Source organism: Bidens hawaiensis, unplaced genomic scaffold (genome assembly GCF_021521415.1).
Source record: "Bidens hawaiensis isolate Kalapana, Puna unplaced genomic scaffold, B.hawaiensis_p1.1 tig00000055_1, whole genome shotgun sequence".
Classification (NCBI taxonomy): Eukaryota; Viridiplantae; Streptophyta; class Magnoliopsida; order Asterales; family Asteraceae; genus Bidens; species Bidens hawaiensis.
In genome coordinates, this window is record NW_027491016.1 from 5,545,626 (window position 1) to 5,617,714 (window position 72,089).

At 36.2% G+C, this 72,089-nt stretch overlaps 2 protein-coding genes and 2 pseudogenes across 3 annotated transcripts; 2 read left to right on the plus strand and 2 right to left on the minus strand.

Moving 5' to 3' along the window:
* The first annotated feature begins 1,872 nt into the window (after positions 1 to 1,872).
* LOC143532843 (putative beta-1,4-xylosyltransferase IRX9H) lies at positions 1,873 to 4,662 on the plus strand. Its single transcript, XM_077027794.1, has 3 exons — positions 1,873 to 2,624; positions 3,771 to 4,020; positions 4,087 to 4,662. Exons 1-3 carry the CDS (start codon positions 1,873 to 1,875, stop codon positions 4,255 to 4,257), a joined length of 1,173 nt encoding a protein of 390 aa, XP_076883909.1. The 3' UTR covers positions 4,258 to 4,662.
* A 7,048-nt stretch (positions 4,663 to 11,710) lies between these two features.
* Positions 11,711 to 12,379, minus strand: LOC143540755 (secreted RxLR effector protein 161 pseudogene; annotated as a pseudogene).
* Positions 12,380 to 32,724: 20,345 nt separating this feature from the next.
* On the plus strand, positions 32,725 to 35,204 carry LOC143553765 (glutamyl-tRNA reductase 1, chloroplastic-like). The gene is made up of 2 exons (XM_077043699.1): positions 32,725 to 33,004; positions 33,835 to 35,204. Exons 1-2 carry the CDS (start codon positions 32,752 to 32,754, stop codon positions 35,202 to 35,204), a joined length of 1,623 nt encoding a protein of 540 aa, XP_076899814.1. The 5' UTR covers positions 32,725 to 32,751.
* Positions 35,205 to 40,782: 5,578 nt separating this feature from the next.
* LOC143532944 (E3 ubiquitin-protein ligase WAV3-like) lies at positions 40,783 to 43,397 on the minus strand (annotated as a pseudogene). Its single transcript, XR_013135275.1, has 2 exons — positions 42,918 to 43,397; positions 40,783 to 42,616 (listed from the first exon to the last, which is right to left on the minus strand). The product of XR_013135275.1 is annotated as an E3 ubiquitin-protein ligase WAV3-like (transcript).
* Between the last annotated feature and the right edge of the window lie 28,692 nt (positions 43,398 to 72,089).

The following is a 72,089-nucleotide window of genomic DNA, read 5'->3' on the forward strand; positions in this document are numbered from 1 at the left end:
AGTTAGAAGCATTGATAGGTCTTGGGTGGTATGTCGAAAGTGTTTGCAATTTTTTCTTAAATTTTAATATTCGAGTGAAAAATAATTAATTTGCCAAATCCCGAACCTTTTGATTATTTCCAAAAATGCCCTTGAACATAATTTTGAAACCCGAATCATGTTTAAAATTCTAACTTTCACCCGTTTAACATTTTTTATGTCAACACTTTAAACCCGTAACAAATTTGATAATAAATTTATTTGCATTCTCAAACTTTTAAAAATACTAAGATTTTCCATTTTTAACATGTAACAAATTTTTGTCTAAATATAGTTAACTTGTACCAAACAATCTATTTACCTATTTTTGACACACAAAAAATCCGAAACAATCATTGATAAAAAATCTAAGAAAATTAGATATGGTAAACTTTGTTATGTCTGAAAGTGATAGGTATATAATATCCTTACATCTTAACACATATATAGTTTACTAAATTAACTGAAAAATAAATGCATAGACTTAGAGCATTGATTTATAGTTTATAAATTTATATAACAACTTACAACAATAGCAACAACAACAAAAATAATAATAATAATAATAATAATAGATAAATTGATTGATTTAAAAAAAATGGATCGGCTTTTAAGCATATATTTATAACTTAAGGATTAAAAAAAATTACTTTGTAATATGAAAACATATTCGAGTTTTGTTTTTCTTTACAATCTTCTACAATATACATAATATACATAGTATAATATGTTAATGATAACATTTGAAATTATATTCTTTTCAATCTGTGACAAACATGGTTTGTTATTGATTATTGGATTTCACCAAGTATTTTGCAATATATAGTAAAATAATATGTTAATGTTTATTTTTATAAAAATATATAAATATAACATAAAAAAAAGTGAATAATTATTGATCTACTACATATATTAGGGTCAATTAACATCTTAGTTTTGGAGAGAAAAAAATTGTAAGAATTAACCAAAATATGACAAGTGTCCATAATTATTTTACTTTATTATAATAGGTAGATATATATAGATATAGATAATATAGATATAGATAAAGGTGCATACGACTTTCTTTGGCAGATTGAATTTCAAACTATGCTTCAATAATAATTCATATTGGTAATGCCGTAATGCAAATCAATAACACTTCTAACTTTCACTTTTTTTATATAAAAAAATCACAGCCTAACCGAATAAGTAATCATGTACGCACCTTATAAGCACAATTGATTGGTGCTTATGTTTATTCAATCAGAAGTAAATTATTTTAGAACGACATACACATAGAACTATGAGCTAAGTGCATATGAAGTTACCGGTTATGTAGAAGCTGGCTTGGAACCGATTGGAACTACATGTTCGGATCTGATTTTGTAATTCTCTTTAGTGACCAAAACCAATAGTAAATCAACCAATAAACCAGTTTGACTTTTGTTAACTAAATCAAATCGGTTAACCGGTGTATGCATGTTTTAAAATACTAAAAACCAATCTGGAATTATCTTTTATACCTGACCTCCCAATCATCACTTACATCAAATCAACCCATCTCCTTGACCACCTCACATATTTAGGGTTCAAAACACAGTCAAACCAAGTCCTAAATAATTGATTAAACGCATCTTCTCCACCATGACCATGATCCACCCCCAAATTCATTATCATTAAACTTAAACTCAAACCCTAACACCTTCATTTCATCTCTTCACCTTCCGATCAAGTAAGATTCCATCAATTCATCACTTCATACTTCAAACTCTTACCTTCACTTTCAATTAGTTTTACTCCAATTGAATCTAATCATCAACACAACAAAAGCCACGTAATTGCGTTTGACTCGATTCGATTATGACCGATTAGATGGCTTCGATTCGCAGAACACTTTCTCCGTATAACGATCGTTCGCATCAAAACGGAGGTAACACCAGCCCGTTTTCGCTCAATTCGCCTTCTCACAAACACAATTCCACCACCAGATTCGCTTCTCCGCTCTCCACATTCGGCCTCGGACACATCGCCCCGCGGAAAGGTCACCGAACATGGCGGCGATCGGTTTACAGCTGTATGTTGTTCTTCCTCCTAGGGTTTCTGTTAGGTTTAGCTCCATTTGGTGAGGTTGAAGATGTTAGGAGTCGAGATTTCTCGTTCGAGGTCAATCGGCCTCCAACGCTGGATGTCAAAGAGGATATTGTCGTTGATAAGGTCGAGTTAGCGGCTGTTGAGAAACAGTTAGTTGTTAAAGAGAGGTTTGATTATGATGTTGCTAGGAAACAGCTGATTGTTGTGACGCCGACGTATAATCGTGCGCTTCAAGCGTTTTACTTGAATAGATTGGGGCAGGTGCTTAGGCTTGTGCCGCCGCCGGTTCTTTGGATTGTTGTGGAGATGAATGAGGCGTCTACGGAAACTGCGGATATTCTTAGGGGAATGGGGATCATGTATAGGCACTTGGTGTGTACGAAGAATCTTACGGGTATAAAGGACCGGGGCGTTCATCAGAGGAATAGGGCGCTTGAGCATATTGAGCATCATAAGCTTGATGGGATTGTTTATTTTGCGGATGATGATAATGTGTATTCGCTAGAATTGTTTGAGACGATGAGAGAAATCAGGTATTTCGTTTGCTTTTGCTTTTGCTTTATACTTTTGTTTTCTTATTGGGCAATTATCATGTGTTGCATTTGATTTATGGATCATCTATAACATGTGTGATTAGTGCTAGATCATTCAGTTATATCATCTCTATCTTGATAGCGTAAGAGCTAACTAAATTTCCCAAATGTCATAATAAAGTCATTCAAACTCAAAAGTCTTTTTGTACCTCTAAAGTCACTCAGCTTTCATTAGGTGTTTCAGTATTATGTAATATTATTATAAATGTCAACTAAAATTAAGTGAGGCAAATGTATGAATATTGGTTGGTAACAAGTATGAAACTTGGTTATCATTAGGATGTATATGAAGCCGAAAAAACCAGAAAACCTGAACCCAGCTACCCAAATAAGAAATGACGGCTCAGTTTTATGTTTTTGTAGAAAACAGACTTTTGGTCCTGTTTGCATTTTGCAAGTGATTAAAACCGAACCAAGCTTATGGCTATTCATTATTTATTTAACATTTTATGTAATTTATAACAATTTAATAAATAGTATAATTTAAAAATTTAGTCAAAATGTATAATAATCAATATATATATATAATAACATTTAGGCCCGAATTCATTATTCTGGGAAAAAGTATTTTTTGGCCTAAAAGTTTCAAGCCTAAATGACTATAATAAAGAAACTGAAACTGAATGGTTTTCACAAACTCAAAAAAAAAGTTTGGTTTGAGCCCAAAACAGACCCATGCACACCCCTAGTTATTATTTAGTGAATTTTTTCCACTGTTATTTCCTACTTCAACTTAATCAGAAAAAAATAATCGCTTATTAGTAACCAAGATAGATTTATGTTTTATCTGCCTCAATTTTACAAATTAAACATTTATTAAAAGTTTATATGATTGAAATTTGGAACACCTGTTGAAAGTTTAGTGACTTTAAATGAACAAAAAACCTGTGAGTGACTTTACTGTAACACCTGGGAAACCTCCGTACTATTAGGTGAAGTTTTCCCCATTCAATATATGCGCAAAATTATTGAAAAGGAATACGCTTGGAAACATGTGCAACTGTACATACAATATATTATTTAAAGGAATTTGTCCTTGCTTCCCAAACTCTAATATGCTGTTTTTTGTTGTTTTGGTGACTGCAGCCGATTTGGCACATGGCCCGTTGCAATGCTTGCACAAAGCAAAAACAAGGCAACTTTGGAAGGTCCTGTATGCAATAGGAGTCAAGTAATCGGGTGGCACACAAATGAGAAGAGTAAAAGACTCAGAAGATTTCATGTTGACATGTCGGGATTCGCATTCAACAGCACAATCTTGTGGGACCCGAAGAGATGGAACAAACGCTCCTCAGCTTTGATTCGTCAATTGGACACCATCAAAGAGGGATTCCAAGTATGCAAAATCTTTTTGTCTTTGCCTAATTAGCAGTCACTAACAAATTTCAATGTTTGTTTACAGGAGACGACTTTTATAGAACAAGTGGTGGAAGATGAGAGTCAAATGGAAGCTACTCCCTTTGGATGCTCTAAAATCATGAACTGGCATCTTCATTTGGAAGCTCTTGAACTTGGTTATCCTAAAGGTTGGTTGCTTCAGAAGAATCTTGATGCTGTTCTCCCTATTGAGTGAAAACATGAGCCATAAAGAGGTATGCATAACTTAAGTTGCACATTTTAGTTAACAGAATAGATACAAACATCACTAAGATGAATTTATGATCCATGAGACTTGTATGTTAGCATATACTTAATCAACATTAAGGAGATGACAAGTTTTGTTGATGTTTTGTAATAGATAATGGTAGAGTTTGCGGAAGCTATGTGTGCCCAAAAACACCTGCTCTGCCTTTTTTCAGAAGCAGTGGCGAGGAGATGAATGATTTAAAATCAAAGGTTTATGCTCTGCTTATTCTTTATATATTAGGGTTTGGCCATTGCCTTGTGAAATTCTTTTTTGTTTTTTCATTAAAACATGTGAAAAGTTGCCTTGTTTTTGTACACCGACGACTTGTTATATATTTCAAGTTTGAGCTTAGTTTTTGGATACAGACAGTAACTTCTTATATTTTTACCGTTATTTAAGTGAATACTTGAGATAACAAATGAAAAGCTTCACAAAATGAGGGTTGCTAAAACTGTAAAGTGAATCACTTATTTAATGAAATACAGTTTCTTGTCTTCCTGATTTAACTGTCATGACATGTTGAAAATACTAAGAGCAACATGGTTGCCCATGCTACTACAGACATCCATTCTTTGTGTTACCAGAGAATCAGATACTGAACTTTTGTTTGTCCTTTCCTATTTAATAATTTTTTTAGGATTTTATAATCTTAATCACCGTATGATTATGCAATATTAGTGTTTAACCCAATGGGCTTTGGAGTTACACACTTACACCCCTCTATGATGTAATGACACAAAACATACACAATATAACTATTTATATTTCTTTATATTGTCTGTCATTGCATGGTATCCAAACTTGTTTGTTTGAATTTTCTGAGGATCATGTGAGTGCCGCCTTTGTTCCCGGTTCAAGGAATACTTAATAGAGTACTGATTTCCTCTCACAGCCTACAGATCGTGTCACCGTCACATCTTATTTGTTATGTGTCACCCTAGATTCTGTCACTATTATGTAAGCTTTGTTTTCTCTAGATGGATTGAGGAGATTAAATAGCACTTGGACGTTAATAGATTTAGTTGTTCATAAAAAGTCAATCGATTGCAGATGTGTATCGATGGTGAAAGGCAGTCTAGATGACTCTTTTGCTTGGTTAGACATCTGATTAGTTGCCAAAGGTTATGACACATTGAGTGGATTGACCTGGTGCATTTTCTTTGGTTGCCAAACTGTGATTTGCCTACCTTTTTTTCTCTCTGACTGCAAGGAGAAACCACTTGGCTTCGCTGGTCGAGAAGTTTACAAACTTATGAAATACTTGTATGGTCTAAAGCATTCTCCTTATGTCTGGTTCGGGAGATAACATGATCTATATAGATTCAGTTCATGAAAAGGCAATCGATTGCAAATGTGTGTCCGTGGTGAATGGCAGTCTAGATGACTTTTGCTCAGTTAAAAGTCCGATTTGTTGCAAAAGGTTATGCTACATTAAGTGGAATCATCTGGTGCACTTTATTTGGTTGTCAAAGTGTGATTTGCCTACCTTTCATCTTTTTGGCTGCAAATGCCTTTCAAAAAAAAAAAGCGATCTAAAGGGGGGGGGGGGGGGGGATGTAATTTGCAAACAATGAAAATATTTGTATGGTCTAAATCTCTCTCTTTGTGCCTGGTTTGGGAGATTCAACGTTGTAAAAGTGTTCGACCTGAAAAGAAGTAAGTTTGTATGATCCGGCATGACGTAGGATAGGTGCATTAGCGGGTAAATAATAGTTATACGAGGTGATGAAGTTGATATTAGGAAGTCAAACTTAAAAGGTACCTTAAGGCTTGGGCTGCTGTTTTTTCCTTTATATTCCAAATCACAACTCCATTCATGATATTGGGCCACCAATTAAATTGGACAATGAATTAAATCAAATCTAAAATCCATTGTCTAATGGATCCAAATCGGTTTTTAGTAACTCATTTTCGCTCGTTTATCTTTAAGCCTATAAATTATAAAAACAATTTATTATAATATCTTTAGAAAGTATTAAAACTTAGGAGTTAAACCTACATTTCTTATAATTTCTAATCTCTTATCTCATTTATTCTAACTATTCATAGGTCAAAACTATTTTATCAATTGAGTTATAACATAGTGAATATTTTATTTATGTTGAGTTAAGTGTCATTTTCATACATGATGTTTGACCAACTACGCAACTTTAATACCTTTTTTTAATTTATTACAAATCAATACCTAACGTTTTCAAAATCATGCTATTTAGTACTTTTTCCTAACCCCGTTTGTTTGTCTTTTTTTTTTTTTTTACATTAAGTCAGGAATAAAATAGTACTTTTTTTTATTTCTCATCTATTTAACCCTGTAGTCCAAAGTAAATGAGCCAAACTACTTTTAAAAAAACAAACTGAACCAATTTTTTGTAACAAACATAAATGAGCCGAGCCACTTTCTTTAGCAAAAATTGACGAACCAGCCCACATTTTTTAACAAACAATAAACGAACTGAACTTATTTTTTGAACTAAAATAAACGAAGTGAACCACATTTTTTAATAAAAATAAACGAAGCAAACAACTTTTACAAAAGAAACAAACCAAACCATTTTTTTTGACAAAAATAAGTGAACCAAGGAACTTCTTTTTAGCAAAAATAAATGAACCGAACCACTTTTTTAACAAAGTAGTTCGGTTCATTTATACCGAGCCACTTTGAGAAATAAAAAAAATTAATATTTTGTCCTGACTTAACGGAAAAAACAAACAGGTTAATGAAAAGTACTAAAATAACACGATTTTGAAAACATCGGGTGTTGTTTTGCAATAAATTTAAAAATGTACTAAAGTTACGTAGTTAGTCAAACCTCATGTATAAAAATGACGCTTAACTATTCATTATGTAAATGTGTGTAAAAGCCACATTTATAATCACCTTTCAAAACTCCTTGATGCTAAATAGAATCAAGCATTTGGTTGGTGATTGTTTTTTCAGTATTGTAAAAAATATTTTTCAAGTCTGCATTTATTCTCTAGATTATTGTCTGTGTACATACTAATCATCATTTTTTAAATATTGTTACACGAGAAATTGTATTAAGTTCATAATTTCCATCATGTGTAGCAGATGAGGTGAAATATGAAAAAGATTTTATAAGTCGTGAACTGAAAAAATATATATAATTCATAAGTTTTACTATGTATATTCAATTAATTCGTAAGTATTTTGAGAACCACAAATGAAATAATAGAGCTTATTTATTTTTATCATTTGACAAATTCCGTGTAATACACGGGTTCAAAAGCTAGTATTTTATAAATATTGATGCATTTATAAAATTAATAGTATTCATTAACGTGTAAGAAAATGCACCAATCACGTATAATTGAAAACAACTTGGACGAGTGACCCCTTCGTATTTCCAAAAACATGATTATATATTTGGACATAAGTGTCGGATATTTTTATTTAGAGCATTTTAAACTTTATGAAGCTATTATTTATTTATTTGGCTGTTAAATTATCTTTTACTGTTTCGTATTAGGTATTTTCAAAAGATAATATATCCACTCCCTAAGGATTACCAAATAAACTCTAAAACATCAAATGTACCTGAATACTATCATATTTACTCAAACTAAGTTAATTCATTAAAATAATTCACACTAGAACCTTTTATTCTTGTGGGTGTCAAAAATTGCAAAAAGTTGGACCGCAAATGATGAATATTTACCGGATTACAGTAAAAAAGTAACCCCGGATCTAGGGGATAGTATTTCCGGATAATTTTTTTTTTCCACCTAGTTGAGAGTTGAGATATGAGTTTCCTCATGTTCCATTCTGTCTCCTTAAAACTTTAAATTATATATTTACTAATTATAAAAATGTTCTAATATAGCTTTTTAACTATAGTTTTTTAGTGTACAATTAAATTTTTAAATGTCAATAGATAAAGCTACATTAGTTTGGTCGAGTGGTTGCAAAATTCAACCTTTTACTTATAATTGATTTCATTTAGTTTCTTACTTTCTATTAAAACTTAAAAGAATGTGATAAAGAAACAAATTACTAGAAATAATATATTTATTTAGAATATTATTTGTGAGTGTATATCTTGGCCAGGAGTTGAACAAAAGTAGTGGTGGAGAAGAGACTAAGAAGATCTGGATGAGCAAATCCCAATCACAACTGCCCAATCTTTGTCACTCATACTTATCATTTCCATGTTTTCTAATATATTTTCAAAACACTCATTTTTTTATTGGTTTCGCCATCAGACACCTATCATGCGATTCGTTGCATAAATGATGAAAACAAATTTAAATAATATTAAAAACTACGTATTTGGGCGCAAACAAATAATTTAAATAAATAGATCTATATATGGTTTTTAGTTTTTGCTGAATAATAAAATCAACGATGGATTTGCGATTTCATTTTCAGTAATTTCATAGGCTTTTGTCTTGTAGAATAGAGATGTAGACTTTTGAGTTACATTAAAGTAGATTATTATCATGATTAGATGTAGCGTCGTCCATCAATATTGTTTGCATGTGTTACGTAGAATTAAGGTTAAGAATTTTTAGAGAGTGCACATTTTAGGTGGACTTTGCTTGCTATTGTTGTCCATCAATGTTGTCGTATAAAGGACACGTAAGGGTGTATCGAGTGCATGATCTTGCTCCTACTTTTGTGCAGGGTCTGAAGAGGGTCCGGATTGCATCGCGATCTGATGTACGCAGCCTTACCCTACACTTTATGTGGGAGATTATTTTCCACGGCTTAACTCTATGACCTTAAAATCATAAAGCAGCAACCTTATCAATTGGTCTACAATGTTGTCTGTATGTTGCTCTATAATGTTATATCTATTACTTCTTTATTTTTACACTGACATCTTTTGTTAGTGGTAATTTTATACTTCAAAAGTTTGGAAACCATTACCAGCACAATAGCACTGTATATATTTTGGCATTATGCTTTGTATGCATGTGTTATCCATAGGCGAGCGTAGTATTGAAAACAACATCTCTATCCCTTGTAATATATGTATGGCTTGGCTACATTCACACCTCTATAAACTCTACCAATAGATTTGCATGGGTAGTATTTTACTAGGTATGAATGTTGGTTGCTGTAGATAGATTGTGTTGTAAAACTTAGAGGTGAGCAGAAAGCCGAATTAATTGAACCGAAACCAAATTAACCGAAAAAAACTGTCACCTCGACTTTAGAGTTTGGAAGTGTGATACCATTGGTACCTGTTTTGTAAATATATTAATGTTGCGGGTTTGTTTTAACGAAAGACTTTAGTTTATTAATACATTAAATTATATTGAAAACTTGCTCGGGAATTAAATACCCAAGTATTTGAATTACAAAACACTGTTTCATTTCTTTACATGGATTTATTAATAAAATGAGTTATCTTAATATAGAGAGCATCTAACTCCATGAGTGACTCTAATCCTTGTTACTTGTGCCAAACTTATTTTCTTGCAATGTGTGTGTGTGTGGGGGGGGGGGGGGATACGTCAGCTATACGCTAGTGAAACATTTGACTCTTAAACATTTAACAAATCTTTAAATGACAAGATGGTTTTAACAAACTCAGCAGGAATGCCTTTTATTCCTGAGATTGTGCCACTACCATACACATAATTCAAGGGTTCTCCTAGTCACGTAGCCCATCGGAGGACTGGTTATAACTGACATTTAGCATGTCTGCTTGGTCAGTTATGCTTGGATCCACACACGCGTAATCGGTCTGAGTTAATTTTATTTTCTATCTTGTATGTTAGAGATCACGCAATCTCATAAATATTTGACTGGATCTTTAAAACAACAACCTGTTTATCTTATAGAGTAGAATCTGTTTGACTGCTATATAAATGTTTAACGTATTTACCTGTGATTGTCTGTTCAGTATGAGTTGGTGATTTTGTTTAAAAACCTTTGTGAATGAATGATACTTAACCTATAATAAAATATTTTTACATAAATACATGGATCATCTCTTGATCCGGTTACTGACCTTTAGTCTGTTTTTGATAACTTTAAACATTGATAGATCATTTATTTAAATAACATTTAAATATGTAGTTTTTCTTGTTTGTTTACCAATCATGTGCTACGTTTCTTCTTCATGAAGAAACGTCTATATTAGGTTTCTTCTTCAAGAAGAAACATCAATTTGGCTATATCATTGTATGTAAAATCTTATGTTTCTTAGTCATGAAGAAACATTATTTTGACTATACCCTTTGTATATAAAACTTTTATATTTTTTAATTATAAAGAAATATTACTTTGACAAAATCTTTGTATATGAAAATCCATGTTACACTTATTTTTTATCAAAGTCTTGGGCTATATTCTTGACTAGGGTCTAAGCAATATTAATAAAACATTTAAGCGAAACCCCTGGACGCCTAAGGTTGAACTAGCAACAATTCTACTCTATATCGCATATTAGGGATCAAATCATCAAAGCTTCGGGGCCTGGGCTCGTTGGCACATTGTTCGAGGTTAAGTTAGTGTGAGAAAGGTGTGTTGAGAATGAGTTTGCAATGAGACGTGCTCCTTTTTTATAGGCTGAAAATGGGATGTTGTTGTGTTATGTCAAGCTCCCCTTTATATAGGTCGATTTTGAGACCCACCGCGTATTGCAATGGCCTATTTAAGTGGCCATCGCGTTGCGTGATGACGCACCATGTCTGTGGACTGCCACGTGTCCCCGATTGCTTAACGGGGTCATCGCAGATTTGGTCGTCATGTAGCGTGACATCGCCCAAATGTTGGGTTTTGTGAGGCTTCGTCGCGTATCGCGACGAGCTTGGTCATTGTTTGTTGCGTAGTGCGATGTATAAAAATTCTGATTTTCTCATTTGGTTCCTCTTCACAAAAATACTAAAGAGGCTTGCGGTGTTAAGAACAAATTTATAACGAAAACACAAACGAACGCACGGTATTTAGGGTAAACCTCTCGTACTACATAAACTCATTACAACATTAAAGAATTTCACAGGCCCAGTAGGTCCAACCCGGTCACCTACACGTGACGGACCTATATTGATGGAAATTACCAACGATCACCCCCTAATTTCCGACTCGAAACTAGGGATGAGATCGGGACCCTACCGGTACCGACCGGTCCCGGTCTCGAAAAAATCACCAATTTTTGGTACTGGTACCGGTACTGAAATCTTCGGTTCAGTACCGGTACCAAAGGTAAAAAAATCGAGATATACCGGTACCGGTACCGGTCCCGATACGAAACTCAAAACGTTGGTACCGACGGTACCAAATCGGTACCGATTTCGATACCGGTACCAACCGGTACCAGTACCGAATTTGCCCATCCCTACTCGAAATTAGGAGATCTTCAACATCGAGCAATCTTCTCATCTCGTCAAACTTGATTCTCGCAAGTTCTTTCGTAATAATGTCAGCTCGCTATTCCTTGCCACTAATATGCTCCACCGCTAACTCCTTCCTCTCCACACATTCTCGTATATAGTGAAACCGGGACTTTATGTGCTTGCTCCGATTATGAAAAACGGGATTTTTAAACAAGGCAATCGCCCATGTATTATTAATATTTAGCACCACTTCTTTCAATTTCCTTCCGATCAGTTCCGCCAACAATTCACCTAGCCATACGGCTTGTCCTGTAGCTAAGCTTGCCGCCATGTATTCCACCTCGCATGATGAAAGCGCTACAGTGCATTGCTTTTGTGAGCACCAAGAAATTGGGTCTCCCCCATAATAGAACACATGACCGGTAGTGCTTCTTCCATCATCTTTATCAATGTTATGGCTACCATCACTGTCCCCTATCAACTCCTTTGATCCACCTCGTTTATACCTGATCTCGCATCCAACAGTTCCTTGAATAAACTGAAGAATTTGTTTAATTGCTATCAAGTGAGACTTCTTTGGAGTTTGCATATATCTACTAGCCATGCCAACTAAAAATGCCAAATTAGGTCGAGTGTTTAACAAGTAACAAAGACACCCAACTAACATTCGGTACTCCGTTGCATTTACATCAACAACATCCTCAGCTTTAGATTGTTTCACACTATGATCCATGGGTACACCTTTAGGATAAAAATCCTCCATCCTGGCTTCTTTCAATAACCATCAAGCATAAGCACTTTGATGGATTCTAATCTTGTTCTCCAACTGTGAGACTTCGATTCCGAGATAGTAAGTGAGCATTCGCAAGTCAGACATTACATACTTCTTGGATATCGCAAGTTTGAATTGATTAATGTGATCATTGTTCGAACCCGTAACGACCAAATCATCAACATACACACCGACAATAATAATGTCGGTTCCAATCAATCTTCGGTACACTGCTTATTCTTTCGAGCACCTCACAAATATAAAACCCGTGAGAATACCGTCAAGCTTGGTATTCCATGCCCTCGGTGCTCGTCTCAAACTGTATAAAGCCTTGGTTAGCTTGTAGACCTTGTTTTCCTCCCCGGGTTTAATGAACCCATTTGGTTATGAAACAAAGACCGCTTCTTGTAGCTCCCCAAGTAAAAATGCCGACTTTACATCCAAATGATGTAATTGCCATCCCTCGGTAGATTCAATGGCAATGAGCATATGAATGGTTTCAAGTCTCGCCACTGGAGCAAAGACCTCGTCAAAATCAACCGTGGATTGCCCTTTGCCACGAGCCTTTATTTATATTTATTAATCGAACCATCTTCATTTCTTTTCACCTTTAAACCCCACTTCAATCCAATAGATTTAGCCCCTCTCGGTAACTTGGTCAATTTCCATGTGTCGTTTCGTTTAATGGATTTGAGTGCCGTTTGCATAGCTTTTTCCCACTCTAGTTTGGGTTTTGCTTCACCAAAATTCATCGGTTCACCTTCTTCTAACAAAAAAGAAGTTCAATGTCCTCCACTTCCGAACATGGGATATAATCATTGAACTTAAGCAGTGCGATCGGAACACATTTAGATCTTCTTAAGTTACTTTCTAGTTCATTAAGTGCTGTTGTCGCTAAATCAGTTGCTGCTGGTGTCGCCAAACTTGTTGCTGAGTTGTTGGAATTAGCGACAAGAGTATTAGCATCTGTCGATAAAGATGCTAACGGCCTGTCTGAATTAGCGACAGATGTTGAAGATGTCGCTGATTCTGTTTCTGAATTTGGCGACAAAGCTGAATTTTCTTCGCTAATGTTGTTGCTTCCAATAGGCTCAGTTACAACTTGTCCAACTCCGGTATCAATAACCCTGTTCTCATCAACCCAAAATAAACCCGGTGCTAGCTCCATTTCTTCATTGTTTTACCTCGAATTAGACCAAACCCACGTCTTCTTCTCATCAAAAACCACATCATGAGTTATCACAACCTTCTGCGTCTTCGGATCGAACAACCGGTAAGATTTGGACCCGGTATCGATTCTGATATGCAATAAACTCCTCGACCGGTAGTCGAGCCTTTTCAAAGTGAGTTCCCACTATCTTTGCATATGCCACACAATCGAATACTATGCGCGATATTCGGCTTCTTTTGTTTTAACATCTTATATAGCGTTTTCTCCTTTAGGGCACGGGTAGGAATCCGATTCTCGATGTACGTTGCATGTCGGAATGCCTCACCCCAATTTGGAACACCCATTGCTTTTAATATATTTCGTGTCATCTCCAATAAGGTTTCGTACTGTTTTTCAACAACCCTATTTTGTTGAGGTGTGTATGGTGACGTTAGATATCTTTGAATGCCTTCCATGTCAGAAAACTGGTTGAAGTCATGTGAGGTAAACTCACCACCTCAGTCGGTATGAAACGTCTTGATCTTTTTCCAACTTCACTTTCAACGAATCCCTTAAACTTCTTGAAAGCTTCAAACGCCTCATCTTTAGCCTTCAACAAATACGTCCAAACAAATCGTGAGTAATCATTGATTAAAAAAAACGTACCTGTTACTTGCTATTGTTGGAGGGGTAACGTCCTACACAGATCACCGTGCACAAGTTCTAGTGCCCAAGTTGCCCTAAACGCCACCAAATTAGGAAATGACTGCCTCATTTGCTTCCCGACCAAACAAGATTCACACAACTTGTTTTCATGGGTAATGCCACCATCCCTTCAAGTGGCCAAGCCTAGTATGCCCCAACCAAATTGTTTATTTAATTCGGCTAAGTAAACTAACTGGTTTACCAATCTTTAATTGTATACGGTATAGTCGATTAGGGGAATGAGTCACCTTCATCAATAACCTACCTTGCCCATCATGCATCGTAAGGTAGTTATCTTTTATATGAATATCACACCCGTGTTCTGAGGCTTGACTGAGACTAATAATATTGCTTCGAAGACTCGGTATAAAATAGACATCCATAAGCAAACGATCTTCACTGGTTTTAGCCTCAAATAAGATCAACCCCTTACCTATCAACATAGGAGTCGTCCCCAAACTTAACCTTTCCTGTTACACGATTGTTAAGTTCAGACATCTTTAGACTCATAGTTAGGGTTGGCAATTGGGTACCTATTAAATACACGATAAGACCTGTTAAGAAAAAAAGTGCAGTACGTGATTTCTTTAATTTTCTTAAATAATTGAAATTAGTAGGCTAGACTCCATCATATTCCCTTATTGATACATGAAACTTAAAACTGTCTTATAGTCACGACATATAAAGTAGTTAAAAGAGTCGTATGCATGTTTTATACTTGTGTTTAGAGCGTCGCTTCATACCTTCTAAACCTATAAAGACACGAATTGCCAGCCCTACTTATAGTTTCCGGGTATAACCTTCTTTTCGTTCAAGAACACCGTTTCCTGAACACTCTTAATCATAAATAGTATCTGATCCTTTGTCTCGGATGCTTCAGCTAACTTTACTTCACCTTGAACTTATTGTTTTTGGTTGGGACACTTGTCGACAAAGTGTCCAAACTCATCATATCGATAATATTGAACCTTTGAGAGGTCCCGGGTTTTGTCCTTATGTGTAACATTTGGAATTTCCAAACCTATATTCGTGTACGTTTAACCCGGCCCGGAATATTTTAGATCTTTATTATTAATCAAAAATCAAATACTTATAAGTAGTTAAGTTTTCTTATGTTCACTTTAGGCCCTCATACTTTAGATAATGTTCAATTACTATTTAATTCATAAAAAGTTCATTAAATGACCTAAAACCAAACCACAAGGACTAAACTTGTAAAAAGTGAAAATCTCTCTCTGGTGGCTGGAGCGCCATGCGACGGCGGGCTCCAAGGTGGCCGGGCGGCGCGTTGTTTGTGCCGTGTAGATTCCTTAGTTCGATTTGCTTTCCTAACTCGTTTTTGGTATAAAATCGTTTATATTAAGCATATGTGAGTGAATTAAGGTCCAAAAAAAGTATTTTAACCAAGTTTCATGCCCATATTCGTTACTTAATGATCAAGATCAAATCTTTTTGATTATTTCATTGATTTTCTCATTAAAACCATATTTACTTGCTTAAACGAGTATTATGTTCATAAATGGTTCGTTTTTGTAATCTCTATATAAACACATCATAATTATCTGCCACAAGCTTTACCCTAACCCTAAGAGAGGCTCCTCAGCCGTCACCTACATTTGTTCATCACCAAACTCTTTGGTTTTTTCTTATTTGTTGAAGATATAAGCTTGTTCGTTTGGCTTTGCTTACGTGTGGGCTTTAACTCATCATTTCTGTTGATTCTTTCCCTTTTCATGTAAGTTGTAAACTAAGAAATCGTTCATACATATTCCCTAGTCAATAACCTTCAATCAATTTCGGTGGTTGAAAGATGTTAACTGGTCAATTCGTTTAAAACTCGTTAAAGGGCAAAATAATTAACAAGTTTGACTTTACGTTTTCTTATACTTCTGGTCGGATTCAACATTCGGTCCAGAAGACTTTTATTCTCGTAACGAAATTTTAAGGCTACTGACCAAAACCCAACTTCCGAATCGCTGTTTGGATTCTGGTCAGTACCGACTCGCTTAAACATTTAATTTTGACATAACCAGCATTCTAAACATCCGTTTGGGTTGATTCCAGCGAAAACGAGTTCGGTTTTACTTATATTATCATATCTCAAAGTTTCAGGTTCTGATTGTTTATCTCGTTTGACGCGTAGTGAACGACTCGCTTATTCATTAACTTGTTTATTCTTAATTGCATTCCGTTGCCTTTATTCTAAAGTGAGTTTTATCATTCCCCTATTTTACTAAGTTTTCTAAAAGTTTTGGGGACATATACGTATTATCCGTATTTCATACTATGTGTGTGTGTGTGTATATATATATATAATGTGTTGTAAAACACTCGTATTTTCCGCACGTTTTATCTACGTATTATATTATATTTTATATGTTTTAACTCGATTTAGATAGGTTTTACATACATTTATTAATCTTGTAGGTTTTGGGTGAAAGAAAAAAGAAAACCTGGACTTTTCGAGCATTCTACGAGCCTTTTTACGCATACAAGTTCAAGACAAAGCTCAAGGCCCGACCCGTATGCATCATGGAGGCCCAAGACCATATTATATTATAACATAAAAAAATTAAAAAACGCTAATACTGTTACAGTAGCCGCGATCGGCCAGAATCAGCAAGGAAGAAAAGAGAAAAAAGTTTTGTGGAGCTAGGGTTTGGACTTGTGGCGGCTAGGGAAGGAAGAACAGGCAAGAACAAGCCTCGGTGATCGTTTACCGTCAGTTTACAGCAGCCCGGAACATCCATATCCTTCCATCTTTTACATTGTTCATCACACTTTATTTTCTTGATCAATTGTTAATTTGTTTTGCAATTGTGTTAGAGATTGAAGTGTTTATGACTGTTATTGATTGTTTAATGATTATTATGATGATTGGTATGAGTTTAATGATGCTTTTATTTAATGTTCATGGCTGTCCAAATATGATTATTGGCTAAACTTGTTAGTTCTACCTAGGAATGATGATTCTTGTTAGTGTTTGATAGGTTTTATGGATTGTTTGATTGATAGACTTAATTTGTTGATGTAAAGTTTGATTTAGACATGAAATAGGTTGTGTTCAGTGGCTGGAAATTTTAGTGATTCATTTCATAAACCCCGTGTGTTGATTGATTAGTTTTGTATTGATTGGTCGGTGCATTGTTTGATTCTAGACTTTGTGTTTAGGGTTTGTTTGCGGTAGGTACAACCGTAGGGTTTTGTTGCATGATTTATTGGATTAAGTACAGCGGTTAGGCACCTTCTTTGAGACCGAGAGGTGATAGGAAGTTAGGGTTGTCTCATTGCCTTTGCATGCTAGAATAAGGATTGCACGAGAGCGAGTTCGTTTCTTGTCAGGTTTAGGAGTTTTGAGCGACTAGTTGATCTATTTTGGTTTAAGTTGAATTGTTCCTCTATCCTTGGTTGTGTAGTATTCATTGACATTAGGGTTGAGTGTTGGTGAGACCGAGAGGTGATCCTTCATTAGAACACGTTAGCAATTGTTTCCCGGTTTGGTCGTTTTAGGCGATTTTGAATAGTTAGGGTTTGTTGTGTGAGACCGAGAGGTAATCCAGCGAGCCCGAGCGATCCTTAGTCGTGCCATCTTTAGGGACCGGTGTCTAGATATCATTCAATCCAGTAGCTTGTTAGGCCTACAATTTGATTCAGACCTAGGTAGACGTTTTTCTCCACCCGAAGTCAACTCAGTTAGTTTTCCGTTAAGTTTTCTATTTTTGGTAAGTTTTATTAGTTAATCTAGTTAGTTCAGTTAGGTTAAAAGAATTCAAAAATCAATTAATTATTATTCTAAGGTAGGTCTCGTCTAGGGTTAGTGATCTTTAGCGTTCTTACGTGTCCACGTGTTCGATACTCGGACTTCCTAGGTCTATACTACTTGCGATCGGTACACTTGCCGGTTGTGTGTGGTTTTAGTATTTTCGTTTTAATATTAAAGCTTAGTTGTGAGGGTCATTATTATAGGGTTATTAGACACACATCAATATATATATATATATCAAACAATAGCAAACGTGTAATTGTGTGTGACTTAATCAAATATACGTGTTACATGCTTACTTGTATTAATGTTCATTTATTCGTATAATTCAAAGGGGTCCAATGTATTCCCATGTATTGGGTGCTCATAATATTGACCAACGCCTGATTCGTTTGGCAACGGTCACATTACTTGCTTATGGTTTGATTCATTTACCACATTTACTACGTTGTGCTTACTTATATCATTGCAAAACTGATGATAATCTCACTCAACTTTATGCTGACAAACTCTTTCATTTTCTACGTATATGCAAGTTATCATGTAAATTTGGAGCATGAAGTTGGATAGTTAGACAATACCATAGGATTTAATGAAGACAAACATAATTTAGATTTGTTATATTTATTGATTTGAATTTGTTTTGCTATATTTGGATATATGTACATTTGAAACAAAATAATTAAATAGATATTGTCATTTATATTCATGATAGTATCTTCGAGCTGTGAGCAATCGGATCACGCCCCGACATTTCCGCCTTAGGTTGGGGTGTGACATTATGTTCATGGTTTTCCAGGTTCGTGGTGTTTACTTGATGACCGCGATTATGACCCGAGCCACGACCACCTTGTCCTCGCCCTCCTCCACGTCTAAGATCTTCGTGAGTAGACTCACGATCATTTTACCGACTACTTGAGGATTCGGACCTATGAAACATAAGCTTTCCTTGGGTTTCGGAAAACATGTCTTCTTCCTGAATCCGCTCCTCGTGTGCTTTTAAACGTCCCATCACGTATTCAAACCCAACAGTTTTGAGATCCAAAGTTTGTTCAAGAGATGCAACAATTTGAATAAATTTATTTCGGTGTAGACTTGAAAGGAACTTCTTGGCCATCTTAGTTTCCTCAATCACCTACCCTAAACTTACCCCCTTTGATGCCGTACACGAGAGTTTCGCCACAAACTCATCAATCTTGACTCCTTAACCCGATCAGTCCCCATATTACGCGTCTTAATAACATTCCAAATCTCATTGGCCAACTCAAGATTACTCACTTGCATGATTGTTGCTTCCTGGATCGATTGATAAATTAACGCAATCACGATGTTGTTTTTATCATTATCGTTTGCCCCTGGATCAATGGTATCCCAAACCTTATGCACATTCAAGAGTACCTTTATTCAAATAGCCCACAATACGTAATTGGTAGAGGTAAGCATGGGACTTTGGAATCCATTCGGGTTCCCGATCCCGCTCCCACTACTCATCCTCGTTACCTCTTTATCACCCATCGATTTTCATAAAACTCTAACTACAAAAACAATTTTGAACCAAGAAAAACAAAATAAAATAAAGCAACTTTAATTATTATTTTCCCTCTTGAAATCCTTGTCGACGAGAACTAAAAAAACAAATCTCCATGTTGACTTTTATTACGAAACAACCAATCAATCAAAGAATTCTAACTCCTTTTGAACGTGGCGGAATCTTCTTTTTCTTGCAAAACGGATCTTTGGCAGCGGCAATATCGAGTGGGATGATTTAATCGATCACGCGCTGATCAATTAACACGAAGAGTGTAACCGACTCTGATGCCAATTCAAGAACAAATTGATAGCGAAGACAGAAACGAACACACGACATTTAGGGTAAACCTCTCGTATTATTATAATAAAGAAACTAGCTCAACTTGAATATCCTTTGCATAATACAATAACCCTATCATGGCTATGCATTTTATAGGATGACCCAAACTAGGCCAACAAGTAATTACCAAATATAATAAACCTTAATTGCAACCCCATAAACCTTTTACAACATTAATGAATTTCATAGGCGTAATAGGTTCAGCCGGGTCACCTACACGCGACAGGCCTATATTGATGGAAATTACCAACACAGTGATGCGAGTGTGCGAAGTGCGCCACATTGCATCCATCGCTCATCGCCCGTGCTCGTCGGGTGCTCTGCACACTTGCTAATGCCACTAAATGTCTTGTCATATAAGAATATTATCTTGTGAGCTTTTCTCCTTATAAGGAGCTCACAAATTTACATTCTATCAATGTGGGGCAAACCATTTCCCATTTCACCAATGTGTCACAAACCACTTTCTTATTTTACATTCTCAATCAGACATTTTTTGGACTATTTTTGTCCTTTAACTTTTGTAAATTGTCAAATTTGACCTGAAAATTTTTTGGATGCTATAAAACGAACTGAAAAAACTGAACCAAAGCATTAACCGACGGTTAGTTCTTTGTTTTTTTTGAAAAACCGAATTTTTTGGTTTCGATTCGGTTATCCATTTTTAAAAAACTGAAAGAAAGCAAACTAATTGATGGTGTTAAAGATTATGTAGATGATGAAGACTGGGACTAAACTTTAAAAATGAATAAGATGATGAATGAAGATTGCAACTAAACTTTTAGTGTTTTTTGAATAAGAACTTCCTTGAATTTTAAACTCTACTACTATAGCAGCTTTATATTCGTATGATTCCATGTAACACACGCCTATTTTTGTTTTTTGAATTCAATATATATGTGGTACTCTAATATGTTCTTACAAGATTAAAATAATCATTTTCATTTTAAGTTTTTTTTTGCAATGTCTACGCAGAATTGAAGAAAAAAAAACCCAAAAAAAAAACCCCTGAAAATAAACGAAAACTTAACGGCTTAAATATTCTAAAAGCGATGACTTCGGTTCCGCCTAGTAACCGGACCGTGTTCAGCCCTAGTAAAACATCTTATAATGTACGTTTATTATCCTTTTCTTTTCAAGGTAAATCTATTTTAAATTTTAAAAGAAATTTATTTATCATCACACAAGTAATACATATGCGCAAGGAATTGATCCTCAATCACATGAGAAGAGGCACCTTCCTCTTTTACAACACACTTTAGTACCTCTATTAAACCATTCCCTTTTTTTAACTGTATTTGGAAATACTACTAATACTTGTGTAAACTTTTTTGAGACTATACGTCAACCGTCCATGCTGATTTCAACGATTCATATCTGACTCACTCAGGAACACCATATAGAAGGAAACCCGTTAATGTAGAAGAAGGTAGGGTCTTGTCACACCCGGCCCTGAACGGCGGAAACAGCCGGGCGCGCGCGAGTGGGGATTGATAATTAAGCGTGGGCCATTGCAAACATTCAAAGTAAGATTTTCATTGTGCATGAAATGTTTAATACAAATACATTACATTGTTTAAAAATTACATAAAAACATCCAAGTATAAAAACTGTTGAAGATTTCCACGCCATATCCCCTTGCGCGGCGGGAATAACCACGCGCATCGAAGGGATAGAACTAAAATCTTCCAAAAAGCTAGTTTTAGATGTTCAGCGTGAGGTGCCCTAAGTGTGACTCCATGCGCTACCTAGTTATCTCCTGAAAGACACGTAAAACATTTGAATCAGTATAAACTGAGTGAGTTCACAAGTTTTAGTAACTTGATAAATCGTATTGCATCATAGTCTTGATAAAAATCATTCTAAAACATAATTCTGATAGCATCATTGAAACACATGCTTAGTAAAACATAGTTCTGATAACATATTCTGATAAAATCGTTCCGCGGGCTACGCGCGAACATTTCTGGGAACTGTGCTCGTCTGTGTAAGTGGCGCTGCCACTACGAGCGAAATAAGTAATACCGTCCCGCGGGTTACGCGCGGACACTTCTGAAAAACCGTGCTCGTCTGTGTAAGTGGCGCTGCCACTACGAGCGAATAATACCGTCCCGCGGGTTACGCGCGGACGTTGTGCCGGAAAACAAGGCGCTCGTCTGCGTAAGAGGAGCGACCTCTACGAGCGGGCTCAATCCCATAGTACTGCCCCGTGACATGCTAGGCACTCGTCTGTGTAAGAGGTGCGACCCCTACGAGTGGGCGGATCAAACCAGCAGTCCCTACCCTTAGAGTTCCAATGGTAAAGTGATCACTTACTCGTATCGCACTCTCATCGAAAACCATAGATAACCGTTTGCATTGCTCGTAAATATCCATAATGAAACATTATTTAAACACATAATTGCTTGCATTGCTTGTAAGAGTATCATGATAAAAACATAATTTAAGTACGTGTCCCTCGCCCCGAAAACAGTTTAAAAATAGTGAAAACAGTGAAAATAGGGGCTGTGAGACTCACCTGTGGTTCTTGTTAAGGGTTTAATCGAGATTCGGGTTTTCTTGGTGTTGGCCTCGGAATTGAAGGTCTAGAACACGATTAAATAACAAGTATATATATTAAGATCAAGAAATAGGAGAATATAAGGGTTGGAAAGTAGATCTCCAGGTTATAATCTCGGCTTACCTAGTAACAGGATCGGAAATGAAAACAACGGATGCTTGGGAGATGATTAGTGCTAGTTTGCAGTTCTTAAGAGAGAAGTTTGAAGTGTGTTTGGGTGATAATTTGGGTTACATATTTATAGGCAAGATTTAGGGAACACAATCCCTTGCTTTAGGGGATTGTAATCTTTTCATATCTAGGTGTAATGATGATAAAGTATGGAAATTATTATTATTTATTTAAAAGTGGAGGTGATTGGTCCTAGGGAGTGGATAAAAGATTCTGATTTGATTTGGACAGGACATGCAGGTCTGTGGTTGGTGAGAGTAGGGTGGCTGACAGTTGACTTTTCATGTTACAGTATGCTTTTTCAGGTGCTTTTGTCAGTTGTACAGTAAAAAGTGGAAATCTCTGAAACACGCTACTGTTTCCTTTTCTGGGCGGGAATAATCCCCTTATATCTGGAGATTAGGCTAAGTGTTCTGCGCGTATAGCTTTGTGCGCATAGCTTTATGCGTGAAGGACATTTATTTGTTGCGGGTAGGTACGTAACCTTCTCGCAGTCAGGGACATTGAGTTTCATTTGTAGATTCTCCAGGTGGTCTTGGTATTTCAACATAGTGATCAGTCATGTTGAAGTCAATTCCATCTTGGAGCTTCAGACAAACTAGCTCTCAATGTTCCCGCCATGCGGGGAGGTTAGTTCCCCTTCCGCACGCGCATAATCGATTTGGGATGCACCCGCCTTAGCATCATGCGGGACGGTCAACCCATTAGACAACATAAAGTTAAGTTACATGAATACATAAAGTCAAAACATTCGCGCATGGCGCACATAACATATGCCCACGCTGGTTCTTACATCGCGCGCTCGCGCAGGGCGCACATAACGTGCCCGCGCTGACTCTAACATAGCGCGCTCGCGCAGGGTGCACATAACAAATGCACGCGCTGATTCTAACATGGCGCGCTCGCGCAAGGTGCATATAACATAATTACCTAATAATTAGGTTGATTACTTGGTTTATAGGATTGGGAAATTACCGGGTGTCACATTTTCCCCCTGTTAAGAGAATTTCGTCCCGAAATTTATGAGACGTCGCTGGCAGAAGCCATGTTCTGAAAGAGGTGTGGGTATTTCTTGCGTATTTGATCTTCTCTTTCCCAAGTGTATTCAGGCTCACGCCTTGAGTTCCATTGAACCTTTACTAACTTGATTCTGCTTCTGCGTAACTTTTGTTCTTTCCAATCGGTTACTGCTATAGGTTCTTCTACGAAGTGCAGTTGTTTGTCGATGTGAATCTCTTCCATCGGCAAAATCAACGTTTCGTCAGATAAGCACTTTTTGAGGTTGGACACATGAAACGTATCATGAACTCCACTGAGTTCGGCGAGTAGACGGAGTTTATAAGCAACCGGACCGATCCTTTCCAGGATCTCAAACGGTCCAATGTAGCGCGGATTCAACTTTCATCGCTTGCCGAAACGGGGGACTCCTTTCCATGGAGAGACTTTCAAAAGTACTCTATCCCCTACTTGAAATTCCAACGGTTTCCTTCGCACATCTGCGTAGCTTTTCTGTCTGTCGTGCGCTGTCTTAAGGCGATCCCGTATCTGAAAAATCTTGTCTGTTGTTTCTTGGATCAATTCTGGACCAGTCATTTGCTTGTCACCCACTTCAGCCCAGCACAGTGGGGATCTACACTTGCGCCCATACAAAGCTTCAAACGGCGCAGCCTTGAGGCTTGTGTGATAACTGTTGTTGTAAGAAAATTCAACCAATGGGAGATGAGTATCCCAGCTTCCCCCGAAATCAATTGCGCACGCGCGCAGCATATCTTCCAATGTCTGGATTGTTCGCTCGCTTTGCCCATCCGTTTGGGGATGATAAGCCGTACTCATGTCAAGACGAGTACCTAAAGCCCCTTGTAACGATCTCCAAAACCTTGAGGTGAACCGACTATCTCTATCAGAAATGATGGATACTGGGACTCCATGCTTTGAAACTACTTCTCGAATATACAATCGGGCTAACTTTTCCATCTTATCGGTTTCCTTGATCGGCAGGAAGTGCGCTGACTTAGTTAGCCGATCTACAATAACCCAGATTGTGTCGTAACCCCCAGGTGTCCTTGGCAGTTTGGTGATGAAGTCCATAGAGATTTGTTCCCACTTCCACATGGGAATTTCTGGCTGCTGAAGTAACCCCGACGGCTTCTGGTATTCAGCCTTCACCTTTGAACACGTCAGGCACTTACTGACATACGTCGAGATGGCGCCTTTAAGATTGGGCCACCAATACAGCGCTTTAACATCTTGGTACATCTTGTCTGCGCCAGGATGTACGGAATACCGCGTCTTGTGAGCTTCGTTTAATACTTGCTCGCGCAATCCTCCCTTGAGAGGGACCCATATGCGGTTAGCAAAATATCGAGTGTCGTTTTCCTTAAGTTCCAAACTCTTAATCATACCCCCAAGGGACTCGTTTTTAACAAACTCTGGTTTCAAGGCTTCTTGCTGAGCGTCTCGGATGCCGGTAGAGAGATCTGCGCGAATGGTCAACCTTAGAGCCTTGACTCGTAGCGTTTTTATTCGCTCCTTCCTACTTAGCGCGTCTGCTACCACATTCGCCTTTCCAGGGTGGTACTTAATTTCACAATCATAATCATTCAACAACTCCACCCATCTTCGTTGCCTCATGTTTAAATCCTTTTGATCAAATATATGTTGAAGGCTCTTGTGATCCTTAAAGATTATACACTTTGTACCATAGAGATAATGGCGCCAAATCTTTAGCGCGAAGACAACCGCTCCAAGTTTCAGATCATGCGTTGTGTAGTTCTTTTCATTGGTCTTGAGTTGGCGCGAGGCATACGCTATGACTTTGTCTCGCTGCATAAGGACACATCCGAGTCCCTGATGTGAAGCGTCGCAGTAAACGACGATGTCATCCGTCCCCTCGGGCAGAGACAAAATTGGCGCACTACATAACTTCTGTTTCAACATTTGAAATGCCGCTTCCTGATTTTCGCCCCAAACAAACTTCTTGTCTTTCTGAGTTAGCGCGGTCAGAGGTAGAGCTATCTTGGAGAAGTTCTCAATGAAGCGTCGATAGTAGCCAGCTAGTCCTAGGAATTGCCTCACCTCAGTTGGGGTTTTTGGCGCTTCCCAGTTCTCGATGGCTTTGACCTTGGAGGGATCGACGTGTATTCCTTTCTCGTTTACAACGTGACCGAGAAAGTGAACTTCTCTAAGCCAAAACTCACACTTGGAAAACTTCGCATACAACTTTTCTTTCTTCAACAATTCCAAAATCAATCTCACGTGTTGCTCATGCTCGGCCTTGGTCCGAGAGTAAATCAGAATATCATCTATAAACACAATCACAAACTTGTCCAAGTATGGTTTGCACACGCGGTTCATCAGATCCATGAATACAGCCGGCGCATTAGTTAGCCCGAAAGGCATCACTAAGAACTCATAATGGCCGTATCTAGTTCGGAAGGCTGTTTTCGGCACATCTTCCTCATGGACCCTAAGTTGGTGGTATCCTGACCGTAGATCTATCTTCGAATAATAACTGGATCCCTGCAAATGGTCAAATAAGTCGTCAATCCTCGGTAAGGGGTACCGATTCTTGACTGTCAGCTTGTTCAGCTCCCTGTAGTCAATACACATCCGGAAGGAACCATCCTTCTTCTTTACAAACAGTACTGGAGCTCCCCAAGGTGAGAAGCTTGGGCGTATGAAACCCTTATCCAATAGTTCCTGTAACTGATTGGATAGCTCTTGCATCTCAGATGGAGCTAGTCGATAAGGCGCTCGAGCTACTGGCGCAGCTCCTGGGACTAAATTAATACGAAATTCGACTTGTCGCGGCGGCGGTAATCCGGGCAAATCTTCAGGAAAAACTTCTGGGAATTCGCGCACTACTGGTAAGTCTTCAATTCTTCGCTCATCTCCTATCTTCTCTACTACATGCGCCAGGAAGGCGTAGCACCCTTTCCTTAGGCACTTGCGCGCCTTTAGGCACGAAATCAGTTTCGTCGCAACTCCCCTTCTTTCCCCTTGAATTACCAAGGTTTCTCCGTTCAACAGTGGGACCCGAACCTGCTTCTCATGGCAAATAACCTCCGCGTGGTTCTCGACTAACCAATCCATACCTACCACAATGTCAAAACTTCCCAAGTCTATTGGCAACAAGTTAATATTGAACCCGTGACCTCCCATAACTATTACACATTGTTCAGTTCTTTCGTTCGCGCATAACTGCCTACCATTGGCTAGTTCTATAGTATAAGGTGTGTCTAGCCTACTGGTTGCTAGGCCTAGGGAGTCTTTAAACTCAGCGGATATAAAACTTAGGTCAGCGCCAGTATCAAATAAGACAGATGCAAAATGGCCGTTAAGCAAAAACGTACCGGTTACCACATTCGGCTCTTCTTTAGCTTCGCCCGCCCCGATCACAAAAGCTCTCCCGCGAGCTTGGTTTCCCCTTTGCGGGCAATCCCGACTGAAATGCCCTGGCTTTCCGCATGTGTAGCAGTTGTCACTGGCTCCAGCTTCCTTAGCACGGCAATTCACCGTCTTGTGCCCTGGCCTGTTACATTTGGCGCACATGACGCTCGCGCATTCACCCTCGTGGTGAAACTTGCATTTGTTGCACCATGGGTAAGGCCCGCTGTATCCTTTCCTTGATGGCTCCGCGGGTTGGATCGCGTAAACCCTTGCGCTTTCCTGCTTCTTGAACGGTGGCTGCTTGGAGTCGGACCCTCGGTGGTGAGAGTTCCATTTCCTCTTGGAGTCAGAGGTTCGCTGCTCGTTTCCGCGCGTAGTCAACATACCCGCACGGACCGTATCCCTTGTAAGGGTGATGGCCCGCGCTACCGCCTCATCAAAGGTTGGAGGCGCTGCGGCGTTGAGCGGAACCCTAACAACAGGAGGTAACCCAAAGATATACCTCTCGATCTTCTTTTCCTCCGTGTTTGCCATGTCTGGCACCAACTGGCAAAGCTCGTTGAACCGGTTGTTGTAGGCGTCGATATCCGTTCCTACCATGGTGTGGTTCCAGAATTCCTGTTGCAGACTCTGAATTTCTGCGCGAGAGCAGAACTTTCTCATCAACATTTCCTTCAGTTCCTCCCAGGTCTTGTGAAGAGCAACTTCTCGCCCCATAGTCTTCACTTGAAGCTTCCACCAAGACGAAGCTGCTTCTTGGAACATGCAGGTCGCGTAAAGGACCTTCTGGTTTTCACTACATCCGCTAATGGAGAGAACTGTCTCCATCTTGTCAATCCAGTTGTAGAGACCAATGGCCCCTTCGGTACCCTTGAATGGCCAAGGCCTACAGGCCATAAATGTCTTATAGGAGCACCCTTTGTCCAAGGCTCCTGATTCGGGTTCTGGGGTCTCGTTCTGACGACCCTGACTAGATTCGGCCTTGCTGGCCTCATGTGTCGCGATCGCTTGCGCGATTATTTCCGCGAGTTCCTCGGGTGTCATGGTAATTCCCTTGGCTCTGGTTGGAGGCATTCTCGTTCTTAAAAAGAGAAAATATAACAAACTTAGCGCATGTACTCTGAGCACGTAATGTTCTTATCTTTATTCACTAGATACTGTGTGACCCGTGTTCATAAGTGTGTGTATAGTTTCTTTTAAAAATATTTTCTTTGAAAAATATTTCATGCGATTCCCCAACGGTTATAGTCTAGGTTAAAACTTCTTTTCCTAGTTCGCTATAACCAGTGCTCTGATACCAATCTGTCACACCCGGCCCTGAACGGCGGAAACAGCCGGGCGCGCGCGAGTGGGGATTGATAATTAAGCACGGGCCATTGCAAACATTCAAAGTAAGATTTTCATTGCGCATGAAATGTTTAATACAAATACATTACATTGTTTAAAAATTACATAAAAACATCCAAGTATAAAAACTGTTGAAGATTTCCACGCCATATCCCCTTGCGCGGCGGGAATAACCACGCGCATCGAAGGGATAGAACTAAAATCTTCCAAAAAGCTAGTTTTAGATGTTCAGCGTGAGGTGCCCTAAGTGTGACTCCATGCGCTACCTAGTTATCTCCTGAAAGACACGTAAAACATTTGAATCAGTATAAACTGAGTGAGTTCACAAGTTTTAGTAACTTGATAAATCGTATTGCATCATAGTCTTGATAAAAATCATTCTAAAACATAATTCTGATAGCATCATTGAAACACATGCTTAGTAAAACATAGTTCTGATAACATATTCTGATAAAATCGTTCCGCGGGCTACGCGCGAACATTTCTGGGAACTGTGCTCGTCTGTGTAAGTGGCGCTGCCACTACGAGCGAAATAAGTAATACCGTCCCGCGGGTTACGCGCGGACACTTCTGAAAAACAGTGCTCGTCTGTGTAAGTGGCGATGCCACTACGAGCGAATAATACCGTCCCGCGGGTTACGCGCGGACGTTGTGCCGGAAAACAAGGCGCTCGTCTGCGTAAGAGGAGCGACCTCTACGAGCGGGCTCAATCCCATAGTACTGCCCCGTGACATGCTAGGCACTCGTCTGTGTAAGAGGTGCGACCCCTACGAGTGGGCGGATCAAACCAGCAGTCCATACCCTTAGAGTTCCAATGGTAAAGTGATCACTTACTCGTATCGCACTCTCATCGAAAACCATAGATAACCGTTTGCATTGCTCGTAAATATCCATAATGAAACATTATTTAAACACATAATTGCTTGCATTGCTTGTAAGAGTATCATGATAAAAACATAATTTAAGTACGTGTCCCTCGCCCCGAAAACAGTTTAAAAATAGTGAAAACAGTGAAAATAGGGGCTGTGAGACTCACATGTGGTTCTTGTTAAGGGATTAATCGAGATTCGGGTTTTCTTGGTGTTGGCCTCGGAATTGAAGGTCTAGAACACGATTAAATAACAAGTATATATATTAAGATCAAGAAATAGGAGAATATAAGGGTTGGAAAGTAGATCTCCAGGTTATAATCTCGGCTTACCTAGTAACAGGATCGAAAATGAAAACAACGGATGCTTGGGAGATGATTAGTGCTAGCTTGCAGTTCTTAAGAGAGAAGTTTGAAGTGTGTTTGGGTGATAATTTGGGTTACATATTTATAGGCAAGATTTAGGGAACACAATCCCTTGCTTTAGGGGATTGTAATTTTTTCATATCTAGGTGTAATGATGATAAAGTATGGAAATTATTATTATTTATTTAAAAGTGGAGGTGATTGGTCCTAGGGAGTGGATAAAAGATTCTGATTTGATTTGGACAGGACATGCAGGTCTGTGGTTGGTGAGAGTAGGGTGGCTGACAGTTGACTTTTCATGTTACAGTATGCTTTTTCAGGTGCTTTTGTCAGTTGTACAGTAAAAAGTGGAAATCTCTGAAACACGCTACTGTTTCCTTTTCTGGGCGGGAATAATCCCCTTATATCTGGAGATTAGGCTAAGTGTTCTGCGCGTATAGCTTTGTGCGCATAGCTTTATGCGTGAAGGACATTTCTTTGTTGCGGGTAGGTACGTAACCTTCTCGCAGTCAGGGACATTGAGTTTCATTTGTAGATTCTCCAGGTGGTCTTGGTATTTCAACATAGTGATCAGTCATGTTGAAGTCAATTCCATCTTGGAGCTTCAGACAAACTAGCTCTCAATGTTCCCGCCATGCGGGGAGGTTAGTTCCCCTTCCGCACGCGCATAATCGATTTGGGATGCACCCGCCTTAGCATCATGCGGGACGGTCAACCCATTAGACAACATAAAGTTAAGTTACATGAATACATAAAGTCAAAACATTCGCGCATGGCGCACATAACATATGCCCACGCTGGTTCTTACATCGCGCGCTCGCGCAGGGCGCACATAACGTGCCCGCGCTGACTCTAACATAGCGCGCTCGCGCAGGGTGCACATAACAAATGCACGCGCTGATTCTAACATGGCGCGCTCGCGCAAGGTGCATATAACATAATTACCTAATAATTAGGTTGATTACTTGGTTTATAGGATTGGGAAATTACCGGGTGTCACAGGTCTCAAATACATGATCATAAAATTCCAAGTCTTAACCGTCATCTCATCTCAATTGGACTAGAATCAAGTCCTGAATCAATAATCAAACACGAACTAAAGAACAACTCTCGTTTATATTAATCAGAAAATACAACTCAAAAAACTGATTACAACTCTCAAACCCTAACCCAGTTTGACTCTTGATGAACCATAACTTGGTTGCATCTAGATGAACCCTAACTCAGTTACATCTTGTGTGTGTCTCTAGATGAACCCTAACTCAGTTGCATCTCAGACCTTCACAACCTATAATGTCTAACCATAACTTGGTTCATGTAGACCAATCTAACTTGCTAGTCAAGACATTACCAAATATAATAAAACCCTAATTGAAACCCCATAAACCCATTACATATTAATGAATCTCACGGGCCCAATAGGTCCAACCCGGTCACCTACACATGACGGACCTATTAAGTTGAAAATTACGTCCAACAATCACCCCCTAATTTCTGACTCGAAACAGGTGGCTTTTCAACTCCGAGCATGCTCTTTTGCCCTGTCTGATTTGAACCACGATCTTGACCTTCTTGGTTTTCACAACCATCTTGGTTCTCATCATCTCAGTCTTGATCTCCATGGAACTTCTCTTGATCCATAGATGTGTTTTTCGGCTCTCCCGAACTCGACTACTCTGTGACCCTGTTCCCGACCATTCACTCGGCTGTATGAACTCGCATAACCACTCCTTTGGCTGCAATCTGGGTCATCTAATCGAGCGAACATCAATCTTCCTTGATCATTTTTAGTTTCCAAATCAAAACACTAGCGCATCTTTCAAATCCTTGGTCAAAACGTAACTCACATTTGTCAAAGCATAACTCGTTTAACCCGAATAAAAAAAAACTCTGAATTGAATCAACTTGTCCAAACCAAATCAAAATAACCACCAAAAGTTGTTAAACCAACTTGTTTAACCCAAAAGATAAAAAATAATAAACCGACTTTGCTTTTTTTTTTCTTTTCCTTGAACTACTCGTCACCACACAAGAAAGAGCCTCTCTTGGCTTTTCCTCTTATTATTTTTTTAACCCCATTAACTCTTTTTTTTTCTTTGTAATAACCAGACTGAGGAGAAGCTAATTCAACAAATAACCTTTTGTTGACTTTATGTTGCTTTGCACCAATAGATACCCCACTTGGTTTCAGCCTAACAGTTGTTCTTGGTCGAATTAAATTCTTGAATTCGGCCCTTGATAACCAAACACCCTTGCTTCTTACCTTGCTTGAACAGCAACCAAACCAAACAATTCCTTTTGTTTGATCCGCAACCCTCGTCTCGCTAGTCGAACACAGCCCGGTTACTCTTGCTCTGCTCCTTCTACGACTTTGGAATGTAAATAAACGGATGGAATGAATTCTTGATCGCCGATCTCCTTCTCGAATCACGGCTTCTCTAAAAATCAATCCCTTCTTATCGATCACAACTTTGGTCGACAAACACCAAAAGTGCAACCGATCTAATACCAATTTAAGTCCCAGATCAATAATCAAACATGAACTAAAAGAATAACTCAGAAAACTGATTACAACTCTCAAACCTTAACTTGGTTTAACTCTTTATGAACCGTAACTTAGTTGCATTTAGATGAACCCTAACTCGGTTACATCTTGTATGTGTCTGTAGATGAACCCTAACTTTTTTGCTTCTCAGACCTTCACAACCTATAATGTCTAACCATAACTTGGTTTATATAAACCAATCTAACTTGTAAGTCAAGACATTACCAAATATAATAAAACCTTAATTGAAACCCCATAAACTCATTACATATTAATGAATCCTATGGGCCCAATAGGTCCAATCCGGTCACCTACACATGACGGGCCTATTAAGTTGGAATTTACGTAGAACAAATATATTTTCTAAGCTACACAACCTTGTGATTTTTTTATTTAAAAAAAGAAAGAAAAGAAAAAAACCCTACCATTGGGTCCACGAAATATGCTTCAATGGAAAATGAGGAGATGAGATATAGTCGTGTGGATAAAACGTGGACACCATCCACCAATCACAACGTTTTGAAATCCCCTTACCTGACCCCAACCCACAATCCCCTATTTCGTCGCTAACATATTCACCATTAACAATAACTAACACACACACACTTTGAGCTTTGAGTTGAGCAGTAATGGCTGTATCGAGTGCCTTTGCTGGTGCAAAACTTGAGTCAATCTTCCTCAGCAATGCTGCTGCAGCTGCACCTGCTGCTTCATCTCACCCAACTTCTCACTTTCTAATCAAACCAAGAAGAACCCAGAGGCCAAATACTATTAGGTGCGACTCAACCGCATCATCAGATGCTGTGGTTGAGAATGCAGCAAGAAACGCATCCAGTCTTTCTGCTCTTCAACAGCTCAAAATCAAAACCTCATCAGCTGATAGTAAGCTTCTGTTAATGATATTAGATGAGTAAATTATGATACTAGATTATTATTATCATTTATTATTATTATTATTGTTATTATTATTTACCCGTTTTAGGCTAAGAAAAAAGTATTGAAAACTTTAGAAACTAAGCTTTATGGAATTAGTTAATGAATTAAAATCATAAATAGATGCCTAAATTATGATACTCTGTTATTAACGCGTTTTAGGCATTTGTGTCCGGTGTTAGAGGTGTGCTGGGGTCTGTTCGGTTTTGGGTTAAAACCGAATAAAAAAGTGAAATGCTGGCTTTTAAGTGTCTGGAAACTGTTCGGTTTCGTTCCTTTTGGTTTTGCCATTTGGGCTTGAAAACTTTGGGTAGATAAAAGAAGTTACTTAAAAATAATGAATTTGGGCATAAATTTTTTGTTTTAGTTAATAAATAATTGATTATTAATATTATACATTTGGGCTAATGTATTTCGGTTAAACTATATATTAAACTATTATAAATTACTTTAAATCTATGATTTCAGTTGGTTTCGGTTTTAGTTACACATAAAGCCGAAACCGAACCAAAAGTTTAGTTTTTACAAAAACATAAAACCAAACCATCAGTTTTGTGTTTCGGTTTGATTATTCCAGTTTTAGATTGGTTTTTCAGTTTCATGCACGCCCCACGATGACGTTATGCTCATTTAAAGTTTGGTCCCTTTGTGCATTGTTTTCCTTTTCTCCAACCGGTTTAAATAAGAGTCAGCCACACTTGGATCGGCTCTTATCACAATTTTCTTACTCATAGTTTTTGTAAGTAAACTAATATTATATATGGTGAATTTGCAATCAGGGTATACAAAGGAAAAGAGCAGCATCATTGTGATTGGGCTGAGCATCCACACCACCCCTGTGGAACTAAGGGAGAAGCTTGCAATCCCTGAAGCTGAGTGGCCCAGAGCCATCAAGGAGCTATGCGCGTTGAACCACATCGAGGAAGCCGCGGTTCTATGCACTTGCAACCGCATGGAGATTTATGTTGTAGCCTTGTCTCAACACAGAGGAGTCAAAGAAGTCACCGAATGGATGTCAAAGACCGGCGGCATCCCTGTTTCCGAGATCTCTGATCACCGGTTTCTGCTATACAACAAAGACGCCACACGCCATATCTTTCAAGTGTCAGCTGGACTCGACTCGTTGGTCCTCGGAGAAGGCCAGATTCTTGCTCAGGTCAAACAAGTGGCTAAAGTTAGTCAAGGCGTTGCGGGCTTCGGGAGGAACATTAGCGGGCTGTTCAAACACGCCATCATGGTTAGGAAACGGGTTAGAACTGAGACCAAGATTGCTGAAGGAGCTGTTTCAGTGAGCTCGGCTGCAGTCGAGCTGGCACTGATGAAGCTCCCCCTGTCGGGCTATTCCACGGCCCGAGCCCTGCTCATTGGAGCAGGCAAAATGGGGAAGCTTGTGATCAAACACTTGTTGTCGAAAGGGTGCACGAAAGTAGTGGTTGTGAACCGGTCTGTAGAGAAGGTGGACACGCTTCGTGAGGAGTTTAAGGATATCGAGATCATATACAAACCGGTTGATGATATGATGAGTTGTGCTGGTGAAGCTGATGTGATCTTCACAAGCACTTCTTCTGAGACCCCGTTGTTTTTGAAAGAAAACGTGACGGGCCTCCCTCCTGTGGGGGCCGATGTCGGTGGAAAACGTCTTTTTATCGACATATCGGTTCCTAGAAACGTGGGGTCGTGCGTTAACGAGGTGGAGGGAACGAGAGCGTACAATGTGGATGATTTGAAGGAAGTGGTGGCGGCTAATAGGGAAGACAGGCTAAGAAAAGCCATGGAAGCCGAAGCCATCATTGATGAAGAACTTAAACTATTTGAGGCGTGGAGAGACTCGCTTGAAACGGTTCCTACGATCAGGAAACTAAGAGCGTATGCTGAAAGAATCAGAAGCAGTGACTTGGAGAAATGCTTGCAGAAGATGGGTGATAATGTAAACAATAATACTAAAAAGGCGGTTGAGACGTTGAGTAAAGGTATAGTGAACAAGCTGCTTCACGGGCCATTGCAGCATTTGAGATATGATGGAACCGATGACCGGACGTTGGATGAGACCCTTGAAAACATGCATGCTCTCAACCGAATGTTCAGTCTGGAGACGGAAATGTCTCTTTTGGAGGAAAAGATTCGGGCTAAAGTTGAACAACAGAAATAAGCAAAGTTATTATATTATATATATCCAAATGTTGTGAAATTTTCCTATTTTTGTATTGAGGAATATTCTCCCAACTGTATTATTCGTTCATGAAATGTGGTTATTACATTACATTACTCATATTATCATTATGTATATTATTTGCAATAAGATTGTATGTATGTATTACTTTACTTGATTGTGAAACTTAAGTGCTTTCATTTCAACTGCAAATCATGCGTGGCTACTCGTATTTGATGTGTTTTTTTAGAATACATAGTTTTTTTTGGAAGGGTAGACTTGGCATTAAGGGAAAAAAATGACAATTAATTAGGGCCGTTCAAACCGTTCGTCGCTCGCTCGGAAAATACTCGCTCGTCTTTTCACTTGTTTGTAAACGAGCCGCTCTGCTTGGTTCGGTTCGGTTTGTAAACGAGTTAAGCAACGAGCAAAGGTCTGCTCGATTCGGTTTGGCTCGAATATTTTTAATTTATTTTTATGTAATTATATATGAACAAATATATAAATATATAGACAAGACACATAAAATATTAGTATACAATTGTTTAAACCCATTTAAACTATAGTTTCATAAGTTCGGTTCAAGTTTTCAGAATAATATAAGTTTGTTTACATGTTCAATATATCTCATTTTAAACTTTTTTCTTCTAAAAATTTACAACCTATTACACGTTTGTCTAAAAATTACTAATGTGTTTACAAAATATATTATTTGCAGCCTTCAAACTTGTTTTCTTATTGAAATATTTAGAGTGAAAAAGAAAATAAATAATGCTCGAAAATCGCTCGATGCTCGGTCGAAAAATGCTCGATTTGATTTTCGCTCGGTTCGAATTTCGGTCGTTCGGTTCGGTTCAGTTGTAAATGAGCCAAGCAACGAGCAAGCCTTCACTTGGTGCGGCTCGGTTCGTGAACAACCCTACAATTGATCATATCTGTGCCTTTTGTAATCGGGCTAAGGGATGCAAATTGGGCTCAACAAATCGAAGTTACAAATTTCAATTGTTTGGGCCGTTACAAAAGTTGGACTTGGTTGATATGGGCTGATTTGTTTGCTTGGGCCAGTATCCAGTTCATCATTTATGTTCCGGTTTTGTTCATCCGTTATTTCAGCAATATGGGTACTTGCTTGAGCTTGAGGATCTTGGTGGCTTATGGTTGTGTAATTATTATGTTTGATGTTAGTTGTATTTCGCTTAAAAGGTTGAATAAGAATTGTCATTTAGCTAGTATTGATCTTCGGGTCGTTTATTCTTTACTCATGTTTAGGACCCAATGTTTGTTGGTACTTGAGTGAGGGCTTACTTAGTGACATGTCCTAAGAAGTGTTCTCTCCTCTTTCTTTGTTTGTAACTAGTTTTTAAATTTATAAAAGTTTACCAGGGTACCGTCCCCTTAAAAAAAATCTCGACTTACATAGCTATGACAAAATATCCTAACGCAACAAATAGAAGTGTATAAAAATATATAATAAACATGTACACAGTTTAGTAGATATGTGGAAGTTTAATCCTTGCGTGGTTCGTTCTTAAAAGTTTTACACTTGAGTCTTGATACTAGTTCAATCATGAGTGCTTGCTTTGAGGTAGGGCATCATTTGAGATTTGATGAAACCTCACATTTTACATTCTAACCATCTTATCACCTCATCAAAGTAAGAGTGGCCCCTCTATCAAATTTAAATTGCTCTTTTTTTTTGAGCCAAACTAGTAATGTTTTTTTTTTCTTGTAAAATTACACCAATTGAACCAATCGTTCAATTCTAATGACATAAGATTTTCCATATTTTTTTATCTTAAGAAAAGTGTACACATTTAAATTGCTTAATTATGTTGTAAATGTGCTTTATGACTATGTGGTTATCTTGCAATAATTATGTCGACTGTTCAGGGTATTGAATGCATGCACAAGTACCCTCACCTCCCATACTTTTGGTTATGTTCTCCACATTCATATTTCAGTTGCAACGAACAAACATGAAACATGTATCAATTAAAAAGGTGATATAGTCAAGGAGACATGACTTACAACGAAATTATTATTCAATAGAGAGAATTCACGTTAAATGGAACCCACATTAAGGAGGGAGTGTAACCTTTCTTAATTATAAGCGCGCCTATAATGTATCTGGTCATCTAACTCGCAAATTGGTCAAGCCCTAACTAGTATCTATCTATTCGGCCTTTCAGCCCGTTGCACATTTGGACTGTCCGACCCCTTTGGGGTCAAATCGCCTGTCTGTGTATCAAATAACAAATATATGATATCATGTGCTTTGTTTGTTGTATTATTACACTCATAATATATCAACCTTGACTGATGTTACATGTTTTGTCATTGTGAAATGTATAGTCACGTCAAGAGTCTATGACTTTTGTGGGAACGAATCTTGCACTCTTTATTGCTTTTGTCGAAACCGCCCATATTTCACAAAGGATAAAAGCTACACCACGCGTTAACCCTTAATTAGTTTCACCAACCCATTGCATTTTGTTTCTTATTAGCATCTTATCAAACAAATAATAATACGCGTTAACCCTTAATTAGTTTCACCAACCCATTACATTTTGTTTCTTATTAATATCTCATCAAACAAATAATAATACTAACAAGCATTTGGCTTAATGATATCTTGGTATGTAATACGTACTCTATGTCTCTCTTCTTTGGTCGAGGGTATAAATCATGTAGATAATTTATTGTTTAAAATATATATAAATAATAATAGTTTATAAATTTTATATAATTTACTATAAAACGATTACAATAAAGTGACAGGCAAACGGGCAACAAGCTGCGCCGCAACCCCCTTTTGAACAGCAAAGCCAATCCTGCTAAAAACGAAGCTTTGGGACCTAGAAGCTGAAGAGGTTCCGTGTACGACGCGCTGAACCATACTCAAAACTATCTTATTGTATATTGTAAGAAATCATAACAAGCAAATCATGAATCAAACCTTTCCTTACAAACTCAAATTCATCTCTGCACGTGCTTGCACGTGCCCATTTGATTCCAAAATATATTTTCTACACTAGGTTAGGTATCCGTGTATAACACGGATTGAAAAAAAATTAATTTTATAAAGTCAAAGATTTGTGTGTCCAACATGGGTTGAAAAAAATTACTTTCTCTGTCACTCGGTGAGCAGAAAACCTAACCAAAACCGAATTAACAAAAAAACCAAACCTAAGCATTAACTGTTGGTTAACAGATAGAATATTTAATTTTTGATATGCTGTATGTTGCGGAATTGAAGGATACACAAAATCAACTAATCTTGATGGATTAATATAACAGCAAAATACATATTAAATTAATGTTTGATAGAAAAATAAGATAATAACATTAGTAGAAATTACAAAACCAACAATCTCTCTTTTACCAATATGACAAAAAAGTAGCATACCCATTAGCTAGCTTACAAGTTTAACATCAGGAGTTGTATTGGTAACATTGCTATTAAATTGAATGTAATTCTTAAACTTCAGCAGATGAATGTTCAGCATGCTCCGCAACATTTTATTTCTAAAGCTCATCTTCGAGGCAACGTTTAAACTACTTGTAGTTAGTTCTCTCCTAATTAAACAGATAATGCACATCCATTTTGTAGTATAACCAAGCTTTTTATGCCATCCAAAACAGACTGATAATCTTGTCTTGTGATCGGATCCACCTCCACCTGACATTGGAGATAGTATACGGAAATAGAGATTATAGTTAGAGATAATATAAAGAAGTTTAATTGTGATGGGGTGCTCAAAATGGTTAAATAAATGATGAAGAGAGCAAATCAATCCCAAAATAAATAGTTTAAAATTAAAAAAAATGAGATTTGTTTAAAAATGGTAATTAGTCAACTGCATATATTATGGTAAAATATAAACAGCGCATGTTATAGTAATTCTAGTTATACATGAAAGCCAATAAGCAAAGATGTAACCTTTCCGTGATTGTTTCTTACATTTACGATAAGATTTTTGGTAAATGTTAATTATTATTATTATTATTATTAAGATATAATAAAGTAATAATCAAAACTCTATTATTTTTAAATTAAAAAAAAGAAACAAAAACCGGGATATATCAATGACCTAATATAAAAACATATAAGCGTAAGAAGCTTACAGTGTCATGCTCAGCAGATTCAAGTTGTGGGACCTGATTTAGGATTCCATGCTTGAGCAGAAGCATGCTTGGATATGCACTAATTAAACTGTAAAGCTAAAGTGCTCATTTCTGATTGACTATTAAACAAAATGTGTTTAGAAGCATGACAGATCACTAAAAGTCTAAAAGTATAACCTAAAAAACTAAGCATCAAACAAAATAAAAAAAGATTTCAGATGTCTTACTGGGGATCAAACACCAGCTTTTGAACTTCCTTCACAGATGAACTTTCTACATACATAAAAAACTTTGCCAACCTATAAATATTTAGAACAAATAATGATGGTAAATTAGATCTATGAAAAATAAATGAAAAAGGATACTAAAAGCACAAGGCAATATTGGAAAGAAAACTTGACCTTTAAACATCTGAGTTATTAATATGCAGGTATCTAAAGATAATGTAATTTTCATAGAATAAACTTCAAATCTTATCGCTTAACCTAATAATGAATAACATAATCAAATCCCAATCAACCAATAGAATTGAACAAAAATTGTGGGTGGTCAAAATCTCATAATCTATTAAACAGATGCAGAGGTTAAAAAAACATATCTCCTATCCATAAATCCATTCACACAAACTCTCAGTTTCAACAACATCACTCATCCTAACCTTAATATAAAACTCATCCACAATATTACCAAAGTAGAATATCTATAAATTTCAACATGCGTTCATGAAATGACCTATATGAGATGCAATTTTGTCATAGCAGAAAATATGCATTTCCTAATTAATAAAACAAACCTAAATTACAACACATCAATTGGTAAAAAAAAGGCAAAATAATGAAAACCAAACCCGTAACAAACCAACAATTATTAAAGCCCTAATCCAAACAAAAAACAAAATCCCTAACAGCTGGATTGAAACAACGAAAATCACCAGACAAATTGAAATATTAAAACCAAAATCAAGTATGATCCATAGTGAAATAATGAAACTATAGACATCTAATAGTATGTAAAACACATAGAAAGAAACAATTAAGAAGAAATCATATACCTAAGTAGCCGAATCGCCGGAGCAAGGTATAGGAAATTGGTTTCTGATCGGAATAAAGATTCAGTCAGCAGATCGATGAGACATGGATGATGATGATGATGATGATGATGATGATGATGATAAGAAGGGTTGATAAAGATTAAAGGATAGAAGAGAAGAAATATTGATTTTGGTTATTGATCTTTGAGGGACCTTAATCGTTAGGAAAGGGGGAATAATGATTTAGCGTTTATCGCCAATATTGTGGTGCAGGTTAATAGATGACAAGAACCCGGTTTGTAAAAGACTTGTGTGGGAGGCGGGAATTTGAGAGGAGGGATGGAGTAAAAACAGGACACGTGACATTAGGGAAGTTTTATTTATTAATTAGTATAGATTAATTTAACTTATAACTTATTATTCACTATTCCGTCATTAACAATTTTCCTTTTTTTTTCTTTTAATAAAAAACTAAAATCTAGCATTTTCAAAGCCGTGCAGATCATTCACTCTATTCAACGACTTCTTCACCACCGCCACTTTAGCCAGCTTCTCAGCCGCTCTCCAAGCCGATGTCGGCGTTAACGGCTCACCATTCTCATCTACCATCACTCCTTGCTGCTGATACTGCATTCTCCACTCCACATCCACCAGCTCAGACTCCAAGCCCTTGACAAACTCCTCAGCCGAAGCCGACTGCATCAACAAGCCGCGAGCCGATGACAACAACTGCTGAGCCGTTGTCAGCTTATTATGCTCCACCAATAGCCGAGACTCGGCCACGGCTCGTGTGGCTATGAAAAGATTTCTCAGCCGTTCGATCCTTGGCGAACCCGATGATCGAACGGTCTGCGCTCGTGGCACAAGCAACGCCTTTTCCCCACCGTAGATCACTTCTTGTGTACCCGGCTCGTTGTAACAGCAACGAGCCGATAACACATGATGCGACCCAGTGTTCGACCTCGGAACCCTCAGTTCGACGAGGACTTCTCGTTCCTCTTCGGCGTATAGATCGCCGAAGCGGACCGAGCAGGTGTTTAACACCACCGGCTTCCCGTTACACGAATAAACGGCTGTGATCTCAGCCGGGTCCGAACCTGGAGCCACATCAAGCCGAACCCGTAAATCCTGAGCCACCACGCTAAGTAACCCGCCAACACACTTTGTAAACGCATTCTCAGCCGGCTCATGGCTATACCCACCACCGGTTTTCTCTAATGTGTGAACCGGTATTTCGACGTGAGCGAACCGACACGTGGCTAGTCGGTTGCCGCTGATTCGAGTGATTGTTATTGTTACTGTTATTATTATTGTTGTTATCATCATGACCGTCGGATAATAAAATGATACTTGCAACCGGGTTTCTTTCGCGGCGGTCTTCAAGAACTTTTGTGGCTTTTCTAAGGGCTTCACCCGCGGAAGACCCTCGGCTAACCGCGAGCTGGTCAATGATACGCCGAGCCGAGCGTTGACCTCTTTTATTCATTCTTTTCAAAGGCAAGAGCCGTTTCGGGCAAGCCGAAAACGCCACAATGGAGAGGCGATCAGCCGAGCTGAGCGAGGAAATAACCAGCCGCATAGCTCGCTTCAGCATCTGCAGCTTGGCTCCGCCCATACTCGTACTCACATCAAGAACCGCAACCAAATCAATAGGCGCTCGTCTCGATACATTAGCCGCGTGCGCAGCCGCTGGTGGCGGAGCTTTCACTTTCAACACAACAGCATATGTCTCATGTGACTGACTTGCGGAAACAACCGCAACTTCTGGCATTAACATAACCTCTACAGTTTTGTACTCCCTTTGGAACTCATCTGCCGACGATGACGACGAGACATGATTCACGAAGAATCCTTGGAACTCTTCGTCAGCGTCGGCATTTTCTTCCTCCGCCGCCTCCGGAATGGGAACAATTCCGGAGGAGGCGGGGGCTCTGGGAGTTTGGAGTGGCTCATCGTCGTCATACGCTTTCGGTTTAACGAAACTCTCTTGCAGTCTTGTTATAAATCTCGGGGATTTGATTGAATTCTCTTTTGTGTTTTCTGTTGCTTTGTCAATTTCGGTTGTTGGTTTGAGCTTGTGGATGGCGAGAAACGAGCCATCTCTCCAAGTGGTTTTACAAACAGGGCATGTTAGATTGTTTTCCTGTTTTACATGCTCTGATATACATGGAAAATGGAAGGTGTGTGAGCATTCTGCAGTGAAGATTGCGGTTTTGTGACCGGTTTTTACGCTTTGTAGACACAATCCACAGTTACTCTGCACGTTTCAAATTCATAGCTTAGTAAACAAGCTCTTAAAATGAAGCTTATGGATGGCTATTTTGAACAAAAAAATCAACTTTTGAAAGTTATTGGTTAGAATGTCCGTTTGAACAATATCAACGGACGATCTGACCCATTAGAAGTCAAAGTTTGAAAGCAGTTAATCAGAGTTCTCACCAATAATTTTCAAAATTTGTATTTTAGTTAAAATAAGAATGACGGTTTAACCAACGATGCGGGATTTGATGTCAGAATAAAAATAAGAATAATGAAAAAGTTAATGGAATAAAACTTACTCTAGAGAAGCCTAAGGAGCTTTTAAAGATCGAAAAAGGAGATCTTGGAGACGAAGGATTCGATCCCATCAAAGAGGCTTTCGGATTCTTGGTTTTCGTTTTGCATCTCAATCTAGGAGTAATCTTAAGGTCATCAATAACCGAAGATTGAAACTTGGCATTATCAACATTGTTGTTTGTTTTCGGTCTCAACCGCAGTCGAGGAGTCGAAGCATTCGAACGAGCAACCGCAACCGGAACCTCATCCTCTCTTTCAACCCCGTTGTTGCTGCTCCTTGACCGTAAGCTCCAATTAGACTGTAACCGAGGGGTGGATGGGTTCGAACTAGAACTCTTAAAGAACCCGAGTTTCCCTGAGCCTTTAGGCCCCGGGTTCGAGTTCTGTTGGACATCTCCGGTGCGGCCGAGCACCGGAGAGTCTGATGAGTTTCTAGGAATGGTTGTGCAAAAGGCTCGACGCCATCCGGTGCCCATTTGAATAATAATAAGGAGGTTAAATGAAATGAAGAAGTTAAAGATGACTAAGTTTAGAGGAGAGGAGAAGAGGTGTATGGAGGAAGAACATGGGATGATCATATTGAGTAATGAAGAGAGATTGGACTTATATAAGTATAGTGATAAAAAATATGGTCAGTAACATCAAAATGTAGTGTGGACTTGTACCCGTCACTGACCCCCTTTTCTACGTCTTTTACTTTAAGAAATTAAAAAAAAAATTAATGTCAGAATCAAATTATTATTATTTAATTTAATTTAAAATATGTATTTATTGGTACAAAAATATATGGTATCATACTTTAAGTGTAGGTTTTCTTTAATTAAAATATTAAGATAAAGTACATAAAGATTTAACCTTAGAATTTTTAAGAAAACGTCAAACGTTAAAATTTCCGGCATATTATTACCTAATGAAAACATCTATTGCATATCTAGCCTATATGGAAAAGATGTAAGGCTAAATAAAAAATTAAAAAAAAAAGGAAATCATAAACTTGTAGGAGCTTGTTCATTAAAGCTATTAAAATAAAGATTGATTAGTTTTTGAAAGGAGAATATATATCTTATCTTATCTTAAAATCTTAAAATACTAATAAAAGAAAATGTTAAAGCTTAAGTGTCAAGCTCACATTTCACATAATTCCTAATATCTCATCTCATTCATTCTAGCTATTTATGGGTCATGGGTCAAACAATTTTGTCAAATGGGTTATAACATAATGTGAATTATATTCATTATTGAATCAAGTGTCATTTTCATATCTATGGTTTGACCAATTATACAACTTTAGTACCTTTTTTTAAATTTCTTCCAAATCAACATATAATGTTTTCAAAATCATGCTATTTTAAAACTTTTCATTAACCCTGTTTATTTTCCATGAAGTCTACATTAAATTAATTCACAAGTATTTTGAGAATCACAACTAAAATAACAGACTTTATTTATCTTTATCATTTGACAAAACTCGTGTATTACACGGGTTCAAAAGCTAGTTCTTTTACATATGATAGAAGGTAAATTGGTAACAAGTTACGCCGTTAGTCATTTGAATGGATTGTAGAACCTAGTATTTTATAAATTACGTTGATTGATCTTGTCATCATTACGTTACTATGCACAACCTGTTAGACTTGGGTAAGTAGCTCAAAGCATCCGGTGCAACGAAACCAAAAGTATTAAATACAAAAGGAATAAACATGTGTTAGTTGTCAATGTACGAGTTTTCGTGTTTAATCACTTTGCATGAAACAGTTTCTAAGATAACCGAACCCACCATGGAAACAATACTCTTCAAGCCTATAAGATTGGAAATTTCTGTTAGGTATACACACGAGTCTTTTCATTCTATCCATCCAAAAATCAAAATATCAGCTGGTCTGTGTGTTTATCTTTCTTCCAATGAGCTTGTCAAGAAATTCACATGTGCTTATTTTTTAAGCCATATCCCAGCGCCGCTTAAATATACCAAAAAATCATCCCTAACCAAGTCATATTAGTACTTGAACAACAAAAACAATAATTACACTTGACATTTTTGTGAGAATGTGACTAAACTTTTGTCGATGACAAAAACCATTCAAGAACTTATAGATGGTAATCTTGAGAGAAAGTTTCCTCCAATGAGTCTTTTCAAATACAAGACTTAAGAGACTCAACATCTTCGAAAATCAGCTAGTAACATTTGACATGTAAGTTAAGTTTTCTCTTATGTCTCATGCCAAATTTTTTTCATACAAAGTTATTTTATTCACTTGCTACCATTTCAACCATTCCTAACTTATTTTGTACTATGAATATATCATAATTAAAACTTATCATTTTGTTTATTCCAATAGTCCAATTTCAATGTAAGATAAATTAGTTGAGTGTGTCATCATTGATTAGTGTTAGATAAACGATAAATTATTGTGGATGGATGTATCTTTTAGTTTTATTGTTTTACTCACTCGAATCATATCGTTACTTGGTCAATTTCAAATGTGATGTCATTTGAAAATGCAAACACGTAAGTGTGAAGTTTAATACATTTTTTATCATACCAACCTTTAACATGCCATTACGCCTTATTTTTGTCCGGCTATTTTGGTTCAATTGTAAATTATTAGTTCAACATCCTTCCAAAATAAAAATATGATCATTAATAGCTGTCCCGTCAATTTTGCAATCAAATCATTTCGTACATAAAAGCATCAATTTACAAAGGCTCTGGTTATCCACACACCCTTGATCTATCCATACACCTTTTAATATGGGGTTTCATATGATCGTATAGCCTATATACGATCGTATGTAGGGTGTGTGGATAACCAAAGGGTGTACGAATATCACATCCCTTTACAAAATATAAAAGATAATGTTTTGAAAATAAATCTAATAGTTAAAGACTATGAGAAAGAGATGTAGGGAGAAAGAGATAAATTTCATTAATTAGGTATATATTACAAAAAGATACGATACAATCTTGAATATATATAAACGGAACCTTTAAAAACTATCTGATTGTTTTCTATATTTTCTTAAGTCACCAGATTGTTTTATTTGTAAAATGAAGACTTTTCATGCATTTGACCCGAATTAATGGATATGGGTCTCATCAAACCCAGATAACCCTTAAACGGGTTATAACATCTCATTATATTAAAAATTAATCTCACCAAATATTTGATATGAAAATCCTATAAAATAGGGATAAACTAAAAAATTAATATCCAAATGTAAAATAAAAATTAAGAAACAATTTTATAGTAAAAAAAAATAAGCGGATCATGGGTCTCACCAAACCCAGATAGCTTTTAAACGGGTTATAACATCTCATTTATTTGTAAAACCCTTTAATCATCAAACTTTAGTATATTATTATTACTCTCTTACAATAAATAAAATTAAAATAAAAAAATATATAAATATTAGAAACGAAAAATGAAAACAACCCCCCGTAATATGGGGGATAAAACCTAGTGTATATATATAGAAGATAACTTGAAGAAAAAACTTAATTTATAATAGGTATTAATAACCACAATAATACATATCTATAACATTTCCCATTGATTATCAACTTAATACGGTTGAAGATGTTGCCTCATTAAAAACCTTGTTAGGAAAACCTGGTGGGACAAAACATTGCTAAGGAAAAAGAGTGTAGTGCGTATTATCTCTCCCTGATTTATATATCCGTTAAAATGGTGAATATCGATCTTCTGTGAAAGTTCCCAAGACTTTTGTAGTCAATCATTTGTGTCTTCGTCCTTGGCATTTGAATCCTTACGCTGAACAATGTTGCATGACCTTCATGTGAAAACTTCTATTGCTTCATCTGGTAAATATATCAATTATATCCATGACCCTATTGTGTTTCTCTGAAATATATGTCTTAACCTATGCAGTTAATGCTGAAAAAATATCGGATATCGGTCAAGGACCGATATACGATTTATCATTTTTCGCGGTGAGATATCGGTTATTCAATATCATGGCATAAATTTATATATATGTATATTTTTATATCCGTATAATGTAATTTAATACTTTTTATATATAAATTTATAGGTTAGTACCAAAATGTACACTAGTAAATAGGTTATTTGTTACACAAACTGATTAACACTCTTTATGTAAAGTATGGAAAAATAGAGGGGTTAAATGTCAAAATACTTAAACTTACTTAAACCCTAAAAGGTTAAAACACAAATTTATGTTTAGCTCTTTCTTCTTTCTGCAGCCCACTTTTCTTCCTAATTTCCGGTAGGTTTCCGGCCATAACTCCGGATCCGGCACATCTTTCTTTTTCTTGATTTCTGGCAGTTATCTATGCCAGAAGAAGCACCCTCCGCATTAGATTCACCGCCGGAAATTGGCTTATCAGGCCAAACCGATATTCTCGATGAGATTACCGATATTTGTGACTCAAAATATCGCCGATATATTGGTAAAACTCACCACCGATATTCTCGGAACCGATATTATATACCGATATGGTGGCCTATGACCGATAACCGATATATCGGTAATATATCACTGATATATCGGCTAATTTAACTGCATAGGTCTTAACCCATTCTGATGTCTTCTAGCTGGACACATGCCGATAAATATAAATAAAAGATATAAAAATCATGCACAGTTAGCAATGCATATTAATACGCATATGCATTTAATTATGACACTTTTGAACCAATGATGTTTCATATTGTGATAGGAAATGATATAGAGTGCATTGTTGGACATCTTGTAACATACTCAAAAAATGAATCTTATCTTTAGTAAAATGTCTCAACATCTTTTAGATGTACTTAGATAGATTGATATACTTACACATATACTCGAACTGCAGGTCGAGCATTAATCACATCATGTCAAGGTATTTCAAGAATTCTCCTTCTAAAAGCTTCTCTCGATGATTTGCACATCATCATTATAAAATGTGATTATATGTGACATTTGTCAATTTCGGGTTATTTTATACTTGTATTCTTAATGTAAACCCGACCCGTTTTGTATCCCGAACCTTTCGATATTATCAAAATGATGAATTGTATGTTAAATATTTGTTTTATAGTTGTTGGATAAAAAAAACACCCTTTTCGGTTCTTAAAATTCCCCGAAAACGCTCAAAACGAACTCCGGGGACTAAAACTATCAAAATGGAGACTTGAAGGACCCATTTGAAGTTTGTGTTTCTTGGGTCTATAACCAACCCATTTTCATGAAACACCCTTTATAAAAGACCCATTCAACTTACTCTATATACACACACCCATCTTATTCATTTGTGCTTGCTCATTTCTTCATTTCTCTCTCAAATTCTTGAATTCTAAGGTTGTTCTTCATAAGCTAATCTTTCATTTTAACTAGCTTCTCAATACTTAAAGCTTGATGTTACAACATATATATAATATAACAATCCTTGTTTACCTTCGGTCTTTCATTTCTCCGGTCTCGGCCGGTTGAAATGTCGGGCTAGTAAGGCAAGGTTACATGGAGGACTTTGTAGTCCTTGTTTATATATTTAACAAATCTAACCATATAACTTGTTATACTTGCTTAAGTTCTACATATTTTAGTTTATTGTTCATATTTGTCAAGTTCCATGGTATTGGGTATGTGGTGACTAGCCTCGGTTTCATCCTGAGTTGAGAACCGAACCAAAAACCGAACTTTTGTTTAAAAGCATTATTGTTAACTTTTTGAATGTAAAACTTAAGCATTATTATTTATAAGCTATTTTACAAGTTCAATGGTAATTGGTTATGTGGTAACCATCCTCGGTCTTATTCCGAGTCAATGACTGAACCAAAAACCTAACTTTTGTTTAAAAGCTTTATTGTTAACTTTTTGAATGTAAAACTTGAGTATTATTATTTATAAGTTATTTTACAAGTTCCATGGTAATTGGGTATGTGGTAACCATCCTCGGTCTTATTCCGAGTCAAGGACCGAACCAAAAACCGAACTAAACCGAGTTCACTCGCTTAAGACACATAAGTGTGTTTCTAGCCACCAAAACTCATATTTTTCTTCAAGATTATATTTTAAATCAATTTTAGTTAGTTTCTAAACATACTTGGCATGTCGGTAACCAACTTGATCTTATAACAAGTTCGAACCGATAAGGTCGCATACTCGCTTAACGAACGTTAAGGTTCTTCACAATAGAACTACATACTTGGTTAAGTCTATTTTGATTATATTGAGTTATCTCATAACATTTATTATTTTGGGAAGTTAACTGTGAGCTTGGTCAATTATCAAGTCTCGAACCGACAAACCCGAACACTCGTTAAACCTCGTTTTGGTATTCTTATAACCAAGGGTTTTGCAATATCGCATTTTAACCCACATTATTACTTAACATAGGTTGAGTAAAAAAAGAAAAAAACTAATGAATAGAATACCGAGACCCGGTTTCGAGTAAACTTATTTTACAAAACTCGTTTCTTTAATTTCTCAACTATTTACATTTTAAATCCTAAACTTTATTTATTTACTTTATTTGTCATGTATTTTATTTTAAACCCTTCCAAGACTACCTACTAACACAAGACCCGTTTAATATAGGTCTTGCTCGTTAAACCGATCTCTCTGATTATTCACGACACTATCTTTCAAGTTACTTGTTAATGTGAGTACTTTTTCATCCCCCGTTTTCCATCTTTCATTTTGGGGGTGGCATTGCATACTTATTCAAATTCAAATGATTTATACTTGAGTCTTAAACCACAACACGTATTGTATATATTTACTTAAATAAATGCTCGATTTGGTGTTATATGCTTTACATGATTATGTGCAAATTCTTGAATGCTAAGGCGGGTAGCCTCTTGAATGCTAAGGCGGGTAGCCTCATCAAAGTATGACCATACGTTAATTCCGAGTATATATGGTATCCCCATATAGAAAGGTGTCGTCAATGTATTCTTATTAACGATTTCTATTGTCGTCAATGTATTCTTATTGACGTTTTTATTATCTAAATTGTTGCTATTATTTATTGTTTTCATATACTAGTTGTGGATTTCATACTAGATACTTATTGTCCAAAACTATGAAAATTGCTCACCAACCTTCGTGTTGACAAACTCTATTTTATGCAATGTTACAGGTTTGATGTTAGCTTGATTGGATTACTTGAAGAAACTTATTATCTTGGCTTTAGGATATTAGAAAATAAAAGAACAAGTTATTTGTTTATCTATCTATTTGGCATTTTGTATGAACAATTGTTGTGTTATTTATGATGATATGGATTTAAATGAGTTGTTTAAATATTGTAACTTTATAGTGTCATTGTGCAATGAGCAATCATGTCGCGCCTCGATATTTCCGCCTTCATTGGTCGGGGTGTGACATTATACGAACTTTTAAATTTTGTTAAATATATGGCTAATTAAATCCAACTTATCTCCCTCCTTATCAAAATATTTCTTAATTATACCACGTTCAATCCGACTATATTAGTCCATACGTAATAAGCATAACTCCATGCATTTTTCAATCCATCATGGATTTCCTTTTCATCTTTACAAATTATGCATGTGCATTCACTTTTTTAGGATTTTTACTCCACAAACTTACTCATTTTAACACATCAGTTTTCGTATTACATATCAGAAATCCATACTGTACCATATCTTTGTTTATTGAGATATTGTACTCATCGTGTACATTATCTAATACGTATGCTTATTGATGCACAAGACTTACATCATTAAGATGTATCAATTAACCTTTCAAATATTCAACAACCTTAGAAAACTCTTCAAGAGTTCCATCATTGTTTATTGAGATATGTTTAACATATTCAAATATGACTCTATACACAACAATCATTGTGTTCTCGAGAACTTACTTTAAATGATTTGATCATTCAAATCTTTTTGAGTCCTCTTGTAAACTTTCAGTGTCAACTGAATCACAATATTTATTAGACGCCAATCAATTCTCTCTTTTTATTACCAGCCTATTAAGGTATTGGAAAGTCATTGCATCACCACTAGAGAACACACCTCCTCAAAATTAATCATAGGTCTTTGCAAAATTTTGTGCCACAAATTTTACCTTATATCACTTAATTTAAGTTTTCACACAATTTGCATAAAAAACACATTTGCATCCAACATATTTTACAGCTTCAATTATATGGATTGCTGATCCGAAAACTTTCCGTTACTTTTGAATATTATAACTCTGCCATTCTTGCGTCTTTCAACTTTTGTGTTTTCATTCTTAGACATATCTTAAATCTTTCATCATCATCATCATCATCATTTCAAGCACTAGTTATATATATATATATACATACACATATAAAAGTATCGATGTCGAATTTATTTCGATTCCATATATGTTGTAGACATGATACAATACAACTTACTGAGAGCTCTTTATTTTCACGTACCTGAGGTTTTATAAGAACCATCATGTCTAATGTTTTTCAAGAGACTTTTTTCCTATACCTCGACTCGATCATCTTTATTACTTGCTCCAATTTTTAAGAAAAAATTATTTTTGGAACCGATTAGTCTACCACGCTTTAAGCGTATGTTAGACTCATTATCAATATGTAGTTATCTTTCTTGGACAATAATATTAATTGGAGCATTTACAGGTGGTATATGTGGCATAGTTAGTTACTCTATTTAGGTCACTGAGCATGTCTAATAACTGATTCAATAATCTTTGTAAATTAATTATATTTTGAACTTTTTCCGTTCACATGCTTAACTTTGAGGATCAATGATAATTCATTTATACTCATTCCTTTTCCAACTGCTTTTAGTCTCCCATAAAGTTGGGAATGTTAGTTCACTTAAGTGAAAATAGAGAGCCGTAGACATACATAAATGGCTCTAAGTATTTACTCATAGGTTCATACCGGATATGTATTCCCAACCCCTTTGAGTCTCATCTTTGTACGTTGTTGTCACACCCCGACTAAAGGCGGCGGAACATGCCGAGGTGTAACGATTGTCCATAAGCACATGACACTAATTAAAGTGACAGTATTTAATAAACTCATTTCATTTCACAACATCGAAAATGTCACATAACAATTATCCATAAAATAACCATAAACAAGATATCACAAAATATGGCAAATTTGATATTGTTCATTTTTACTAATATCCTAAGGTATTTGATGTCGTTTTCTTCACAATCATAAATCAACCAAGATGCAAAACTGCAACATTTCATAAAATAAAGTTTGTCAACACAAAGGTTGGTGAGCAATTCATAAGTTTAATCATATTAGTATATAATAAAGAGAGCCACAAAACTTTCATACGAAATGATAAATAAAAGTAGTAATTTGGATAAATAGATATCGCTAAACACATTAGCGACACCTAGCTATAAGTGGATGCCAAATAGTCTAGGATTTTATAGTTATCGTTAATTGCATTACGTTAACGACACCTTGCTATAAGGGGATGCCAAATAGTCTAGGATTTTATAGTTCCACCAACCAAAAGCGATAAACGTATAGGCATATAAGCATAGAACACCAAATCGAGCAATTATTTAGGTAAAGTATACAACTACGTTTGTGGTTTAAGATTCAAATATAAAGCATTTGTTGAATAAGTATGAAATGTCACCCCCAAAATAAAAGATGGAAAATGGGGTATGAAGTACTCACCTTCAGGTAGTAAACTTGAAAGATGATAATTTAGAGATTTGTCGGAACGGCGAGTTTAACGCACAATGCCTAAAAAGAAAAGAAGTCTTGAATTTAGAAAGGTTGTCTTGAAGGTCTTTAAACAAAATAAATGCTGAGAAATGTAAATAATCAAAGTTCAAGGTTTAAAATGTAACTATTTAAGAATTTATAATAATAACCCTTTAAAAATGTAAGTTTGCTCGAAACCGGGTTAAGTATCTAACCTTAATATTTACTAAACCTATGTTAAGTAATAAGGTGGGTAAAATGCAAGAATGCAAATCCCTTTGGAATAAAGATACTAAAACGGTTTACCGAGTGTTCGGGTTGTCGGTTCGGGTCTTGATAATTGGTCAAACCCAAAGTCAACTTTCCAAAATATTGAATGTTATGAGATAACTCAATAAAATTTAATAAGACTTAACCAAATATGTAGTTCCATTGTTTTAGAACTAACAATGCACGTTAAGAGAGTGTTCAGTTTTGTCGGTCCAAACTTTGTTATGAGATCAAGTTGGATCCAACATTTCCAAGTACTTAAGAAAATATTTAAAAATCAATTTGTAACTATTTTTAAAGAAAGATACAAGTCTTGATGGCTAAAAAAAAACACACTTGTGTGTCTTAAGCGAGTAAGAATCGGTTTGGTTTCCACATGTCCAAACACTAAAGATCTTGTATAATAATATACAAATAAAAAAAATAATTTAAGTTTTACAACCAAAAGTTAACAATAAAGTCTTTAAACAAAAGTTCGGTTTTCGGTTCGGATCGTGTTTCGGGTTAATACCGAGGTAAGATTCTACAAACCCATAACCATAGAATTTGTAAAAATGATTTTAGAAACTTAGATCTAACAATAAGTATGTTTAATCAATTATTTAACAAAACTAGTAACAAAGTTCGGTTTACGGTTTAGAGCTATTTACGGTTAAACCGAAGCATAGACTCTTAAAAACCCATAACCATGGAACTTGTAAACATGACCAACAAACTAAAATAAGCAAAATTAATATGTATGAACAAGTTATATAGATTTATATATATCAAGGACACGAAGTCCTCCATGAAGCCTTGCCTTATATGGTCCGAAACCTCACCTTCCGGAATCAGAGAAGTAACTACCAAAGGTAAACAAGGGGTGTATATTATATATATGTTGCACAACCATAAACAAGTATTAATAAGGCTACATAAACAATTAAGATGAAAGACTAAAAACTTTCAAGAACACTTAAGAAGATAACCTTGAATTTTTGATGTTTGAGAGAGTTTTTTTTTTTTTTTGGAGTTGTAGCAAGGGAAAATGAAGAGGAAAGGTGGTGTATATATAGGGTAACGTTGGTGGTCAAATATGGATGTAAGACACAAGAGTTTTCATGCAAAATGGATCAAGACAAAAACACAAAACAACAAAAATAAATAAATAAATAAATAAAAATAAAAATAGGATGTTTTTCAAGACCCAACAAGTGTGAAACATTATTGTAACATAAATTCATCATTTTGATTATAACATAAGCTTTGGTTTACAAATCGGTTCGGTTTACATAATAAACAAATACAAAAACGAATACAAACAAGACCCGAAATTGACGAATGTCACAGTATCCCCTACTTTAGGAAATTTCGTCCCGAAATTAAGACAAAGACGATGCTGCGAACAAATGTGGATACTTTTCTTTCATTTTGTATTCTCGTTCCCAAGTGAATTCCGCGTCGCGCCGTGATTTCCATTGAACTTTGACTAACCGAATACGGCTACGCTTGGTTCTCTTCTCGTTGCGATCCATGATCTCAATGGGTCGTTTAACCAAGATCATCGACTCATCGACATGTACTTCGTCGAGAGGTATATGGAGATTACTCTCGGCTAAGCACCTTTTAAGATTTGAAAAATGAAATGTCGGATGAACACCGGTAAGTTCTTCCGGTAGTTCGAGTCGATAAGCTACTTTTCCAACATGCTTAAGGGTTTTAAAAGGACCTATGAACGAGGAGCTAGTTTACCCTTCTTTCCGAAACGAGCTACCCCCTTCCAAGGAGATACTTTTAGAAGGACAAGATCGCCAACATTAAATTCGATCGATTTTCGCCGTTTGTCGGCGTAACTCTTTTGACGACTTCTAGCGGCTAGGAGGTTGTTACGGATTCGATCAATAACGTCGGCGGCTTCTTGAACCATTTCGGGTCCCTTGCTTTGAGCTTCACCGACTTCGTTCCAACTAATCGGAGAACGACATTTACGACCGTAAAGAGCTTCGAAAGGAGCCATCTCAATGCTCGAATGGTAGCTTTTGTTATAAGAAAACTCAATGAACAGAATGTGAGAATCCCAATTCCCACCGAAATCAAGAACACATGCTCGTAGCATATCCTCGAGAGTTTGTATTGTACGTTCGGATTGACCGTCCGTTTGAGGATGATAAGCGGTGCTAAGATCGAGACGTGTTCCCAAAGCTTCTTGAAGTGAACGCCAAAAATGAGAGGTATAACGAGCATCACGGTCAGAGATAATAGTCAATGGTAAACCGTGTCGGCACATGATTTCTCGAACATAGATTTGAGCAAGCTGCTCGACAGAATACTTCTCGTGGATCGGAATGAAATGAGCAGATTTGGTCAAATGATCGATGATCACCCAAATGCTATCGTTGCCCTTTTGGGTATTGGGTAATTTAGTGATAAAGTCCATAGCAATGTCTTCCCATTTTCAAAGGGGAATCGGTGGTTGCTCGAGTAGACTAAAAGGTCTTTGATGTTCGGCTTTAACTTTTGAGCAAGTAAGACATTTAGATACGAATAACGCTACGTCCTTTTTCATACCCGGCCACCAAAAGGTAGCACGAAGATCGAAATACATCTTATCCGCACCGGGATGAACGGAATACCGCGAATTGTGAGCTTCATCGACTATACAAGTACGAAGGTCATCGCGATTTGGAACCCACAAACGATTGAGAAAGTACAAAAGACCATTGGGTTTGGTTTCGAGTTGAAGTTCGGCTCCACATGACATTTCGTCGTACATGTTACCTTCTTCAACGGAGGTACGTTGAGCTTGGAAGATTCGAATTTGAAGATCGGTTTGAACGACAACGCTTAGAAGCAGAACGGATTTAACATTAACCTTTCGACTTTGGGCGTCGGCGACAACATTCGCTTTACCGGGATGGTAATGAATTTCGCAATCGTAATCACTAAGTAATTCGGCCCATCGTCGTTGTCTCATATTGAGATCTTTTTGGTCAAAAATGTGTTGAAGGCTTTTATGATCGGTAAAAACCACACATTTTGTACCATAAAGGTAATGTTTCCAGATTTTGTGAGCGAAAACAAAGTCATGTAGTTCTTCTCGTTGACCTTAAGTTGCCTTGATGCGTAAGCGATGACTTGACCTCGTTGCATGAGGATACAACCAAGACCTTGATGAGAGGCATCGCAAAATACCACGAAATCGTCGTTTCCATCGGGAAGGGTTAAAATGGGAGCATTGCAAAGCATGTCCTTGAGACTACAAAAGACTTTTTCTTGCTTCGAACCCCAATCAAATGGTTTTCCTTTAAGAGTGAGGGAGGTAAGAGGCAAAGAGATCTTGGAAAAGTTTCGAATGAAACGTCGATAATATCCTGCTAAACCGAGGAAGGATCGAATTTCCGTGGGAGTCGTTGGAGTTTTACAATCCTTAACGGCCTCAATTTTAGCGGGATCAACATGAATACCTTTGTTGTTTACGATATGTCCCAAAAATTGAACTTGCTCGAGCCAAAATTCGCATTTGGAGAACTTGGCATAAAGTCGTTCGTTTCTAAGAAGCTCGAGAATGGAACGCAAATGATTCTCATGATCGGTTTTGGATTTGGAAAAGATGAGAATGTCATCAATAAAGAAAATAACGAATTTATCGAGGAATGGTTTGCAAACGCGGTTCATGAGGTCCATAAACACTGCGGGTGCATTTGTTAACCCAAAGGGCATAACCAAAAATTCGAAATGTCCATATCGAGTACGAAAAGCGGTTTTTGGAATGTCTTCTTCGCGAACACGCAATTAATGATAACCTGATCGAAGATCGATTTTGGAGAAGCAAGTTGCGCCTTGAAGTTGGTCGAATAGGTCGTTGATTCGTGGAAAGGGATAACGATTTTTAATTGTGAGTTTGTTAAGTTCCCTATAATCGATGCACATACGAAACGAACCATCCTTCTTTTTTACGAAGAGAACAGGAGCGCCCCAAGGAGAAGAGCTAGGACGAATGAAACATTTATTGGAAAGTTCTTCGAGTTGGTTCGATAATTCTTGCATTTCTGACAGGGCTAAACGGTAAGGAGCCTTGGCCACAGGCATCGCGCCGGGCACAAGATCGATTCGAAATTCAATCGGACGAACGGGTGGAAGACCGGTGACATTGTCGGGAAAGACAACGAGGAAATCACGAACAATAGAAATATCTTGGATTTTCCTTTCCTTTTTGTCTTTTGTCGCCAAGAGAGCTAGGAGTGGAGCATACTTTTGGCGTAAGTATTTTTGCGATTGAGAGCACGACATGAGATTAAGCCTTCTTGAAATAGCTTTTCCGAAGACCTTAAGGATTTTACCGTTGATAAGCGGAATGCGAATGAATTTATCGAAGCAAACAACTTCGGCACGGTGCAAAAATAACCAATCCATGCCTACTATGACATCGAAACTTCCCATTTGCATCGGGATGAGATCGATGGAGAATTTATGGTTAGCAAGAACGAGAGTACAATCGCGGACGACGGAATTTATGGTGATGGAGTTCCCATTGGCGATTTCAACAGAAAACGATCGGGAAAGCTTGGTTTGAGACACGGCAATTTTCGACTCAAATTTCAAAGAAATGAAACTTCTATCGGCACCCGTATCAAATAAAATGGAAGCCAAGTGTTGGTTCACTAAAAACATATCGTTCACAACATCGTTTGCCGCTTGAGCTTGATTAACATTCATCATGAAAGCTCGTCCTTGGTTGACTTGAGGTGCTTGCGGTGGTGGAGGAGGTGGTGCTTGTATGGCTTGGATGGGTTGGATGAGTGGTGCATTGTGTTGGGAAAGTTGAGGTTGGTAGGTTTGAACTTGGTAAGCTTGAGTTTGGTAGTAAGGTGCGGTCATGGTTTGGTTAGTAAGTATGAGGCGAGGACAATTGTTGCGGAAATGGTTAGGGTCACCGCAATTGTAGTGTAACACCCCGGCTAAAGCGGAAACGCCTGAGTGTGACATACAGATTGCTCAAACACACGTGACACTATTAGGTGACCATAGTAACATTATTTCATTTAAATCTTCATTAACACAAGTTTATCAAATAATACAAGTTGTAACAAATAAATAAACAAATGATAAGTTATTCTTTGAATATCCTATAGGCATGCTATGTGTCTTCTAACTTTCATCCTCGTATCTTTACACCTGTAACATATGTATAAAATAAAGTCAGCTACAAACATAGCTGGTGAGCTTCCACAGTTTAAATATGTACGTAAAAACCATACAACTCATGGACAAGTGATAAACGAGCAAGTAAGTCCTTTCCAATTGGTAACAACCAACGTACTCGGGAAATCGCGCAAGTAAGGTCCTTTCCATTTGATAGCAATCAACGTACTCGGATAATGAGGCCCTTTTCCACTCGATACAAATTGACCGGAGTGCAAAGGAGGGCGTATGATCATACTTAATGAGACTTCCCAATCGTGCAAGTAATATTCGTGCAAGTAATACAAGTAACACACAAGTCCATATACGAATTGTAGTTTTGTAATAGAAGTAACAATACTTGAATTTTAATATGGATACATATGCTACCCCAAAACAATAAAAATATTAAAAAGGGGTGGTGAAAAACTCACCTTGAAATTGAAGATAAACGTTGCAATGAAAACCGAAAGCATGATAACGAAACCGAAGCTGTCGAACATGCGTTAAAGAAATCCAAAACGATTGAACTTCTTGAACTATAATTAAAACAAAAGCAAAGTCTAACTATCAGGATTGAAAAGGTTAAAATTATTTTGTTAACGGAGTTAAGCATTATTTAATGTAACTTTTATTATTTTATGGCATTTTTATATTTTAATAATATTGTTTAAGCTTTAACGATTTAAATTAATATTTTATTAATAACTTAACGCTAATACGAGAATTATGATATTTGCGAATCACGGATTTTAACTATAGTTTTATCTAAAAAAAATGATTATGTTTACAATTTATAAAAGGTAACGAGCTATAGTCAACGAAACGGAAAAATAAAATAATTTTATCGGGTTTAATGAAGGTGAACGTTAATTTTTAGGTGAAAAATGTTAAACTTAGATTTATACATAATTTATTTATGTTAAAATGATTTTATTTGATTTAAAATAAATTTTTAATAATCTATTTGGTTTATTTAATAATAAAGACGACTTAAAAAAATTCGGTTCATTTCCGGTCGGACCCGGACTCAACTTTAGGTTGGGTTCGTTTCCGACATGGTAAAAAGTATTATATTTCAGAGAGTGAGATGAAAAGAATTAGTTTTAGATGTTGGATAAATAAAATAACTAAACCGAACCGAATAAATACATAAGCGAGTCAATATCGTTTTTGATGAACTACACCAACGTTAAATAAATAATATAACATTAAGTTCTAAACGACACGAACAAGCAGAAACTAAAAACATACCCGGAACAAGAACTTAGATAATAAAAGAAGAAATCTTGAACTTCACGGTTTGACTTCATAAATCAAAGTATGTGAAAAACACCAAAATGAGAAAATAACCAGAATCTTTTGTAAATTGAGTTGTGAGGAAATGGGAAGGAATGGAGCTCTATTTATAAGTGAAGTGAGCTAGAGTTGTTTCAATTGTAGTAAATTGGTCAAAATACTTGATGGGTCATGAATGCCATTTAAAACTTGTAATTGGTCATAAAAATTAAATTGTAACCTACAATTTATATTCAAACACATTTATTATCATCATAAAGAATTTTGACCAAGATTTAAATGTAGTAGGAATGTATTTTTCTTCATTTTTTAAACCAAGTAAAAAAAATGTGACATAATTAAATAATAATAAAAAAAATGTACTTTGTTTATACGTAAGTAATGTTATCTATGCGATATCTGAATAAAGTATATATATATACATATATATATATATATATATATATATATTAGTAATGGTTAATATATTTAAATAACTTTAGGAAAAGCTATTACATATGAAATATGTAACATATGATTGTATTTATAACTAAATGGATTACCTCGACTAATAAAATGGATTAGTTTTCAAAATATATTTACTCTTTAGTCCTTGAACTTTGAGGTGCAATCTATATGAAATAGAATTTATATAACTTGGATATTTTTATATTTTACCCGCACAGTTTGCAAATTGTTTTATCTTTAAAACATTGACTTTCGTTAATTGCGCAAAATTAATTGAAAGCGACAAATGATAACCATAAATCCTCGGAATTCAATACGAATAGAAAATGTAGGTAGGATAAACGACGAAAAAGAATACATTAAAATGAAAAACCGGGTCGGTTTAACGAACACAATACTAACTCAAAAATGACGAATGTCACATGAAGTGAAACTTGAGAATATTAATAATATATTTATAAACAAAAACCGAAAATTTGAAATGGGTTGGGTTTTCAGGTTTGAAAAGTAACGAATGTTACATGTAGCAAGCTCGGGGTTGTTGAGGTTGGTTTGGTGGGTAGGGTGCATATCAGTGTTGAGTATTTTGGGGAAAAGTTCCTGGTTGGTTTGGTTGGTTAGGTTGGGTTCATTGTGCGGATCGACATGTGGTGTTGAGATGACCAAGTCGGTTACAAATGGTACAATGGAGACAAGGCATGTTTGGTGGGTGATGGAGTTGACAAATGTTGCGTAGTGAGGCGGTACCAGTATAGGGTTTTCGGGTTTGGGGTAGAATTTGGGTTTGTTGTTGAGGTTGGGGTTGGGTAACGACATAGTTTCAGTAGTTGGTTTTGGGTTTCTTGTTGTTGTTGTTATTGTTGTGACGGGAAGAATTGGAGGAGTTAATGGATTGTGGTGCGGGTTCAACCTTGGCTTGTGGTGCGGGCTCGGGTTTGGCTTTTTCATTTGGTTTCTTGAGGGTTAGGGTACCCGTTTTCACATGATTCTCCGATAGCGCACCGGCTACAGTAATGGCATTCTCAAGATTCACGGGTTTGCTACTCATGACTGAGTCCCGGATTTGCATAGGTAAGCCCCCAATGTAATTGTCAAGCTCACGCTCAGCCGGGGTAACCAAATGAAGGACGAGAATGCTCAACTCGTGGAAACGGAGTGAGTAAGCGGCGTTATCACCACTATCTTGCTTGAGGTTCCAAAATTCCTCCTCAAGCTTTTGAAGTTCGTGTTTAGGACAAAACTTTTTCATCATGAGTGCCTTGAGGTCGGACCACGGAAGAGCCATAGCCGTTTCCAACCCTTGGAGATGCATGACACTACCCCACCATGTTAGAGCGTTTTTTCTAAACATGCTTGAAGCGAAATTTGTCTTTTTCGCTTCGGGGCACTCGCTATATCTAAACACATTCTCCATAGACTCGAACCATTGCAACAAGGTAGTCGCACAGTTCGTACCCTAGAATTCGGTTGGGTTGGCACTAGTAAATTGCTTATATGGGTAGGATACGGGTTTGGGTTCAACGGGTGCAACAACGGGTGGAGGAGGTTGGGTAGCTTGGATTTGAGTTACAAGTTCGGGAATCACAGCGGCCATTTGCTTGACGATAAAAGAAGCCATACGTCGGTTGGTGTTCTTGCGCGGTCTTAGTGGAGGCATGCTAAAAGATTATAAAGAAATGGAATAAGTTTTAGGTAAAAAGAAATGGTTATGAGAGTGTATAAAATAAGAATAAGGTGAAGTTAAATTTTCTTTTTAATTGTGAATCCTAGAGTTAGTGAGGAGTAGATGTTAGTGTTAGATCAAATATAAATCTTTATATATAAACAACAAATCGGAAACAATCGTAAATGATTTTGAGATTTTGAGGGGTGAAAGCTTAAAAATTTGAGATTTTGAGGTTTATAGAGTCGGAAAATCGTACATGAACCACCATGATTTGATATTCCAACTCAAAAATTTTTTTTTATAAAACACAACGTTGGAGTCTAAACATGTGCACAAATCATCGCAACTTTTTCATGTTTTCGACTCAAATAACGATAATAACACCATAAATCGGGATACAACGTCATGTCAAAGCGCTAGTCCACGAATCACCGTAGTTCTATTGTTTTGACACCGAAAAATTAGGATGACGACCAGAACGCTCGCATTCGACTACTTAAAGTATTGACATGTATAACACGGTTTGTGGCCTAGAAAACGAGCACTATAATCCCACCATTCTAGGTAAGTAAATCACCTGCGATTCTTGGAATCTTTTTGTCAAATGGTCGTTTTATAATGTCTCGCTTCCTATGAGGGCTACGAACCCGATATAAATGCAACCTTTAAGGGATTATAAACAACGGGATCCAAGTTAATCTTGTAATCCATAAAACACAATGAACATCTACTTTTTGCGTTTTAAGGTAAGGATACCTTGGAAATACTATGAAAGTGTGTGTATGTGAACATTTGGGATATTGGTGAATTTTAAACAAGTTTATAAATAATATGCGATATGAACAATCAAAATAGAGTAAACACGTATGAGCACACGTATAGGACCCTAAGCATAACAATACTAGGTCGTTACGTCTAACCACATATCCTATTGTCAGGTCTCTGATACCAATCTGTCACACCCCCACCAAAGGCGGCGGAACATGCCGAGGTGTAACGATTGTCCATAAGCACATGACACTAATTAAAGTGACAGTATTTAATAAAATCATTTCATTTCACAACATCGAAAATGTCACATAACAATTATCCATAAAATAACCATAAACAAGATATCACAAAATATGGCAAATTTGATATTGTTCATTTTTACTAATATCCTAAGGTCTTTGATTTCGTTTTCTTCAAAATCATAAATCAACCAAGATGCAAACCTGCAACATTTCATAAAATAAAGTTTGTCAACACAAAGGTTGGTGAGCAATTCATAAGTTTAATCATATTAGTATATAATAAAGAGAGCCACAAAACTTGCATACGAAACGATAAATAAAAGTGGTAATTTGGATAAATAGATATCGCTAAACACATTAGCGACACCTAGCTATAAGTGGATGCCAAATAGTCTAGGATTTTATAGTTATCGTTAATTGCATTACGTTAATGACACCTTGCTATAAAGGGATGCCAAATAGTCTTGGATTTTATAGTTCCACCAACCAAAAGCGATAAACGCATAGGCATATAAGCATAGAACACCAAATCGAGCAATTATTTAGGTAAAGAATACAACTACGTTTATGGTTTAAGATTCAAATATAAAGCATTTTGTTGAATAAGTATGAAATGTCACCTCCAAAATAAAAGATGGAAAATGGGGTATGAAGTACTCACCTTCACGTAGTAAACTTGAAAGATGATAATTTGGAGATTTGTCGGAACGGCGAGTTTAACGCACAATGCCTAAAAAGAAAAGAAGTCTTGAATTTAGAAAGGTTGTCTTGAAGGTCTTTAAACAAAATAAATGCTGAGAAATGTAAATAATCAAAGTTCAAGGTTTAAAATGTAACTATTTAAGAATTTATAATAATAACCCTTTAAAAATGTAAGTTTGCTCGAAACCGGGTTAAAGTATCTAACCTTAATATTTACTAAACCTATGTTAAGTAATAAGGTGGGTAAAATGCAAGAATGCAAATCCCTTTGGAATAAAGATACTAAAACGGTTTACCGAGTGTTCGGGTTGTCGGTTCGGGTCTTGATAATTGGTCAAACCCAAAGTCAACTTTCCAAAATATTGAATGTTATGAGATAACTCAATAAAATTTAATAAGACTTAACCAAATATGTAGTTCCATTGTTTTAGAACTAACAATGCACGTTAAGAGAGTGTTCAGTTTTGTCGGTCCAAACTTTGTTATGAGATCAAGTTGGATCCAACATTTCCAAGTACTTAAGAAAATATTTAAAAATCAATTTGTAACTATTTTTAAAGAAAGATACAAGTCTTGATGGCTAAAAAAAAACACACTTGTGTGTCTTAAGCGAGTAAGAATCGGTTTGGTTTCCACATGTCCAAACACTAAAGATCTTGTATAATAATATACAAATAAAAAAAATAATTTAAGTTTTACAACCAAAAGTTAACAATAAAGTCTTTAAACAAAAGTTCGGTTTTCGGTTCGGATCGTGTTTCGGGTTAATACCGAGGTAAGATTCTACAAACCCATAACCATAGAATTTGTAAAAATGATTTTAGAAACTTAGATCTAACAATAAGTATGTTTAATCAATTATTTAACAAAACTAGTAACAAAGTTCGGTTTACGGTTTAGAGCTATTTACGGTTAAACCGAAGCATAGACTCTTAAAAACCCATAACCATGGAACTTGTAAATATGACCAACAAACTAAAATAAGCAAGATTAATATGTATGAACAAGTTATATAGATGTATATATATCAAGGACACGAAGTCCTCCATGAAGCCTTGCCTTATGAGGTCCGAAACCTCACCGACCGGAATCGGAGAAGTAACTACCTAAGGTAAACAAGGGGTGTATATTATATATATGTTGCACAATCATAAACAAGTATTAATAAGGCTACATAAACTAATTAAGATGAAAAACTAAAAACCTTCAAGAACACTTAAGAAAATAACCTTGAATCTTTGATGTTTGAGAGAGTTTTTTTTTTGGAGTTGTAGCAAGGGAAAATGAAGAGGAAAGGTGGTGTATATATAGGGTAATGTTGGTGGTCAAATATGGGTGTGAGACACAAAAGTTTTCATGCAAAATGGATCAAAACAAAAACACAAAACAACAAAAATAAATAAATAAATATAAATAAAAATAAAAATAGGATGTTTTCAAGACCCAACAAGTGTGAAACAATATTGTAACATAAATCCATCATTTTGATTATAACATAAGCTTTGGTTTACAAATAAGGTCGATTTACATAATAAACAAATACAAAAACGAATACAAACAAGACCCGAAATTGACGAATGTCACAGTTGTGGTGGATCACTTTCAATAATACCGCACAAGAAAAACATTTAAGACACATATTTGGTTCATGACCAAAAACCAACTATAACGAGGAGGAAGTATGATAACTTGCTGGCTTAATGTGAATTAATTTTATACATGTGAAATAACATGTACCTTTATACAAACATGAATTGTTGCTTTCATGATCACTCGCTTTGAAATCAGTTCTAGAGGCTCAATGACTGTCTCAACAAAAACAATTTGTGAGTGAACATAAGCTATAATAAGTTCAACACTTATTTAAATGATTATTGATGATTAATGATTTAAATACACTATTGTTACCAAAATTAATATGATAATATGGAATAATGTGCTTGCTATCTCACTAGCTAAGCTATAAATCATGAAAATGTGTAGTTGCGAACTAGATAACCATTTAGACGATGTATCAATTTAAAATACTAAATGATATCATATCGGGATATTCATATCCTTTAAAACTTCCAGAATACTTAGGGATTCATACCATACTTTAGTTGGTAATTCCTTTGAGAGCAAACTTTGCTTATTTTATTATCATAAAGAATTTTTTAGTTCTTCAATATGTTTCACATCATTGGCTCGGTATGATTTAACTGGTCATGCCAACATAATCATGATCCATAAACTTCGGGTTTATGATCGTCTATGTATTATGCTTATTTAACGTAGGACAAAGAATAATGTATTATCTTTTAAACGATAATGATATATGACTTTCATATTTTGATATTTCGTTCCCAAATATGATCATTCTCACTGCCACTTGTGATGGTCTATCTCATTATTAACATGAATATCATTAAAATTCTAACGACCGATCTAATGATCAACATGATAATCATTACAACAATTAATATACATCACATTCACTTCATCAAATAGAGTGAAGCCAAACAATTTCATAGTTTTTATTATTTTCTCATACAAAAGTATGCGAAGTTACCTCAAAGGCTCAAACCTTTTATACTCTTTTAAAATTATTGCTACTTCAAGAGTATATCTGAGGCGTGCCAAATGGTAGATTGTTTATCCATTCTTTTCTTCTCAAAATTAATTTTCACTTCACTTAATGATTGAGAAGTGGCTACATAACCGAGTCATGTAATATTTATCAGTCCATAATCTTAAGAACTTGTATAAATTTATAATGAGATTCAATTATGATCATACTTTGAGTGTCATATCTAAGCATATATCTATCATTAAAGTGGTAGAAAACTATAAAGTCAAATTATAATTACATATATAATTCAAGGTATACATAAAGTTATATTATGAAACATATGATATGATAACATGTCGTCATATAAAATGAGACATAACGTTATTATTGAAATAAGCTTTTTTTTCATCGTTTATAAGAAACAAGCATATAATCTATGCATACCACTATCATAATATAATCAATTACAAGTATGTCGTACACACAAATATGTTATTAAATAAAAATATATTAAATCAGTTGTAACTGAAAAGTACTTTATAGGTAATCAAGTATGCTATAATTATCAATAATTAAGAAGTTATAATAAACGGATTTCACATTTTATAAACTATTCACTGAGTTATTCAACCTCAAATATTTCAAACAAATTAGCAATATTTTAAAATAAGATTCTCTAATAATTATCACAATTAAACATGCAAATACAAATACGTGATTATCTAAAACTTAAATATGCGTACATTTAATCAATATGCATAATTTATATAATATTGAAAATAACAAATATAAAATTGACAACATACTAAAATAACATGTTATTAAAACAAAGTATTTTTTTAGAAAAACTTAATATGCGATTGAGTTTTTAAGATTTAAAATAGATATGATTTAAAATATAGAATATACACACATGTTATTTGCCATTCAAAAAACAATATTACACACACACACATATATATATATATATATATATATTAAGTTAAGCGTAAAATTAGTTAACTTTTTTTAATCACCCGTAAAATAATGATAAATGACTCGTGTCTAAAACTAATAGTAGAAATAATATTATATTGAATTAGGTCAATGTAATTTTTACCGCTGTTGCGTAAAAATTTAAGAAACAACAAAATAATTTATGAACTTTTATTCAAAACCGAACCATTTTAAAAATTCAAAAATTGAAGTTTGGTATTCGGTTTGGTTTTAGCCTAAAACCACCTCAAACCGCATCACACACCCCTACTAGATGTCTCATTAAGATCATAAGATATTAATAACATTCCTTAGAATTTAACTTATTATCTACTAAACTTAATAAAATAAGGGTAAACAAATTAACATATTAATTCCTAATAAGTTTATAATATTTTAATAAAAGGGATTAAACGTGAAAGTTAAAAGTAGGATCAACAAAGTACTACTAAGTAAATTTTTAATTAATTATACACAAAACGGTTCAACAACAAAGGAATTTTGTTTTTTCCGCTAGTTTGCTTTCTAGACGTGTAAATATTTAACCTGGTATATGCAAGTTATTTGGTTCGTTTTTATAGCGTAAGTATAAATATAATTGTTTTCTCTTAGAATGCTCGTACGAGATATATTCAATCAAGGGTCAGAAATTATTACCTTCACAGTCAAATAAAAAAAAAATATCATGTACGAATAACTTGGACGGTTGTAGTGGTTTATCATAGAGATTCAATGTCGGCTTCGACTCTTTTTGTCTCGTAGCAGTATAGTATCGGCCCAGAAATCAGAAATCATAATTATAGATAAAAAAAACAAAACAAAACATAACGATTATGATAAAAATAAAACAACCACCAAAAACTTCTAATAATTTGTATGTTATTTAGTTGTATTATAATTCTGATAGTAATACATTATATTGAATTCACCTTTTCTATTTCGAAACAATGGAAATCACACATTAGTGATTTTGAATCAGTTATTCTACATAAAAAAAATCATAATTGTATTGGAATGAAAAAAAATATATATATGAATATTGGTTTAATCCAAAATTTTATAAATTTCAATAAGAATTATTTTAAGAGAATTAAAAGAAAAAACAAACAAATCTCTAACACAACCCAATATTGTATCACTTCAATATGGTTCGTGTTTGAGTGAAGAAACAACAATGATATGCCAACGAGATAATATCGACTTACCTTATGATGAATGATCCATCTACAAAAGTAATTCGTGCTGATAACGTGTTGCGAAACAAGACTAATAGTTAAAGAATATGAGAAAGAAATATAAGGAGAAAGAGAGAGATTTCATTAATTAGGTATATATTACAATAGGGTACAATAAAATGTATATATATGAGCAGATAACTTAAAGAAAAATCTTAATATATAATAGGTATAAATAACCACAATAATATATATTTATAACCGATATCATATAAAAGAAAATTCTAATCTAAACAACTAAATATTTTATTTAGTATAGTCGTATTTGTAACTTATTTTAATCTATTTAAGAAATTGAAGTTTGTAGCTCGAATAAACAAGAACTCATTAAAAAGAAAAAGTCGACTCTTCGTAATCCTTTCCAAAAGATTAAATGGTGGTAGGGAGTTTGGGTTTTTCAATGGAGACTCAAGTTCAATTCTCACTTACAACACTTTGGGAGGATATGGGTGGCTCAATGAAGGAAGACTGAGATCTTTGTGATTTTCAGTTCAATCATGAGGGTATCCGGGTTTTACCACCAGTGGGCCTTTGGGCGGTGGGTTTTCCCTGGAACTAAAGATAACTTGGAGGCGCTTAAGGGCTCCATACGGCTGGGTTGGGCCAGCTGGCGGTGGCCTTTTGCCATTGAGTCACTGATTTTCGGTTTATTTGTACATATATTAACGTGTTAACTTAGTCGTTTTATTCGTTTAGTTTAGGAACTTTGGTACTTCATACGTGGTTATTGTGTTTCAGGTCACAGGTACTTAATGCGCTTAATTTGGATCTGCACGAGCACGTAATGAAGACCCGGGATGTCCAGCACGCGAACCGAGGCATTTATTTGGACCGGATGAGTGAAGAGACCCGTCGCGTAGCACGATGGGTGTTGAAGGTGGGGCATCACGCTACGCGATGCCCTGTAAATATTGACCAGGCGTTGACTTATGGTCCATCGCGTAGCGCGATGGACTAAGAGAGGTAGCGCGATGGTCCCCAAAATCGTGAAAGTTAGGGTTTTACTTTATATCACATTTTGACGACCCTAGACGCCATCATTCACTTTCCAGGCGATTTTCAGAGCAGCAAAGAGGAGAACCATCACTTCCAATCATCTCAATGCCTCATATATGTTCCATAACATTATAACCGAAGCCGGAGAGATGCCGAGACGCGGCTAGATCCTTCGAGTCATACTCAGGATGTATATTTTGTAATCTTTCAGTTTTTTCTCATGTATTAAGAACAAATTAATTGTAACCATCTTTGATTAATCTATGGGTATTGATGTCTAGTATTATTGTGCACTCAGTCAGTTTAGGTTTATTTCGATCAGAACGATTTTTGTGTCAGTTGCTATGATAATTGCTTATAGGATTGTTTTGACTAGTTGAATATGATGAAGCATACGTTTGCCCTTAGTTGAGTCATACTGGCAGGGACCGTTTGATAATCAGTGCCGTGTGTTAGCGAGCGTGGATGCCTAAGGTTTATCTAGTTAGTCAATCTGTGTTAATCCTTAATAGTTAAATCTGTTAAGTTGCATGAGATAGCTGTTTGTTTACTTGCTTGAATCCTGGGTGTGACTTGTCTTTGTTAATTGCTTGAAAGTTGTTTACTTGTTTGATCAATATTAAAACTAAATCATTTGCTAGTGTGATCAGCACTTTTAATTGAACTACTTCATAATGTTAGGAATCGATTTCACTTCACACTGACCACATACTCCTCGTGGTTCGACACCCTACGTACCCTAGCTTGCTTAGGTGATTAGGACACTGATTTACTTATTTTTGACTAGATAGCGACAGTCTAGCATCAGTCACCCTGTACGGAATATCTAGACATTTTATGTTTGTTGGCCGTTCAAAAAGAAAACATGGTGTAACTTTAAACAAAGAAAGCACTACAATTTTTCTTCTTACAATTTACAAACAAATCAGTTAACAAATGAGTGGTGATGGCGGTCAGTTCTGCTAGTAATACCTCAGTGAAGGTTACCAACGAAAATCGGTCGATGAAAGATCGTTGGTAATGTCTCGGCTCCTACCTTAAAGGTTTTACGTTTGAAAATACACCACCTTGACGCTAGTGAATATAGTTAACATACACTACATAATGCATTGGATCCCATCAGAGCTCTGTAGTTAAGCGTCCTTTGACGAGAATAGTACTAGGATGATTGACCTCCCTGTAACGATATTGAGGAGAAGCAAATTTTTAGATACGTCACTAATTTTAAAAATGGTTTGAAATTCATTTGAGAGATTTTTTGGTAATCCGTCGAAGACTTTCCATGCTTAAATTTTTTTTACCAACAATTGAACAAAATTTAAGCGTCGTGCTAGCTATTTGGACAACTTTACACATGTTGGGATTGATCAATATATTTTACATGCTCAGCAAAAGAAGCAAGAAAGTAAAATACGGTTTCAAGTATTTTTAAATCCTTGCATGCATTCATATGTATGTTAACATAAAATATGCCTATGTTATTAGAGAAAGACAACCTTTTAAACGAATTTTAAGATGAGTTTATGATGAGGATGGCCAAGTATTGAAAGCAAGAACTCCAAGTATTGCTAGCATCAACAACAAAAACTTCAACAAAATTTTCCCACACAAAGGTATAGATAGAACTTCAAAGACACAGAGACACTTCTATGAAATGTTTTGCATGGATAATTGGATATGTACGTGTTGCAATAATCAACAACAAAAACTTCTTTTAAGATATTTCATGGTTGAGAGTGGGAAGGGGGACCAACAGAAGTTTAAATAAATGTAATATTCAAGTCATGCTCACGTTTTATAATTTTAGGTTACATGTTGCGGTGGTTGGTGGGACTTTAAACGTCAAGTTAAAACGTCGCGTCACTGTTACGTAAATAGTAGGACTTTAACTAGCCCACTCTTTTAACACCGTATTTTGGTTTAAAGCCTCGTTACAACGTTACAACCCCACCATTTCTTTATTAAAGCCTTGTTACCATTTTCTTGTTTACCATGCAGATGTAGCCTTAACGCCTGACGCGGACGTTAAAACCCCGTTACTATGCCACATCACTTTTTCCACCCTAATTAAAGCCTCACAACTTGTAGTCTTAAGACAAAATATTTGTAAGACTAATATGGATACTATTCAAAGTTACAAGTAAGGAAGCATAAGGTACAAGGAAGCTATGCATACTTTCATCCTCCACATGTGAACAGTTGCGTTTGGAGGAGCCGGGTTGTAGTTTGTAGTCATTGCCGGTCATGGCTAAGAAACCGTTAACTTCTCGACGTTAAGAGAAGATAATTTGCCATTACAACTTTACAATTTCTGTTATTATCAAAATAATTTTATTGTCTTATTAATTTTCTAAAGCAATTCCAGTAAGAGAAAATATATAATACGTATAATATTTTACATATTACAATATTTTATCAATTACCCTAAATAGTAGTATTAATTGTAAAGAAATGCGATTCAAAGAAAATTGTAAAGAAAATAATTTGTAAATACTTATGCAAAGAGGAAGGTGGTAGCAAGATCTCTGCCTTTTGATTCATGGGTCCCACTTTGCAGGATCCCTATGCAGCAACCGTCCATTTTATTTTATTTTTCTTTTTGACGTTTAGCATACTTCAACTTCATATTTTTGTTTCGGCCAAAATTAGCCTTTACCGTAACTAGATAAAATACATGATAGATTATGTAGATATGTCTCCTTTTTTTTAACCCTTTTCAAGTAATGCATTCACAATTACACTTGTACATATATTCTATGGCTCAATCTGATATTAGAGTCACATAGGCTCTACCATGGCATTCTTCTCCATTGATCGGCGCATAAAGGCCGTCCTCACAACGTTTACAACCCTCGCCGTGCTCATCGCCTTTGTGGTTTCATCTAAAGTTTAACCCTGTAATAGTTTTCTTTCGTACTTATTTATACTACGGTTAAATCTAACTTGTAAAACAGATTTTTATTCTCAATCTTTTTTATCAATTCTCATTTGATTCAATGAACACAACATACTTTCGTATTCGTGCACTTTTTTGCGAAACCGCTACTAAAGTCTTTATTGCTACTACACATCACTTTGTCGGCTCCGTCTCTTCAACTCCCGTTTAGTTACAACAACTTTGAGCCATCACTGATGTCATCTCAACTTGGCTAGCAACTCATGTTAAACGCGTCCCCTCAAGCCTTTT

What these genes read in the sequence shown, in the direction of transcription:
- LOC143532843 (XM_077027794.1), top strand. Translation starts at nt 1,873, where the DNA reads ATGGCTTCGATTCGCAGAACACTTTCTCCGTATAACGATCGTTCGCAT. An exon ending in GAGACGATGAGAGAAATCAG is followed by an intron (nt 2,625 to 3,770) that starts GTATTTCGTTTG and finishes TGGTGACTGCAG; the next exon opens with CCGATTTGGCACATGGCCCG. An exon ending in CCATCAAAGAGGGATTCCAA is followed by an intron (nt 4,021 to 4,086) that starts GTATGCAAAATC and finishes GTTTGTTTACAG; the next exon opens with GAGACGACTTTTATAGAACA.
- LOC143553765 (XM_077043699.1), top strand. Translation starts at nt 32,752, where the DNA reads ATGGCTGTATCGAGTGCCTTTGCTGGTGCAAAACTTGAGTCAATCTTC. An exon ending in CAAAACCTCATCAGCTGATA is followed by an intron (nt 33,005 to 33,834) that starts GTAAGCTTCTGT and finishes ATTTGCAATCAG; the next exon opens with GGTATACAAAGGAAAAGAGC.